The 71,883-nt window shown below is 41.2% G+C and overlaps 1 protein-coding gene across 3 annotated transcripts; it reads left to right on the forward strand.

Annotated features, from left to right (window-relative positions):
- Positions 1-6,517: 6,517 nt before the first annotated feature.
- On the forward strand, positions 6,518-52,034 carry GPAM (glycerol-3-phosphate acyltransferase, mitochondrial). Of its 3 annotated transcripts, none has more exons than XM_056350996.1 (21): positions 6,518-6,541; positions 21,015-21,145; positions 23,155-23,277; positions 26,261-26,334; positions 29,235-29,348; positions 30,553-30,702; positions 31,625-31,721; positions 32,848-32,984; positions 34,332-34,431; positions 35,142-35,354; positions 35,743-35,856; positions 37,842-37,927; positions 38,899-39,014; positions 39,712-39,782; positions 40,927-41,191; positions 41,710-41,852; positions 43,438-43,515; positions 46,041-46,181; positions 47,134-47,323; positions 47,435-47,493; positions 48,687-52,034. In XM_056350996.1, exons 2-21 carry the CDS (start codon positions 21,044-21,046, stop codon positions 48,801-48,803), a joined length of 2,490 nt encoding a protein of 829 aa, XP_056206971.1. In that variant the 5' UTR covers positions 6,518-6,541; positions 21,015-21,043; the 3' UTR covers positions 48,804-52,034. The 3 variants fall into 3 exon arrangements, with proteins under 3 accessions (XP_056206971.1, XP_056206970.1, XP_056206969.1); XM_056350995.1 differs by lacking the exon at positions 6,518-6,541 and adding an exon at positions 19,480-19,698; XM_056350994.1 differs by lacking the exon at positions 6,518-6,541 and having other exon boundaries at positions 46,044-46,181.
- The last annotated feature ends 19,849 nt before the right edge of the window (positions 52,035-71,883 follow it).

Below are 71,883 nucleotides of genomic sequence, written 5' to 3' on the forward strand. Positions count from 1 at the left end.
AAGTGAGAGATACCCTTAGGAGATATAAGGCAACATCTTGTGGTCAAAAAAACCCTCCCACTAGGAAATAGCTGCTTCTGATGTGAAAACTTTTTTCTTTATACCACGTGAGGGAAAATTTAAAAACAATTTTAGTCTCTTAAGGTTGGTGATTTACATGAGTAACCCTTGAGCCTTATTGCAGCGTTCAGGATAGGACAGTTTGACTGATTTATACTGTTCTGGTCTCTCTGACCCTGCCTTTGGCTATGCTTCTGAAAGCAGCTGGCACGGCTGCTCGTTTGCACTTCTCCCCCATCTTTGTATGTCAGATAGCTTTTGCCGTCTTCCTGACCTTGCTGGGTAAACATTGCACTAACACAGCTTTTCTATAGCATGCATTTGTTTTTGAAAAACATCAAAAAGGCAAAAGAAACACAAGCAGGTAAGCGAATGAGAAAAAAAGGAAATAAGATGGGAGGCCAAATTAGGACAGAGCTGGGGGGTGGGGGGCTGGCGGTGGGGGGGGTGGCGGGGGAGCGGGATATGCTCTTAGCACAGGCCAGAAAATTACCCCGGAGGGCCATGGGCTCTTCCTCAGTGTGTGTGTGATGCTGTGATGTTATCCTGGATCAGAGGTGCATGTCTGCCAGCGTGCGTGTGTGTTCAGCTGTGGGTGTACGTACACCATTAGCTAAGCACCCACCTGCGGATATGTGAATCAGCACTGCAGTGAGGAGTTCCTCGCTTGGGCTTCAGCTCTAGGAGAGTCTGCTTTTCAGAGCCACTTGCACGATGGACCTGACTTCATCAGTTTTGTTCCCCACAAGACTCTGTGCTACTCAAGTCTAATAGGTATTTAATAATGTTCATGGACTAAGTAAAATATTTTATCTACTATAAGATTCCCTTTCATTTTCACCACCTTACCACCTGGTAGATCTGCATCAGAAAAGACCAGTGCATTTCTTTCCAGTTTTAAATGCTTGTCATTCCTGTGGTGCCTCACTTCTGAGTCACAACTTTAATATAGTAACAAGCAATTGAAAAACCCCAGCATCTATTTGGCCCACACTATCAACTGAGTGTGATTCCATGGCTGTAATTAACTGTGCAGTGTTTGGAAGTGTGTTGTGTCCACTACCTGCCTCCCCTGTGCTGAATTTCTGCTTCTGTGTTGTTCTTACAAACCTACACAGGAGCAAGGCTCAGAACTGAGGTATTTCTTGATTGAATGTCAAGGAGGCCAGGAATTCTCCTGTGATGTGGTGGCATGTCTTCTGCTGTTCTTGTTGGAGACAACCCACAGTAGTAGATTAAGTTTTATGATCTTAACATTGAAAGCATCATTTTTTTCCAAAACAAATTGCCTGCCACCTTCTTTTGTAAAAAACTGATTCTCTCCCACCTGTACAATAGGTAGCTGTTAACTCACTTGCAGATTATGCTCTGCTTTTACATGATAGCAGGTTTTTTTTTTCATAGATGTGATGGCCTAAAGATACTGCTCTACTTATGTCATGTTCGTCATCCACTTGTAACTGCTTTTGGTTAGTAATCTTTGGCTTAGGACCCTGGTTAGTGGACAGTACACCTTGCAGCCAACACCTATATGAACTGGTTATCTGTACAGGATATAGGTGACTGTATGGGCATAATTTCATTAATTCAATATTGTTCCCTTTAAACTGGCATATGAAGGGGAATTACCAGTGAGTCATGTGTTATTTGCAGATTATTACTATCCAGAACCTGGTGCCAAGTAAGCCGATCTATTCTCTGTTATTACTGTGTTATTCGATGCATTGTGCAACAGATCAGTTCCTAACATAAATAGACAGAGTAGTCCATGGATAGGAATAAATCCTGTTACGTTCAAGTACTTACATGCTATATGCTAGGCCTGGCACAGTGAATCAGAAGTCTCGTGTAGTTTCTTTGGATTTTTCCTTTTCTGTTACTGGTACTTTGATGCAATTCTTTTCACTTGGCTGCTTCATTTTTGATGGTAACTTCAAAGAAATGACTTGAACAGAACATTTTCGACTTTTTCCTGAAACTCACCATGCTCACAGCGCGTCTCTTGTGTTTTTTGACAGTTGCATAAACTATTGGGACGACGTAATTTCCTCTTGGCTTTCCCAGCAAGATTCAGCAATTAAGGTACGTTTGGTTTTGTATTGGTAATGTTTCGTTAGGTGAAGAAGACAGAATCACTCTGTGTTACTATGTAGAACATATTTCTATTTCTTGCAGCTCCTTGTGTTCAGACTGGAGGCATCCTGGGAACTTTGGTATAGTACAAAGTCCCTTCCCAGGCCAGCGTGTCCAGTTCAGTAAGGATTTTTGCAGTGCCTTGGACCTCTCCTAAGGCTCTGTCTGTGATTTGCACAGTGGTTTCTGCAAAACAACTTTCTTATCCAATTTGACACTACTCGTAATCAAATCCCACTATTGGTTTCACCAGCCCTCCTTAGGCAGTGCTGGTAGAATCAGTCATTTAGAAGCAAATTCAGCTTTTTTACAGAAAAGTAGCCAGCAACTCATGCAGTCTTGCACTGATTGAGATTTTTGGCTTTGCATTAAGGACAGTGACATCGTTCCATGCAACCTTTTTTTCTACAGTCTCTGGAGGGTTTTCTCATTTCTACTGTCACTCTCTGGGTTGTATTTAAGCAGTGCTGGGGGAACAAAGAACAGTCCTTGGGCACGGACCAGCCGTGTGATCACAGACGCAGAGTATCACCCTGTGCCTTTGGCTGCCCTTCAGCCTTGTATTTTTAGCTTGCAGTCTCCGTAGTGGAAGAATTGTCTCTTCTTACTATATTTGTAGCACAGTGGGTGGATTAGCAGTTCTGCCCACTCCTGCTCTGGTCTGTAGTAAAAAGGAAATATTAAAAAAGTATTCCTTAATTGTGATTAAGGAATAATTGTATTTCCTAACACATACATGGCAAGGCATCCTCGTTCAAGGGAATTTGTTTGAACTGGCATCCGAGCTTGGATGTCTTTGTCACACAACAGGTGCTTCAAATCACTAAACTGCAGTCTGAGCTGGTATTTATTCCTCTTCAATGTCAGATGCTTTTCCTTGGTGTAGCAGAGCATACCACGCAACCTGCAAATTGTGCTGGCGAGCATATTTAATCATACATCAGCAGATTATCTATAATTAGCTCCATCACAGCTAGATCCGTGGAGATCTTCAGTGGGAGGATAATGTCTACTCCAGGGACTGAAGCAACCCTGCAGGGAAGATGGGAGCCCAGCTGCAAAGTACTGCTGGAGTAGATTTGAGTTGGTTAAAGCCTTTGATGATCAGTCTGACATTGCTTATAGTTTCATATTTGAAAGTCCAGGCTTTGACTTCCTTGAGGTGTTCCAGTGGGTAACTACAGATATCTCAGTGCTTCATGGCAGTCCTGTGCATCTAGATAAACTCTTCATTTATTTGCTTTATACCGTTCTGTCAAGGCTTCTCAGCTGGGATGGGGTTTACCCTGCCCATCACTAGGAGTCAGTGGTTTGTCTGTATTTGGACTGGTCACCTTAAACTGATTTTGTATTCAGTGCAGCGAAACAGGGTCCTGTGGAGCCTGTTACAAGCAATGCATCTGAGTATTTGAGGCATCTACTTTGTGATCAGATGAACTGTGCCCTAGAAATGAACGTTTCTTTCTAGAGATACAGATACAGATATCTAAGTGTAGCTGCATGAAACTCACCCAGTACGTTTGTCCTTCGGTCGAGTTCAGCTTTTCCTCAGCCTCTCAGTATTAGCAGGACTAAGAAGGACTTAGGACAGTTTTTCTAGGTTATAGGAGGCACAGAGAAAGCAGACAGAAAAGCAGGGTGTGGCAAATAATGTCTATAACTTGTTCAGACCTGTTAGGCCACTCCATTGTGTGTTATTAATGCTTTTCCCCCCAAAAACCTCCAAATTATCATCCCTTCTGAGTGTACTAGAGCAACACCTGCTACCTCGTAGACCCTGTAGGTCTAGCACATAGCCAGGGAGACAATCACAGCTTTCCTTGGGCTAAAGCTGGGGTTACAATGTTGTGGTCACAATATATGCAATGTTGTCCTGGATGGTTAACTCCTCTAGATTAAGAACCCACAATGGTTTGCTGCGTTGCTGTTTCAGGCTCTCCCACCTGATTAGCGCCAAATCTGTTTTCGCTCATCTGAATATATATACTAGTCGTATTATATCTTACCATATCAGCAACTGGATTTTCCTAGGTATTGGTATCTAATAATCATATTTCTTGTAGGGATATATTTAAGAAGATTAAAACCTGATTCTTCTGATTGAGAGTGAGCTGTGTCTGTGCCTTCTCCACCCCCCACAACTGACAAAGCTGCACCAGGATCACTTTTGTGACTTGAAAATCTGAAAGCTAGCTGCGTCCAGAAGTTTAGCAAAATTAATTCTGACCATGTGGTAGGAGTTTAAGTCACAAACCAGAAAGACCAGGTTAATGAATATTTTCTAGCATGCATATAGAAAGAACTAGAATATGAAAAATACTGCTATAAGATATTCAAGGAATTAGCAAAAGCAGTCACTGAATTTCTAGTTATCTGTGGTAGCTGTAGAAAATTAAGACACAACACATTTCAGCTTTCTCAGCATTATTCATCAGTAGATTTCCATCTCCACTAAACAGTGAATCTACTTTTTCCTTCCTCTTGCTCATGCAGATTTCTTTCTTATTGCCTTTTATGGTCCTTGCATCTTGAATCTTAATCTTTCCAACATGCATATCCAGTGGTTGAAATAAAAATGTTGGAAACCTGTTATAAAAATTTAGACATGCTGGTGTAAAGACGTGAGAACTCCTCATAGCCTTCATTGTGCCCTGTTTTCTCTCTGTGGAAAGTACTGGTTTGAAGTATGGCAGCAGCTACCAGCTCATCCCAGTTGCTGTGGAGAGGTGTCTGCTGCAGTGTATTGCTGTTGAATGCTTGTAGATTTTTGTTACTCCCAGTGCTGTATAGCTGGAATGTATGTATCCATGTAAGCCTGCCATTAAGAGAACTGAAACCATACATACATAATGAGTTGGAAATTAATTTCCAGCCTTGCACCATGGCTCCTGTGAGTAATATGTATGTCACAGGCCCCTTCAGCATCACTGAGATTCCCCTTCTGAGAGGGGACTGTTCAGCTGAACAAATGTTTGAGGGTCAGGACTTGAATTTTTATTATCTATTAATGCGCTTCTGCTGCGAACTGCCCTGCATGGCCAAACTGACTGGAAATACTGTCATGCATATGTGCAACGCTATCTGTGTAAAGAGAACAAAGTTAGTCTGCTTTCACATATTTGTCCAAAGATTTCCAAGAGAGAAAAATGAAATGCTTGTCTATTCAGAAATATCACTGCAGAGACCAGGCAGTGTTGCAGCATTTCTGAGCTAGCATCTTCACTTTTCAGCAAGGGATTGGGTCAAAATTGCTTGTATTTTTGGATGAAATGGGAGCTGAACAACAACAAAAAAATCCTATAAAGACTAACTTTATATAATACTTGCCATCCATTTTTCCATGCAAAAATACCCTACCAGCTCTAGTGCAAGACTTTATTGAAACCTGGTAAGAACATTTTGGAATTGGTTGGCTCTTACATCTGACTAAACCATATGAAGGTTAATGTATTAAATAAACTTTCAAACACAATTGGTTACAGCTGAAATAGCCAAGCTGTTTCACCATGAAGATATGAAAGGTGGAGCCCATAATTTCCCAGAATTTCAGGGTCATCTGAATAGGTGCACTGTGTGAAACTGGCTAGTGTTGTTGCCACCAATTCCAGTCCAACTCCTCTGATTTTTATGAAGCTCAAATTGTCACCACTAAAAATTGACATTATTAGTACATGCTGAAAACATCCTTCATTTCATTGCTGCAATGGTGCTGCTGCAGAAAGTGTGTTTGGCGTCTAGAATTCCATGACATTTTTTTCTTGTATGCTTTTCCTTTGGTACCTTTATTGGTCACAGCTTTTTGGTCATAAAGATTTACGTAAAGATCTATAACATATCCTTGTGACTTTAAAACCAAGAATAAAAAATAGAAGTTGGTTTATAAAACAAAATGGTTAAAAACCGTATTATATAATGAAATCTGAAGCAAATTACTGCTGACTAAGCTTACTGAGCATGAGCACATTGGCATCAGTGATATCGTAGAACAGTTTTGGTTGGAAGGGGCCTTTAAATGTCATCTGGTCCAACTCCCAAATGATGGGAGATACATTAATGCATTATGTTAGAAGGATGGTACTAGATGAAGAATAGATTAAACTGGAATATTAGGTGTTTCAAGGGAAAGATGTCAACCATTGCCAAGTGTTGTCCAAACCCATTATTAACTTTGAGCAATCCAGCCTTGCTATTTCTTTTGCCTATCAAGGCCCATGAAGACGTGGGGGGGTGTTAACCAAATGTCAGTGGATCAGATATATTTCTCTCTCTTGCAGGACTTAGCAGTCAGCAGTCTTAAGAGCTTCTCCAAATAACAATTAGCTAACTTTCCCAACTTCCTACCAGGCTGGTAAGTATTTTGCCATTTTTTACAGATAAGGTTAATTATAAACATGTTAATACTTTCTGACTGTATGGTATCATATAGGAATCATAAAGGATTGTATAAAGAGCATTATTCCTCTACCTGTGGCAAAGCAAGTGTATAGAGTTTATGGACTAAGGGGCATAAAATGGGTTACTCAGCCAACCAGCAATGGGTACCGCTGCAGGAGAAGCTATCAAGTGGCATCCAACCATCAGCCCGAACTTACATCACTCACGGTAGACGTTAACATGCCTGCGTCCCATGGAGAAATCTCACTGCTGGCTTCAGTAGATAAACAAGATCATGTTCATATATTATATTTTGGGCATAACTTCTTGATGCATGTAAACAGGTTTGTTTTGCTTCCAAATGAACTTCAGGTATAATGCTGCTTTAAAGTATGTTCTGATAGTCTAACTTTGAAAACCTAAAGGCATAAGTGAGCTATTGACATTTTCATCTAATAGAAATGAACTCAGTATCATGACCATATGGGCAATGGGGCAAATATAGTCTTACTAGGCACTCTATGATTGAAATGATCAACTGAAATTTACAAGTCTTGACTTGAAATATATTTATCTTGACAGCCATAGCTGAAGAGCATTTGGTGTGCACCAAAAGAAGCTGCTATAAGTCAAACACCAGTTCGCTTCAGTCATTGGTTCATGTTCAATAAAACCTCCAAGATGGGGCTTCTTGACTATTTTAGCCTAAATGCTTGAGAAACACTTGGATACTTTGGGAATGGGGTTAGGTGTTGATTTCTATAGAAATCGTCGATAAACACCTTCTATTGATCGAGAGCTTGTGAAGCTCGTGCTATGATCTGTTCTGCTTCACATTTCTGACCTGGGATAACCCACGTAATTTCTCCACCTCATTTGAGTGTGGTAAGAATAGCTGTATGTTTCTGTATGTTCTGGCATCATAGTAATGGGAGCCATGTAAATGCTGTAGCAAGACAGATAAAATAGCAGGGGACAGAGATCTTCCCTGGTGCGTCTCCTGGGCCTCTCCCCTCTAAATATGAATCATGCTTCATCCGGGCAGATATTAGTTATGATTATTTATGTTCTTGTTCGTGACCACGCATTTGGCAGGATTGGCTAGACTTGGTAAGACACTGGTTATTTTGTCATTTGTTTTCTGCATAAAAGGAAAAGAAAATACAGTTAGAGGTGTCCATCCAGTGCTCAGGGTACTAGCAGGCAGAGGGAAGGGTGGGAAATCAATGGTTCTCAGGTGTCTTACAATGGACAAAGTGAACCAAATTATTTGGGGAATAGCAGCTTAATTTCTTTCAGACTCACTGCCTGCTTTACAGTTATCTTTTTTATGTGTTCCTTCATTATTATTTTTTAATTGAGGAAGAGAAATCCATGATTAAAAATAAGTCTGTGGAATGATGTTTTGTATTTATCTGTTAGTTAAAGCAATACAATTAGGATGTTGTAGATGACAGACAATTCTGGAATAACAATTACAAAGAAGCATTTAAAAAACTAAGGTAAAAGTAATTCAGAAGATAGTAAACAAATGCTTCATCACATTTCCCAGATTCTTCTGCAATCATAGATCCTTACTTTGCATGCAGAGGCTTTAACCATGCATATAGACATAAAGTGGCAGTTTGCCAAAAGAAGGCAAGGAAAGAAAGTAGCCTGTATGACAGCTTCCAAACTGTAGGTGGTAGAAACCACTTTGGAAACCTGTTTCATTAAGAAAAAAATTACGTTCCTGACCAACATAATTATAGTGTTTTCAAGCGTGGCTGAACTGGATGTAACTTACAGCAAAACATCACATTGAGGAAAATAACCTTGTTCAAGAAAAATGTGCTTTGATGATGAATCTCATTGACACAGCTGTGCTCTAAAGGGCTTTGACAAATGGAATTCAGTTTTAGTTAGGGAATAAATACAAATATATTCTGGTGAATTGAATTGTCAGCATACAAGCAAATTGGTATATTTTTTTTTAACTGGGAATTTAAATGAGGGAAAAAGGCATGTTATGAGTATTTAAGTTATTTTCCTTTTTTTCACCCCCAGAAAAAACCCTAAGCCATAACCTGGATAATCATGTAAAGACTGTACTTTTTAAAGCAGTGATTTGACCTCATTCTCCATAAAGTCTGTTTTCCTCCCGGGGCTCTCCCTCCCCCATGTTTATGTTCTCATTTAATAACAGGAAACAATGCTATTCCTCACAAGCAGTAGGATATGACTCTTTGAGCACCACTCAACTTCTGTTTTGATGGCCCTGCCACTTTGTGCAGCTCCTGCCCCTCCCTTGGTTATTCCTCCCACCCTTCCGCTGCCTCTGTGGTTGGACCAGCGTGATGGTTTTGATGATAACTTATTTCTCAGGTGGATTGTTTCCCCCATCTATCTCACTGCACACCTCCCAGCTGAGGATTGTATTTTGTCACTAGTGAGTTTTAACCAAAAAAACCCAAAGGAATTGTGTATTTTCTTTTCTGTAGAGAGAGAAGGGGAAAAAGATGGAAAAGGTGAATCGGGAGGGGAGTAAGGTTTTCAGGTGATTCTTAAACCTGGTCTCTGGGCTTTGTTGGGCAGGCTTTTCGGTGACTGACTGAATGTATTTAAGTATTTCCAAGTGATTGTGCTGGTAAAGATGGAAGCCTAAAAAGAGGAAACTCAACAGGGGAAATAAAATGCCTCCTTAGTAGACTACCTAGTGAGAAGTAAAGTTGGATGGGTGAATTCTTACCAGGCTGTGAAAAAGAGTAAAACCCAACCTTTTCCCTTCTTTCAGCATTCCTATCCCCCTGAATCCAGCCCCGTTCTGTGTGCCCTAGTCATCCAGTGCTACCATTTTATTGCTGTTTGAATATATTTCATTCAAACACGTTACCTTTTAAACCATTTATGAACACCTCGGTCAAGGAAGCAGGCAATGCCACAGGTTAGAAACAAAACTCTAAGTCTCTTCTTACAGGCCTGATAGTGTTTAAAATATTTGAGTGTTTTCTAAATATGTGATCTAGTTGAACTGTGATAAGCTACACACCTCTCAAGAAGTACTTCTGACCACACTGTTATGTCTTCCCATGCAAGTGAGTATTTTATGATGACTGAGGAAAAAATACCTGTTTTGTTATACCAGTAGCAAGTTGGAGTCATCCCAATTTCTATTGATGTAAAAGTGACCAGAATCTTTCCCATAAAATAGTTTGTATAGCACTTCAACTTCTGCAACATAAAGTATCTAAAAGTGGTCTTGGAATGCTCCTTTTGTAAAAATGAACAAAATTTATCGAGAAATGACATAAACTTTAAAAAAATATTGTGAAGGTAGTACAAAGATAATTTGATGTAATTTCTTAAATTTAGAATATATGCATCTACAGGCATGGATTACTGAATTTAGACATACCCTGTGACCTAAGTTAACACCTGACAGAAATGTATTGCCGGCATTATTATTAAGTTATAATTAAGGCCCATTAATAAACTTTGTGCACAGAGAAATGGAGTATTTCCTTCACCTGTACTAAACCTGAGAAAGCTGCAAGGCCCTGGCATCACGGAGAGATATCCAGACATCAACTGCCAAGTGTGTGAGCAGAGCGAAAAAGGGGATGGCAGGAGGAGAGGGGCCCAAGTAACCACAGTGCACAAAAGTATCTGTTTGCTAATGACCTGTTTGTTTTAGACCAAAAGTTTATTATTGCAGCCAGTAAAGATATGAGTTGAATTGCACACACATTTTGTGGCAATGCTGGTCAAAGTTTGTATTAACAGGTTCTGAAGGATAAAACTTTGACAATAAAAAGCTACTTTGTAGCGGAGCCTGTATTAAGGCTACCAGCAACTGATATACAGAGCATCCCCTGAAGTGCATTGAACGTGAAAAAAACATTTTCTGCAGGTAGAATTTGCTTTCTGGCACTGCTTTGATGATTGCTCAAGGTCCTGTCTGTGCCATGGATTTTCATCTGTCAGTGGTGTTTGCATTAAGTTGTGTAACTGCTTCTTAATGCCTGTTACGTAAGGATGCATAGATTGCAGCTCCATGAGGTATCCTGCACAAATCACAACTGATAATGTCAGCATGGTGGCAAAGGTTAGTCTCGGTTGAATTAATTTTAAATTAATTAAAATTCTGCCTGCATAAGTCAAATACTTGATTAATACAGAAGTGTACAATATAAGTTCAAACAGGGCTGAGAAAGCAGGTAGCTGTTGTTATATTGCAGTACGTAAGTTTTCTGATATTCATACCATTTACCAATGTGATGCAGCTTTCCTGGTCAGGGTGGGAGTTTTGCCATGCCATGATTTTACCCCAAGGATCTCAGGCCATATTAGCTAAAACTCAATAAGATGTTGATAGACAAGACATCAGAAGTCAACATTCACAAGGTCGGGTGGTGGGGTTTTTTTAATGATTTTTATACTATATTTACTGTGTCAGCCCTTTTGCTTGTATTTAATCTAGTTTTAATTAGGCTAAGTCAGGATCTGTACTGAGGAAAGAGAATCTAAAGATGTCTTGGACATTGCACTAAATACAGTTTTGCCTGTAATGGAAAAAATTTAAAAGAATGGAGATGGGGAAAGGAATCTTAGTTTAGCAAAAATAAGTGTTTAAATCTGAATCAGAAGGATTATAGACAGAGTTGCAATTTGAAATGTGATCAGCTATAATAACATTTACTTCTTTTCCTTCTCTAATGTTAATTTAACACCTTTCTAAATGACTAATTTGAATTCCTGTAGCAAACCCCGCAAGTTAGGTTTAAGGCATTTTTTCACTGGAGTCCTCCATCAGCACATATTTTCTGGTGTGGTCCTCTGAAAATGCACACCTTGCTTTGTATGGAGCCTTTTTGAATTCTGACTATGAACTGGCCGCACAAATATGAGATGTGACACATCTATGGTCAGAAAACATCTTACAGGGATTTACCAGAGGAAGACATAGAGCAGGGAAGCAGAGAGAGTGGAACATCCTACTGACCACAGAGTTCCAAGACAGCACTAGGACTCTTTGATGGTGCACTGTTCTGCTTCCAGATTTTGCAAGTACAGAGATATGAATGACTTTTTCTCCAGATCTGCCTAGCTCAGGTTTTATGAGATTTAACAAGGCCTAGATCAGAAAATAAATAATGTTTCAAAATATATTGGCTCTCACTTTGTGGGCTGATCAGGAACAGATAGCATATCTATCTAGTGCTTGAAATATTAGTTAAAATATAGTAACTAAGACATTTTTAGCAACAAGCGTTCCTAGTGTAAACAGACTATGAAATTTTGTTCCATGTTTCATCATACTGGTGTTACTGATGGTACCTCCTGGCCCATATGTACTAATGATCTACCAGAGGAGCTGAAACTGGGCAAAGAATGGCCAAAAATGTCAGGATAATCCCATGATGTAGGTTGGACTTGAGGCTGATGTTTGCCCCATGATTCTCTTGCAAGGCTGTTCTAGAAGTTACTTCTTAACTGCATAGGAGCCTGCTCCAGTTTCCAGTCTGGCTGGTGCTTCCCAAGTGTTTCTTTTTATTCATTAACTTCATTAGCACATTCTAAACTTGTGTCATATAAGAAATATTAAATACTAACTATCCACAAAAGCATAGCTGGGAAATGTCACAGGTGAAAAAGCACAGAAAGTTCTTTTATGAAAAAAGCTGGTGGAGAAACACCACTTGGCTGAAGTGGCAGAGCTCAGCTGGATCTTGGGGACACTGCAGTAGCACAGATAGAAAATGAGATGAAAACTTCTTGCAAGGAAGACCCTGAAGCAGATACATGCCCAGTATATTCTGACCGCTAAAGCAGATTTCTGAATGCGCATTCAAAACGCGATGGCCTGCTCATTACTTTTTATATTTCATAAAATCAGGCTGCTGTAGTCAATCCATAACACTGAAAATTAAAAAGTTCCATCACGAATGCAGAAGTGGTATTTATAATTTACTATTTTTTCCAGCCCCTCAGAAAAAATAATTCAACCTGAATTCTATCAACTACTCTGACACCTTTAGTAAATCATGCTGATGGACAGGTGCTCAAATATGCCCAGTTGTTTATGCTGGATGGATTTTTTTTTTTTTTGGTAACTTTGTGTCCCTGAAAGACAGGCGTTTCAAAGGCAAAAGCTGATACAACTTTCTCCTGTACCTCAGGTTAAGTTGATTAGGTCTTAACGAAAGGCATTGATCATTTCTCTTCCACAAAAGACCTGGCTCAAAATGCCTCTCTCCTGCAGCCTGGGGCACTGTGCTGCAAGGAATGTGTAGTCTAATCTCTTACTGCACCTAAAGATAGAACAAACAAGAACCCTCCAGAAACCACCGTTGCTTTACCCCTCCTAAGGAGAGAACGAAAGGGGAAAGTGCAATAAGAATAAAGAGGCATATCTGATCCTGCATTATCCTAAATCTGAAAGAGCTGTGGAGTGACTCAGCCCTAAGCCCACAAACAGCTTCATGAAACCAGCCTGGCATGCTATGAACCATGCAATTTTCCTGAAGCAATGGTTGGTCGTGTGTGAAATACCAAGTTAGTAATGTGCACTGTTTTTCATAAAGGGGAAAGGCCAGAGCTGCAGAAACAGCATCTCTTAGCCAGAGATCATATCCTTCTCAAGGCCTCTGCCTTTCTAGGTGAATATCCTGGAATAAGCAATTTAACAGTTCAGGGTGTACACATAAGGATTTCTGCTTTCATGAAGGTACAAGGTGCTTGGGAAAGTATTAGGTTATGCTTCTAACAGTGGGGGAAAAAAAAAAAAAACCACAACCCACACACAAACCACCAAACCCTAAGTAGGATTTCATCACGTTGTGAGCTGGATATCTGTTATTTAGTAACTGAAAAGGTAAGCTTTTGCTGGGTCAGTTGGTATTGTTTCGGTCAAACTATCACCGGTAGTTTGTGAAATCCAGCACTGCAGTACAATTGTTGGCTGGGTCTTAGGACTTAAACAAGGGTATTTTTCTGCATTTCCTGGATCCAGGATACACATAAGTGGGAGTGGGAAAAAATGCTTTTGTTTGGGAAACACACTGTGGGAAAATTGCCTAACATGATTTGAATGTCAGAATTGGAATGTAACAACTGGTGTAGCCAGATCAGAGCAAAGCGACAGCCAAAGGCAGAAAATTGCTTTTTTTCAGGTTTCTCAGTGAATTTTACAATCCCGAAGTAAAATTTGTAGTTTACTTTTTGTTGATTGTGTTCATAGATAAAATTTCAGTTACATAAAGTTAATCATGTGTATCTATGATAAACTAAAGCCTTAAGACCTCGTATTTTTTAGTGAGACTGACTTTAAAAAAAAAAAAGAAAAATATCTGGACGTCTGTGGGAAGTTTTCCTTCCTGTTTGCTTTTTGCAAAACCCGAACCGGTGAATCCATTTTGTGTCCCTGAGTAAACTGAGGGGTGGGGGGGTGTTGCCCTTGGGAGAGATGGCTCGTGCCCTGTTCATCTGCAGAAGAGATAATTGAATAAGAGATTAGAAAATACAGGGGTTGTAAAGCTGCCTTTGGAATATATGGCAGCCTGCATCAGGTCAGAACAGATGCCCTGGCTCTCTCCTAACCCCTCCAAGGTGTTTGTAAAATATATCCCCAAAATTTGAGAAAATTTTTCAACCAACAGGTCTTATGTTTTCCATGCCAAAGGCATTAAGACTCTTTTGGTGGCCCACACAGCAGGGTCTTGATTAACAGGGTCTTGATTAAGGTCCCAAATACTCAAAAATAAGGGGAGAGGTGGGCTATCATGTGATTTAACACCTGGGTCATATAATCTGTTGCAAAGACTCTTGTGCACTGGCAGTTGAAAGAGCTGTCTGTGATCCCAGCTTCCAATACCTACAGTGCTTTAAATTGTAAGATATGACAAGTCCTTCTAAAGCCAACAACTGCACAACAGAGCAGTGAAAACTGCCTCCTTTTGAGATACTGATTTAAAGGCTTGCCTAGCACCTCGTAATAATTAGGGGTTGTGTTATTCTAGAACAATTTGCAATCCCTCAAGGATGAGTCACAGCAAATTTGATAAGATCACGATTTTGTGATTTTTTTTTAATGAGATGCTGCTTTTTTCAAAATGGCCCATACAGCCCTAGGATCTGATTTCTTTATTTCTGTTCCTTGGTTCTTTGTTTGAAGGGACAGAAAGCAGCTCTGCATTCCTGGAGAGAGAACTCTTCTGTCTGTTTTCTGCGGGAAAGTTGGCCACAAGCAGAAGTGCATTGGGCTTGGCATGAAATGCAGTCATTAGTGAAACTTGACATATCTGCAAACAGAAAACTAGATTTATCCTTGCTATAACCAGAGTCCCCCACATACAGTGATTTTTAATGATTTACAAATGGATAATATCTTTGAGGCATCTAACAGTATTTAGGGCCTTTATACAGTAAATCAGTTGTTTCATCTGTGTTATTTTTCAGATAAAATCAACTCTTGGATAAAATGTCAGCTTTGCAGATACCCTCAACAAACAAAAGCAGAAAACTGAAATAAACCCTCTTACAAAATAACACAGCAGGCATGGGGAGGCTTGCATTGTTATAGCAGATGATTGCTTAAGGTCTAAGTATGGGAGAATCTTGTTCCAAATTCTATCATTCAGTATTCCTCAATTAAAAATGCTGGCAAATTCCTTTGGATAGTTAAGGTTTTTTGATTTGTGATAGATAAATGGTGCAAAGTTTGTAAGTGTAAACATTAGTTATACTGGTTTTAACCCAGTAGTGCTTTCTGTTAGAACAAAAGCCTTTTTTATACTAACTTGAGTAACAAGTTCAAGAGAAAAGCTAGGAGCAGTTTGGGCTAAAATACTCTTATCTTTTCAAAATTGCAGTAATAGATATTTGAATGAGAAGAAATTGCAGAAAAACGATGTGCTTTATATTGCATAAGAGAGAGTCACTGTACTTTTAATGGATTTTGCATTTGTTCTCAAGACAAGGGAGGTGAAATAGAAGAGATCATTTGTCTTGAAAGGAGATCTAAAATATACCCAAATCATTTCTACATACAGTCTTATCAGTCCATTTCATGGCCGCTTGCCACTCTCAGAAGCTCTTAATATATTGTACACCAAAGGCAAAACTGCTGACATGGAGTTCTGCAACTGCCAAATTGCATGTTCATAATTGTTCCTAGTCATGTGAGGTCGCGTTTGGTCAGTGCAAACAAAAAACCTTTGTCTGGATCTTTACTCCCTCTTCAAGCAGTTTTTGGTTTCCTAGCTTTTGTAGCACTCCCCGGGTTGAAAGTTTCTTTCTTAAGAGGATGCTGTGTAGTCTTTTGTAAACATGTCTCCATTACTAAAAGTGACATCATGGGAATTGCTGGTAAGGAGCTGGGAGCAAGACCTGGGGTAGAGGCGATGTACAAAGAAGTTCCCCTTATCCCTTCCCCCTTCCCACAGCATTGCTGAGCAAACAGGTACTTTGTTGAACTCTGTTGGAAGCTTTATGAGGAATTTAAACATAGGAAGGACAAATTGGTTTTGTTTTTTTTTTAAATAGAGTCCTGCCACTTTCTCATCTGCAGGCTGCTATGCACGATATGGTCAGCAGCTTATTCACACAAAGCCAGGGTTCTGCTGATTTGCCATCATATGTAAATTGCCTCCCTGGACTCATTGGCACGGTAAACACCTCAGTTTAAAGAAGTTTAAAAAGATGGATTGCAAAACTTAGGCATGCTCCTGCTCCTACTGAGATCAGTGGCAAACCTCCCATTGACTTCAATGGAAGCAGGATAGAGCCTCTTTTCTGGAAGCGAGAGCCAGCAGTATGTGAGCTTTTTGGAGCACATGCAGCTCTGAAAGTCTGTTCCTTTTGGGCATTCCAAAATTTTTCCTATTTGCTTGATTCCATGGCAACACAACATCACCACCAAGCTCTCAATACTGAAATGAGATTTTACTACTAAGCCTGAAGATTTATACAAGTGTATCCTGTGAAAAGATCTTGCTGAGCTACAATTGCCATTGGACTAATTCTGCATCCTTTTCAAATGAGTGACAAAATTAACTCTGGATTTATTTTACAATAAGCCAATAATTTTATAAGGTTAGAAAACCAGGAAAACTGCTCTACAAATACCAGAAATAACTTTCTATTATTATTATTATTACACAGAATTGCTATATTTGAGTAAAACACTGTATCTATTCACTATTCTTTTCAAAACAGCCTAGAGAATAGCGTAAGCAGTTTTCTCGTAAATGATAATAAAATCGGACTCTAGAGACTGCATAAAATTATGATAAAGCCATTGAGGCTTTTCTTCTAATTTTTCTATTACTTATATCACAGAAATAACTGTTTTGCAACCTGAAAAATATACCAGTGCAAAAGCATGCAAGGAAAAAGCATGCTAAAAGATCCGTATTAGATTCTGAATGTACTATATAGTTCATCTTTTACAGAGGGAAGGAAACAGGCAAGCTTGCTTTACACTCAGTGGCTGAGAGTTTGCCCCGAGTTACATTATAGTGTGCCGAAACTGAGTGCGCTGCTTGATCATCTCCTGTTTTTATGCATGGAAGGGGAAAAAAAATCAAAGTGATTCCATATCTGGAGAAGATAAAGTTGTGTGTAAGCAATATTTATGGTCCTTTATAACACAGAGTGCCTACTAAGAAGTACCCAAGTAACAATCAAAGTGCAGTTTAATTATGAGAAATTAAATTCTGAGACAACACTAATAAGAATTATACGTGTCTTACATTTCATGCATTTTCTTAGACTCTAGAGGTAACCATTCATTCTACCTCTGTTATATTCAGTTTTCATGTAATCCAGTTATTGAATCTCCTCCAATGTGATTTTGGGGATAATTCTGCCACCTAGGACAAACTCCGTGGAGTTCTGAGTGTGGGATGTGGTCCCGCTGACTAGCTGTGCCCCAGGATCAGAGGCAGACATCTCCTTCTCTGGCCTCCACAACTCCACCAAGTCAATGAGATGCTCATTATACAAGCGGAGCTGAGATGAGGATGTAACAACTGAGATCACACAAATCTGACAGTAGCACTGTGACTCTGAAAACCTTCTGTATTTTTTTTCCATATAGACTGCCTCTTGGGCTAGGCTCTGATGAGCAAAGCAGTTACAAATCCACTTAGCTGCAGTAGACCCAGATGAAAACAGAATCCATCCCCTCGTTTCCAGCTGACCTTCAGCAAGCAAGAAAAAACTGATATCAAGTCTAAAGCTTTGTTACAAAGCTAGACAGTTATGGGCTTGTATTTCAAAAGTGACCAAAGATTCTGGCTATGTTGCTTTTCAAGACCGAAACTTGAAAGTGGGTGTTTGGCACTATTTCAAGCAACTGACACACAGAGCTGCTAATCAAATTTGAAATTCTTGGCCCAGATTATGAGAAAACGGGGAGAAACTTTAGAATATGAATGCGCTCTAAGAAATAGAATTAGAGATTGTCCTTTATAAAAATGTGATGCTTTGCTATACACAAATGTTGCATTGTATATTATGCAGAAATACAAACTTTTAATGTCGTGCATTTCACTGGGCTGCATCTTGTAGTAATTTTTTTATTTGAAAAGTCGACGTCTTATATTCCAGTCTACTTTGCCACAAAAGAAGAGTATCTTTTCTTGCAAAGGGGGGAAATTCAAACTCTCATCTGACCGGTAAATTGCAGAATGCTCTCTGTAAAGTATCAGCTGTAATGCCCCAGTGATACTGCCTGGGACGTGCTCAGTTGTGGGAAGTAGGGAACTCACAGACGCTTGTAGCAGTTTGGGTTCTGTCTATCACATCTTACGTGTGAAAGGCATTTGTAATTCTTAGTTAATTCTCATTTGTAGTAAATCCAAAATTACATCTAGAAGCGAGATCTCTAGAAGGACAATACCTCCTTGGGTCACTTAAATTTATAAGCAGAGTATTTGCATTAGTGTGAAACGATGTCTTGTATTTTGTCACTTCATTCCTGTGCTGTGCTGTTTTGAGTAACGCTGACCACTCGGACATGCAATGAAGCGCAGGCGCCAGCCTTTCTTTCCACAGGCCTGCAACTCGCCTTAAGCCACAGAAAAACGATCTTTAAATAGCCCAGGCCAAGAGATACCCTCAGCCCGTGTTTGGTGAGGTGCAGCAATCTCAATCAACATTTGCTTTTGCGCTCAGCGCAGGGCAGCTGGCACTGCGGCAAGGCCGGGGGCAGATCGATACCTGTCCCCAGCCCTGCGCAGCTGCTCTGAGGGCACCGCGGCGCGGCCCCGCCGCAGCCCCCGCGGGCGCGGTTCGGCGTGACTCTCGCCGCCGTTTTCTGCCGGGCAGCTCTGACCCGAGCGCGGCGGAACTGCGGCCCGCGGGGGGGGCAGCCGGCCGGTGCCCCAGCCTCTGCGGTGGCCGCGCCGGGCGCCGCGGCCCAGAGCGGGGGGGGGGGGGCGGGCCGGGCAGCGGGTGCGCGGGGTGCGGAGGCGCCGCCGGGGAGCGGGTGGCGGGCCCGGGGGCGGGCGTTGGGCCCGGGGCCGGGCGGAGGCGGGCGACAGGCGGCGGGGCCGGGCGGCGGGCCCGCACCATGGCGACGGGCGCTCAGGAAGTCGCGTCAGGCGCGGCGCCGCTGCGCGGCCCGGCGGGCAGGGGGCAGCGGCGGCGCCGGCGGTGCGGGCCGGGGCCGGGGCCGGGGCCGGGGCGGGGGCCGGGCCGGCGGGGCGGGGCGGGGCGGGGCGCGCGGCTGCCGCGTGGCCGGAGGGGCGGGCCCCGGCAGTGGCCGGCGGTGCGCGCGGAGCCGGCGGTGGCGCGGGGCAGCGGTCGGCCCGGGGTGCGTGTGGCGGTGCCCGCGGGCGGAGCGGGGCGGCGCTGCCGGTCGCTGCGGCTGCCGCGGAGCCGGGGGCGGGGAGGGGGCTCGGCCGGCCTCGCGGGGGCTCCGGGGCCGGTGGCTGCCCGTCCCTGGCGGCGGTCGGGGGCGGCCCCTTGGCAGCGGGCGCCGGCGGTGCCCGGGGGCGCTGCGCGGCCAGCACGGCGCTCGCCGGCCGGGGGCTGTCCGCCGCAGGTCCGTGAGCGTGCGAGGGGCGCCGCGGCCCCGGAGATGCCGTGCTGCAGCGCGGTAGCTGCCTGAGCGCCGCGGCGGCACCGGCGGGGCGGGCGTTGTCGGAGGTACGTACGAGGCGGCTGTTACTCCCAGAGGCTTTTAATTATGGGGGGGTTATTAATTTGTTTTTTAATTCATCCCGTACGTCTGCCGGTGCAGCCAAGGTCACCTTGAGCGCCAGGAGAACGCGCGTTGCTCTCACCGTTTAGGTGTTCGTCAGCCTTTTTGTTGTGTGTATGGGGTGGGTTAGGTATTAATTTGCCTGGGCACTAATTAATTAAAAAAAAAAAAAGAAGAAGAAGAAGAAGAAAAAGGCGAATGGAGTGCTAAAGCCAGAGGAGGCGAGGCCAGCCCGCGCACCGGGCTGTGCGGTCGGTGTACGGGTGGCAGCGCGGCCCCGGCCCTGGGAGCTGCGGCGGGCACGGCGGGGGGGGGCTGCGCCCGCCCGGGGGGCTGCAGGTCTGGCCTTGGGGGGGGGAGGGCGTCAGCGGCGCCGTGCGGGGCGGCCCGTAGCCCGGCCGCGTGCAAGTTCGTTCGCCGTGAGAGCTGGGAGAGGCGGTGGTGACCGTTCCATGGGTGAAGATGCTGGATCGCTGCTCCCGTGGCTCTGTCACAGAGCACGCTCAATCCGTAGCCCCCCCACCCCCCATACACCCTACAATGCTAAGTTGTTCTGATGCGTTTGGCCTACTTGCTTTTTTCTTTGGCCAGGGGAGAATGATTTACTGCACTTATTATATGAACTGTAAAACTTCCATTTGAAAATAATAGCTCAAGTTTAGACTTCTCTCCTGCTTTTTAAGCCCGTAGTGTCATTGATGTCAACAGCGGGTTCGGATTTAGGGGTACGCTTTTGTATAGCGCACGTCTTGCTCTGGGGGGTTTGCAAACCCATCTGACTGCAGCTAGACCAGACACGGGAAATATACAGTGAGGCAGGGCTGGCACAGAACATTAATGACATTTTTTATAGATAACAGGTGTCCTTGAGAAGCAGATGATGAAAGACTGAGGTCATGGAGCGCAAGGGAATAGTAAACTTTTGAAAGTGGCTGAATGGTTTAAACTGCAGTGAAGAGGCGTAAAGGGACTATACTGACCTGTAATGGGAAGAAGAGCAGGGAGAGGTGGACATGCAGGTAGCCAACTGGTGTGCCCTGCTTATGGAAGTTGAATGCGCTGGTTTTATTATCATATTAAAATCATGCTGATTTCTGACTGCAATGAAACAGCTTCAGAACCTAACTTGTACTGAAGAGTGTACAAATACCAGTTTGCTAATTTGTTGCTAGATACCCATCACTGAAGTCATGTGTCTGTAGGTGTGTTCCTGTGTGTGTGTATATATATGTATGTACATCTGTATGTTATTATTTTGCAGCTTCTGATCTTCAGTTCAACTCTTGTGTCATGGATGAAACTGCTTTGTCCCTTGGAACAATAGATGTTTCCTATTTGTCCACCTCAGCAGAGTGCAGCATCAGTAGATGTAAGCATTCCAGTGAAGAATGGGTAAGTAAAAGTTGTGAATTTTACTAGCCATATTTATCTTACTTTTTCTTCAAGATAAAGGTGGACTTTCTGTTTTTATTATTATTGTGATGCTTTATCTCAGTTCTTTATGTCTCTCATGCATAATACAGTTTGGTTTTAATTCAACTTGAAAAGTAAGGAGGAGCCAAGAGTTCAGTGCTGTGCCAAAGACTGATGCTGCTAGAAAAGAAAAACCCTGTCAAACCCAGTTGATAGTCTTACTGTCTTCTGGTGTGATGTTACTAATTATTTTAGATACCAGTAAATGTGCAGAATCCCATTCTGGACTAGGCTGGGGTCAAACAGAAAGTCAAACAGTAAGCTTATAGCAGTTCTGAAGGATGTAGTTTGAAATGCATGAGTGAAAAGGAGCGTGAAGCTAGAGGTATGTAGGTCATGTGGCCATTGTAGCTGGAGCTTTTCATGCAATACAGGAGGCAGAGAAAACTTGGTGGATATAAATAAGGAGTCTATTAAAAGTCTGTGTCCTCTGTTGAGTGACTCTTGGGATTTGGAGGAGTCAAAGGGGGCAGTGAGCAGAGGGGGCTGGCTGGAGCAAAAAGCCACATGGGGACGGGGCTGGTACTGGTTGGTTTAGAAGCATAGATCAGGAAGAATTAGACACAGCTCTGGAGAGGAGGAGTTTGAACTCGATACAGAGGAAGAGTTGGAGACATGGTCAGAGTTGAGGGTAAGGACAGATGTCCTGGCAGCTGGGTTTTCTATCTAGCTAGATGTAAGTTGCATTGGACAGCAAGCTGCGGTAACCAACCGATCTGTGAGAGGGTGGGATAAAGGCAGGCAAGATGAAAGAGATAGGAAAGAGTTTTTGTAAGAAAGTGGTATCCAGTTCAGTCAGGGCTTGGAGGCAAGCAGAAGGAAGATGGTATTGTTACAAAGCTGGTTCATTTTGGAGTTAGCATTACAGAAGGTGACAGAGAAGGGATTGGGCCAGACTTAGCATCTGGATGCTTGTTTATTTCAGGTGAAAGGCTTAATCTTGGAATAATTGTCATTTCACACTCTTGCCAAATGTGGTACCTGCACATTTTAGGTTTTAGGCGTCTTCAGTGTTGCTTTTGCCTTTCTGGTTGTTTCTCACTGCACTGGCTTTCTAGCTGAGTATGTGGCAATCTGTATTCGTGTTTTCCAACCCTTCTACCCTGCTTCTCTTCCACTTAAATGTGCTATTTTAAACAACATTTTAGTTTGGGCTTTTTTTTTTTTTGTCTCTATAGCTTCCCTCATTAAAAACTTGGAATATAAACTCAGAAAATGGCAATCCAATGCTCATTCTCAGGCAAGCAATAATTCAGTAGACTTTAATGGGCACAATCAATGTCTTTACAAAAATTGTAGTTAAGTATATTTTCATTATGCCCTAACGCAGAGAATGTGTTTTGTGAATGCAGTTGCTTTGGATATTTTGGTTCTGTAATCTTCAGAAACACAGTGTAACATTGGAGAACGCACAGCTGTTCCTTTTTCATATCACTTTGTGTAAAACTGCCGAGAAAGAGGCTACAGAGTTAATAGTTTGTGTACATTCAGTTGTCTTGCAATTTTACAGGGTAATATCCAGTTAAAGCTTAAAACCCATTGCTCATATTACAAGCACCCTTACATTGAGAGTGTAATTTACTGTTAATTTCTTTCACTTTTCTCAGCTGACAGCTTTCTTGCTGTTTCTTATTAGATTTATTATTTATTTTAAAATTTTGCGTGTCAGTAAAAGCTACAGTGCTTAAGATACGTAAGTATAACACTGTGGTTTTGCTTTTATTTTTAAAAATCACATCATCTGGAAATAATTATTTTAGAAAAAATCTTGGCAAAATTTGTGTTAGTTTTTTGTAATTGTGCTTTGCTTTTTTGTTTGTTTGGTTTTTGTGTTGGTGGTTTTTCCCCTCTGGTAACTCCTCTTACATTGTACTGGGTATGTGAAAACTTTATTTCTGGATATTTACATAGTGCTTTTTATTCTGCAGGGAGAGTGTAATTCTAGGCCCACTCTCTTCCGATCTGCCACTTTAAAATGGAAGGAGACCCTGTTGAGCAGAAAAAGGCCATTTGTGGGACGATGTTGCTACGTATGCACTCCCCAGAGCAGGGTAAGAAGATTATGGACTGGATTATGTTAGACAGTAACGCATAGTTGCAGCATAATGAAATATCAGTAGTTTTCCTGCCTTCAGAATTAAGGCCATAATGTTCTTACTTCATAAAGGAATATAGTTTTTCACCTTTGTTTTTGGTTGTATTTGTCATGGAATTAGTGGATGACACAGACTTACTGTGATGCTTTGTCTCTCACTTTTCAGTGTGAACTTAAACGACATTCCAGCTCTTCAGAATTAGCATTAGGAAGTTGTTTGGAAAAAATTATCTGCTCTGCTAAATTAATAATAGGAATTTGGTGCATATGAAAGTGTTAAGGCTTACTTTTAGGACGCTTAGTTCTCCATCCACAGAATAAATACAGTTTTGAGGGTAAGCAATACATGTCCTCTCAAACTTGAAGAGATCAATCCTGTGATGGAGAAGACAGGTTGGTTTTCTACACTTGGCTGATTCCTGGCTTCTCTGCCCAGCCTGGAAACAAGGAGTGCCAGTTACGATGGTGAGGATATTTGTCTGCTGGGAACAGTGTCAAGATGGTGGCTCTAGAGAGGTTGCACAAGCTGATTTAAAATGTGAACTTTATTGAACTGCATTGGGCAGGCTTTCCAGAAGCTGAAGATGCAAAATGCTGATAAATGCCATAATATAGTTCGCAATCAGCTTATCGTGTAATTTGACTATGTGTACAGCCTGGACTTTAAATTGTGCTCAGTTACACCGGCACTGAGCTCCACGGTTGGCTGGACTAGAGCGAAAATTTGCCTATTCCTTTGACCAGGGAAAATGTATTATTTCACTCTATTCCTATAACAGAATAGAAAATTGCCGCAATGACATACAAATGTAGGATAGAAATCCAAATGTTTGTGAAGGCTACGTATGATGTGGGCAGCAAGACAAGCAATTACATAAACTGAGCCAACATTTAACAGACACTTAAGTGTTTTGACTTGTAAAAAGGTGTGTGGGAATCCTCAGCTTAGGGCTTTATACATTTAGTAATCAGTCTGTTAGCTCTCAAGCTGGGAATTGTGCTTTAAAAATAAAAATCTTGCTCTGTATTTTGTTCATTTAATAAGAAACAAGTGAACTATCCTAAGATCCCACTTAAGAGAGGGGTGTGACCGGATTAAGCCCTTTATTGCCTTCTGCCACAGGGATTGAACACCATCTTTGCAGCAGACAATAACAAACCAGTTCCTGTCATTAGATTCCAGATATTTCACTTTTTTTGAGCTGCTTGTTTCGTTAATTCCCTTAAGGAAAAGGGATGGATGAGTGAGACGTTTCCTTAAATGCATTGGCCAAACTAACAGTTTCCTGATGCTGGGAGTGGGAAGTCTTACTTCTCCCTCTTACTTTCCTTCCTGCTTTCCTGGGGGCTGATCAAATTCACTAACCAAGCAGAAAACTACCTGCTTTATTTATTCATTTAGTCTGGCTGTCTTAGTTTTCAGCCTTGCCTGAATGAGGTTGGCTTGTTGAGGGGTGGGATGAGTGCTAGAGGTGGTACAAGCTAAGAGGTGAAGGGTAGTTTTCAGTGGGAAAGCGCAGGATGTCGTGGTGGGAGCTGGGCTTCTTCCTCATGGCAGCAGGGAATGCTGTTATCGTCTCGCTTGGTCTCACAGAACCAGATCCTCTGCCTGACACAGGGTCAGGGAAGAGTTAAGTAAGAAAAAGCTAAAGTATGACATGCAGCTGTAGGATGAATTTCACAGAGCGAGGTTATAACCACTGGAGTGGACTTGGGCATTCAGTGGTACTTAACTTTGTTGCTGATTTTGGGGGAGACGAAGCACAAGTAATTTCACTTCTCTTTGCCAGAACATTTCATCAGCTTTAAGGCATACAAAAAATTACTAGTGAACAGTCAAAGAAACTAGTATTACCTTGAAGTTTCCTCTTAAGAGCCTAGAGCAACAATTTGTTGATTGTATGTACAACACAGTTATGCTTTAACATGGGGCAAAAGACTGTGCTCCCATTGTAGCACGTGACTTCTACCTGATTTGCAAATTACATAGGACATTCGTATATTTAAATTTCTGGCAAATAATGTTTCCTAAATAAAATACAAACAAATGAGAGTCTTACCTGACTCCCATTGCAAAATTGGTAGTTGAGGCTGTTCTGCAGCTGTGCTGTTGCTAGTAACCATCTTTCTCCTTCACTGTCCTGTTTTTGTCTTCCTTGACATGCACAGTCCCAGTGGTTTTAGCTGCAATTCACTGTTGGCATGTTATCAGTTTTATAATTAAATATTACTTGGGCAGAAAGAAACCAGCCTCTCGGTCAAGGTACTCCACTGGTATATGGAAGATTAAAGTTTAGGTCTTCCTGCGAAGGAATATTTGCTTATCCAAGTGGAACTGCACCCAAACTCATCCCAGAACAGTTAATAGCCTGGCACACAGAGTCTGTACCAGGGACGTAGAAGGCTGGATTGAGTTTGTTGTTCAGGCAGTGGAGGAATGTGGAGGTTTGCCACCTAACCATGGATGGATATCCTGACCCTTGGGCTGCCGTTAGGTGACGCGTGATCTGCTGGCAGACCGCGTGTCACAGGCAGAGTGTCAAAAGGCTCGTGATTACACGAATGCCAAATGTAGCTTAATAAAGTTCTGTCTCAGAGATGAGTTCTGTATTTTGACAAGTCCTGGTTTATATTACATCAGAATATGATAAAGTATCCTGAATTGAAGAATACAACTGTTTTTGTATGCGGTAAAGCCTACAGAGTAGTTTGAAAGTATTGGAGTTGGGAATAGCGACTTTCTGAATTTTATTTTCATTTCAGGACAGTTTATGTGCTTTATAAGCAGTTCAGCACTTTCAGCACTTTTCTGCTTTGGGTTTTGTTTGTAATAGAGGTGAAAAACATTGCATTATTTTAAATGTTACGATGAATGTACAGGCACAGCTATTCTTACGTAATGAAATAGTCCACCAATCTTTTTTTACTTTGTTTTACAGGATAACTTCTTCAATGCTAGTATTCCATCTTTGGGTCTACGTAATGTCATATATATCAATGAGACACATACAAGGTAATGTAGCAAGTCTTTCTTTTGCTTTTAAAATTTCATGTGTTCTGATCATATGGCAGGGAAATCTCCATGATAGTCCGGACTGAGTGAATGTATGTCGCTGTCCTAAAATGCAGGAATTGGTGCTGAACTCAGGAAAGTAATGTACTTGTTAAATCTGGCTGCATGTATCTGGGAGCTGGGCAAAGTCCTTTGGGTTTATAGACAAGGAGTGTAAGGGTCAAACCTGTGTCACAAAAAGCAGAGCATGTTTATATCCTTTCTCCTTTAGTGCAAATGGCAGCATCCACAGCATAATGCTGAGAGGAGCCGTTTTATTCCCATGCTTAAGAATGACTTCAGGCTGCATTTTAATTTACAGAGCAGATCTGGCTCACAATTTAGGCGTTGACTATTATCATTAATGACAATTAGACCTGAACATGTCTTGCGAGACTGTCTCTGCCTCAGTGGCAGAGTGCAGCTCCTGTAGAATGGTGTATGTGACCTAAAACCCATGATAGATCTTTGCTCTACTGGAAATAAAACTTATGTTCTGGGATGAAGATAAAGTATACAAAAATCTTTATTCTGTTCTTTGAAAAGTTAATAAGGCTTGCTGAAGTTTTTACAGTAATCATTAGCATAAGCAGGTCCTGCAGCGTTTGTCATAGAGTCAGAGCAAACAAAGAGAGGCCAGCAGCCTGAAAGAAATGAGCCGAAGTGTCTCGGTGGAAGAAAGGCAGCATTGTGCTGTGCTCGAGAGGGAGGAAGCTAATGTTAGAGGCTGTTCTTTCTTCAATTTGAATTAATTATGTTTTTTTTTAAGAGTTGAGCTTGTAGTTTAGAGTACAGAGAAATAACAGAAATAGCATTTAACTTTTTTTTTTAGTTTCAAAACTCTGTTTGAATGGTTTTGAACGGTCAGACTTCCTTAAATTAAAAATACAAGGGCATCAAAACGCAGGTTAATGAATTATTCTGCAATAAAATGCCTTTAGCTCAGAATGTCATTATAGTCTGGAAACTGACAAATATTAATGAAGTTATGAGGTCCCGTGGGGTTATATAGTCACAGTTTCTTGGCCTTAGAAAGCAAGAGGCATTCTCTTTAACTGCAAGCGTATCGTGCCAGTACTGAGATGTTACCACAGCCTTTTTCCGAGGTGTGAACATGTCAGTTTTACATTATATCTTCGCTGGGTCTATTTTGCGTGGGTTTTGTCTTCTACCATTGCTACATGATTAGAAAACATTTTTTTCTAATTATGCTACATCATATCTAAGCTGTAAAATGAATGTATAAGCCTTTATACTTTGACATATCCCTGCAATAACTGTATGCTGCTGTGATGATGTGTTCATAGTTGCCAAAATTGTTGTCAGAAAGAAGCATATCCTCAACTTTGCTTTTTAGAAAAATCAATAAGGCTCTCAAACTCTCATGAGAAAGGGAAAATGGAAAAGCAATTAAGGCAGAGTCACCAGTCTACTTTACTGACAGCATGAATAGTCAGATGCATTGTCCTTCGAGATGCACTGAATATATGTATAACTGTTACATGTCAGGCAGGCTGTGCTGGTGGCTGGTGCGTGTGCACTCAATTATCACGCGAGTGGCCTTTTGCAGTGCAGAAGTTCCTTCTCATCTTTCCTAGCTGGTTTTAACACGTATAAATTCACTGAAATGTGGTAGGGAGGTTTAACAGCCAAGATCAGTTACTCAGGTGACAACAAGGAGTGGGACCTTGGCGACACTCCAGCACGGAAAGCGACATGAGCATTGCCACCAGTTCAGTTTGGGACACTTGGTAGAGCATCAGCAGTGCATTGCAGCAGCAGACTTCAGGACAGGGTTTTTGCATAATACTGAGTGTTCTGGTCTTAGGAATGGCCAGAAATTAATTTCTTCTTCTAGCTGTTAATTCTGCCCCATCACATCAGCTCTGCTGTTCAGGGGTCCCAGCTTTTTTTGCTTTGTGGAGTGACCCTCATGTGTGGTGGCTTGCCTAGTCTAGTCTAGTCCTGGCCTGGTGAGTGTGGGTGGCCAGGAGACAAAATAGCAGTGAATATTCATTGTTGGGAACTGGATTTTAGCCTTTCCTGTGTCACGCGCATCTTCTGTACTGTTAGGAAAACTGTGAAAAATAACATTTTCTCAGGTGATAGCTGCTTATATGATCCAGATAGTAGAGGACAGGGTTTATTTAAAAGAGACTGGCCACATAAGTTAAGTTGCCTTACTTAAACGCTTGAATGCATAGAGAGATTTACGGATTATTCAGTGGTTCTGCTCCTGTTAAAACCTTGGAAGTACAAGGTACATAGGAGCACATAGGGCTGGGTGTTTAAAAATACTGGAAGAAAAGGTTATGAAAATAGTGTTTTTAGTGTTGGTGGCTAATGCAAACATATTTTCAGGAGTGTCTGTGAGAGTTTACTCTGTGTGTACAATGTGAGTAACTTTCCCATGAAGAGTCTGTTTCTTGAGGAAGCGGGCAAACCTCTTAGCTGGGCATCTATGTTCCTCAGTGGAAAGTCACTGGATCTGAAATCAGTACTGCTTCTCTCTCCTTTTGTCCTGGCTGGGCCGGGGAGTCTGTTCCAGTGGACAGACAAAATGTATGTGCTGGTTTGTCACTGCTTTCCTGTGATACTATGGATATTTTAAGGCCACTGTCACCCTGAATTGAAGTAATGCAGACCCCAGTTGTCTCAGATATTTTACATTACACATCAGTTGTTTCACCCATAACTTAACATATTGGCAATTTACTAGACAATACAAAAACCTTAGGCAGCCTTTCATAAAATTTGATTTACTTTTGCTTCTTAATTGTATTTTCAGGTGGTCAATATTCTTTTTTCTGGCAGTGAAGTGTTTTCAGGGTCACACTCAAACACCCTTCATATTTTTGCAGGTACAGAGGGTGGCTTGCAAGACGCTTTTGTTATGTCCTTTTTGTGCAAGAGAGGGATGTTCATAAGGGTATGTTTGCCAAGAATCTGACAGAAAATGTGCTGAATAACAGCAGGTAAGATAATGCAAAATAAACTTTTTTTTTTTAATGACTGATACATTATAATATGGTTTAAGAATTTGGAAATGGCAGGTTTTGAAAATCAGATTATTTAAAACGTTAGAAGATACAGTATCTGCAGCACAGCCTTTCAGGACTGTAGTTTGCAATTTCTGTTTGAATAGTAAAAGAGGGGGGATTAGGAATTATGAATCTCCAAATGAGTGATAATAGTGGGTGGACAGCAGAGAGTACACAGGAAAATAAATTGCGACATGGTAACTTTTCAAATGTTTGTTTAACTAGTTAATGTAAATACATGGGACTGAAGTCACACTGCAGCCATTGGAAATTGACAGTGTTTCAGAAATAAGAGGAAAACAGCATTTCAGAGTACCCTGAGTGTACACCCAGAGCGTGAGGCAAAACTAGGTAAAGGCTATGGCATAAAATACCCACCCTTTATTTTGTGCAGCTTGTTTTGTGTTTCATATACTGCATTGTAAGTGGGACGTTGAGCCCCTGATCAGCTATTAAGGTGTCAGTTTTCCCATGGACACAAAGAAATTCAACCGCATGCCCACTCCTTGAGTCTGCTTTTGTCAGAGGGCACGCACTGCCTACATTAACATTCCTAACTCTCCTGAATTTTTAATGTTCAAGTCCCATCTGTAGATGATAGTATTGCTTTGGAAAAGTAAAGCAAACTGTGTTGTGTCATAGTTATGGTGTGTTAGACCACTTAATCTTTCTTAGCCTTTATAAAATCTAGTTACACTTTGTAAAGCTGAGAATTCAAGGAGGAGTATACTGTAGAAGTGCAGAATAGTAACTGCATAAATCTGTTTGAGGTAAGTGAAATTGCCATGGCAGGAAAAAAAATACTGAAAACCAGGAGATTTCAGCTCTTCTTTCTGCATTTTTAACCTCACTTACTGTTTCTGAAAATTGGCAATCACTTAATATCATACCTGTGAACTGTGTACAAACTCTTTTATATGGTCAACGTTCATCCGTCATGCACCTTTTTAATCAGAGCTTAGAAAACTGCTGAATTAAATTCTGTGCATTTGGAGTATGCAGTACTTCAGCGTGCATGTTCTTTTATGCCTGCAAGTTACTCCTATAGTAACATGCAGCTCATTCCCAGCAGTAGTTGTCTGTGACTTAAACTCTTTTGTTGCAGGACTGTCTCATAAGTTTTACTTTTTAATGTTAGAGTCCAGAAGGCCATTGTAGATGAAGCTTCTGAACCAAGTGCTCCAGGTAGTTTTGCTCAAACGGATCCCAAAGCCATCAACAAAGTGAAGAAAAAAGCTAGGAAGATTCTGCAGGAAATGGTAGCAAATGTGTCACCGGCTTTAATCAGGTAAGAAAAATGGCTCATCAGTATTGTCAATGGGTAGAAGGACAGCCAAGCTCTCTGTATTACACCAGCAGAGCTTGTAACACATTATTCATGAATAATTATTCTAAAAAATAATACATTCTTCATAAAAATCCCTTTTCTAATGTTAACTAATGAAGTGGTACTTACTTTTCATTTTCAGATGGAGCAGAAACCCTCCACCTTTTCAAGGCATAAGTCTTATGATAAGATTAAATACAGACAGATTGTTTTAGTTTTATTTTTATTTTCTCCTGAAACTACGTTTGGTGCTAAAGCTTAGACCAGTATTAGTATGTTTTGTTGTTTCAGACTGATACGAGCGACAGCAGCTAGCTGCAGCATCTTAGACTGTGAAAGACCCTTTTTCCTGTATCCCACTGAATATCATAATCTGTAGTTATAAATATCTCAGACAGAGTCTTGTCTTTAAAAAAAAATCTTCTACTGTGGTGTCTACCTTTACTACTAAGGATGAATTTGCCTCTGTCATGTTCCTAGTCCCTTTCACCAAATTCTGTGATGCAAACCCTCCATTTTTTAACTGTATTAAATTCCCCCACAAGACCAGACATGCTTGTCACCTAACTAGCTTAGCTAATTAGAACTGATCACAGGAGCTCCATTAACTTGCCCTGTATGTAAAGTGGTCTGTGCCCTTTGAACAGCCTTCACTGAGGTTTATGCTAACAAGTTTTGTGTCATAACTGCAGGAGGCTAAAATGTGGTTACTAACTGTGGCTTAGCTGATAGGCAAAAAATGTTATGCAATTTGATTGATAGTAATTTTGTTTGAATATGAAGTAATCAGATTTTATGGCTTTGCTTTTAGTCATATACAAGCATTATAAAATGGAGGCAGAAATGAATGAAGTTTTTTGAGTTGTGTTTGTTCTTCTTTCAGGTTGACTGGCTGGGTGTTACTGAAGTTGTTTAACAGCTTTTTCTGGAATATTCAGATCCACAGAGGCCAAATAGAAATGGTCAAAGCAGCAACAGAGGTAAGGGAGGGTGGGAAAGAATCTAGTAGGATAGATTGCTGATGTAGTTTCTGTTAACGTTTACAGCACTGCCTCTTCTTAGGAGAGTTCTGCTAAGTCTGTATGGAATCAGATTGTAGATAGATAGAACTCTCTCATATCTGTGAAATAGTGTTTGTAATTACATGCAATGCTCTTTGAGTTGTGTAACCTAAAAAACTACGTGAACTCTGGTTTTACCTTAGTTAAAATTTGATCCTGAAACAATCAGGCTGAATGATTACCTCAGATAACCTGCATCCAGCATTATTTCTTTTTTTGTGCTGAGGCAGCCAGTTATAAATTAGTAGATCTGTTTAGGATTTTTCATTCTTACCTTAAGTTGGAATAAAAAGCTTTAAGAAATAAACTTTTCCTGGTTTTTACTAGCAGTCTGTTCCCAGTCCTTCAGTATTTATTGAAATTGATCAAAGAGCAGGTGTGGGTGCCCCATCCCTGGCAGTGTTCAAGGCCAGGCTGGATGGGGCTTGGAGCAACCTGGTCTAGTAGCAGGTGTCCCTGCCCATGGCAGGGGTCTGGAACTAGATGACCTTTAAGGTCCCTTCCAACCCAACCCATTCCATGATTCTATTTTCTTTACACTCAAAGGAATTGATTCTTTTTGCAGGGTTCGCCTTAGAAAGATGGATTAGATAAACGAAACAGAAAAGGTTCTTACTGTTTTCTGTTACCTTTTGATTACAGTGTTTGGGAACCCCACTGTTCATAGAGCCTTGCTGATATCTAAGAAACAGCAGTACATTGGTGATACTGATGATTTGGCCATATCCCTTTAATTGTTTGATTGTTGTCTCAGTACTGTGAGTCTGAAGAAACTGGGAGTATTAATCATTGTTAATGTAATGAATACAACTGAAAGCTACAGTCAATGAAAATTAAGAAGTACAGTTGACTGTAATGTTCTCCCAGTCACAGCTGAATGAAAACCAGAAGCAAACAAACAAGCAGAAACTAGCATTGGTTCTGATAATATGGTAGTTCTGATAATATGATGCTAGCAATCTCAATGATGGATTTTAAGAAGGAGTAATATTATGCCTTTTTTACCATCTGTCTTCTCTCTTTTTTCCGCTTCTCCCCACCATAGATGAATTTGCCTCTCATCTTCTTGCCTGTTCACAAATCCCACATTGACTACCTGCTCCTTACATTCATTCTTTTCTGCCATAACATCAAAGCACCCTACATTGCTGCAGGGAACAATCTCAACATCCCCATCTTCAGGTAATAACCTGTTCTTATCTGGAAAAGACTGAGGTGGGGGATCTTCAGGTGACCTATTGTGCTATGTATCTTTTGTCCAAGTATAGTCTGAGTATTATTGGGCCATCATGTAGAACTTCTTTGGTTCCTACTACATGCTCAGAGAGACAGCATAATAAAATCCTTCTGAGAAACTGTGTCATAACCTCAGTAGGTTAAGGAGGGATATTCCTTTCTTCTTGGAGTCTCAGAGTGGGTAGGTGACTAAGGAAAGATGAGTATGTTAAAAAGTGTTGTGAATGGACCACTCTTCTTCATGAAGTTTAATGAGCTGGCTACTGGGTGGTAACAGTGCTGAGTGAATAATACTTTGTGGGAAAGTACTCCAGTTTGGTCTGTGTTTAAATTACATTTCTGGTGGCTGAAGAACCTAAGGTCTGTTAGGTAGTGTTTCTGTGAGGCAGATTTTGGAGATAACTCAAAAAATAAAATGATAACTTTTTCTGAAAAGCCGCTGGATATTGCAGGAAACGAAAGAAGGGGGATACCCTAACTTAGAGATTGTTCTGCACTGGTAGGTGTGAATGATCCCAGTAAGGCATTCAAACTCTATAAAGTATTAATTCCAATGCTATTTGTTAGGCCTAGCAGTATAAAAGAAAGAGAGACTAGCATAAGTAATCTAACATCCCTTTAGACGCTGGGAACCCCGAGCTGTGCAGCATCCAGCAGGCCTCCCTCTGCACGCTGCATTCTGTGCGCACCCTTTTCTGCAGAAAAGGTTACCCCATTTCAGTCACTTGAGCTAGTATAGGATTTTCTTAGAGGAAAAACCTCTGTTCATCGTCAGGCAGAAAGGATGTTCTCATGAGAACTTTTTGCTGCATGGTTAGATAAAGGCAAGCCTGCGCAGGTGGTGTAATTGCTGGTACCCAGTGGGAGCTGCTGGCAGGCTCCTCTGTCAGAACTGGCCGGCTGAGCTGATCCCGTGGCCACGGGACTGTGCAGCACGGTGTGGGCACGAAGGCTGTGCTGTATGTGCAGCACGGCACAGGCTTGGGCCAGCCTGGGTGAGCTGTTACGTGCGTCACTAGCATCTCCGTGTACCACAGCCTCCCAGCCAGGTCACTGCAGAGGTAAGTTGTCTGTCAAGGGGGTGAAAGGCAGCAAGACAGTGTAGAGAAGCCTGCTTAAGTTAAACGGAGTAATACTCGTGTGGTCCCATCATGTGCAGATAGCGTAATATGGTTTCGTTTTTGAGAATTTCAGTCATTTCAGTTCCTGTTGTGTGCTAGGAGTTTTGTGCTGGACATGTAGTAGTTTCCTGCAAACTGAAATCAATGAGTATAATTCTTCTTTATTGTGTAGCACACTGATCCGCAAGCTAGGTGGATTTTTCATTCGTCGAAAGTTAGATCAGAGTCCTGATGGTCGTAAGGACTTCCTCTACAGAGCTTTGCTCTACGTGGTACGTATTTCTTGTCTTTATACAGGTAGTGTTTCAGTTGGGTGGCAAGAGGCAAAGTGAGTTCCATCAGTCTGGGGATGTTTTTTACTGCTTTGAATTTGTCTTACGTTTCATGCTGCAAAAAAAGTATACATTTTTGTATGAAGTTTTTAGCATATAGAAAAAAGATTGAATGCCCAGCACCTTTGAGGACAAGCAGATTTTCACCTTGTGTAATCCTTATTAAAGAAAGTGGAATTAATACTCTCTGAATTAATGTTAAACTTCAGCCTTGTTTCTCCAATTTATTTTGTACTGGGACATATCTACACTGATTTTGTTAACTTAATGCAAGTCCCTGTTTATGATGGGTTGGTGTAATCCCTTGGGCCTTGCAGTATAATAGCTGTATTTGAGTCTTGGAAGATGGGGTGTGCTGAGGAATCAGGAGAGGCATATGCAAATCAGCTGGATCAACTGCTGCTAGAGATGCTGTTCTTGAACAAATGGCATTATACTGCTTGTATATTCATGCAAATTCAGTGGCGCTTTGGTCTGGGTTTGTGTCAGGCATTAATTATTACTTTTTTGTTTTCACTTGTATTCATGCCAACTCATGATCTTCCAATGTTTTAAAAAAGAAATGGTCGCTGACAGTATATTTCAAATGTGAATTTGCCGGTATAATTAGATACTTATTTTTACCTCTTTTCCAATCCTTTTGTATTCAGCACATAGAAGAATTGTTGAGACAGCAGCAGTTTTTAGAAATATTCTTGGAAGGCACACGGTCTCGAAGTGGAAAGGCATCTGGAGCTAGAGCAGGTCTTTTATCTGTGGTGGTGGATGCTCTCTTCTCAAATGCTACTCCTGACGTCCTAATTATACCCGTGGGAATCTCTTATGATCGTATAATTGAAGGTCACTATAACAGTGAACAGCTGGTAAGAGCAAATGAACAACTTGTTTTGCCTAGGAAATTTTCTGTTTATATGCAGGACAACGTGTTACGTAGTTAAATAATGTCCTAGTAGTCTTCTGTCACATGTACTTGGTGTTAGTGTTGAAGAGTGTGTGAATCACAAAACCTCTGTGATGGGGACTGCTGAGGTACAGATGACAGACTTCTAAATGCAAATTCATGACACAACAAATAGTATGTTCAAGTGGATATCTGTGGAAAAAGTAGTTCTGTAGATATACTTGAATTTACGAGGTATGCCTAAAGATTTGGGCTTGCTTTGTCTGCTGTCACATGCATTTTAATTCTAAACATAACCTTTTAATTGCAAATGAGAAAAAAACCCAGAACAACTACCTATTTTTTTCCAGGGCAAGCCGAAGAAGAATGAAAGTCTTTGGAGTATAGCTAGAGGAGTCTTCAGAATGCTGCGGAAGAATTACGGCTGTGTCAGAGTAGACTTTGCACAACCGTTTTCCTTAAAAGTAAGTTTGATATTTTGAGGATTCTTTTGAATGTTTGACATTTTTGATGTTTCAATAGTGGGACACGTTTATTTTTTTTTTTCTCCTTGTGGGTTGTCATCGTTAGCGTTATCTCCTGAAGCCCATTTCAGTGGGACAAAAGCATCCCTGTTTTGCTGCATGTGTGAGTCTTTGAACATGTTTGTGTTAAGCTGAAATAGTCTCTGAGTTGATATAAAGGGTTATGTTAGTTTTGAAATGGTGTAAATATTCTTACTGGGGATCTTTGTTTTGTTTTAACAAACAGTGTTTAAAATTGTTTGACATTTGAAGAGATGACACATTTGAAGGAGACATTTGAAGTTGAAGGAAACATAATACTGTTCTCCAGTTTTAAGTGATTTAATGGCTTACGCTGTTGTTGAGGAGGGGCATTTATGTCACTGGATTTTAAAAACTGCTAAGCAAATTAGTAGCTATAAAAGTATCATGGGTAATGTATCATAAAAATCTGCATATTCTTTGAAAGTCATGGTTTGTTATTAGTTTACACAACTATTACCTACAGTAGTTCACCAAATACTGTTGTGTCGTGCAGTAGTATGTACCTTCACTTTTATTTTCCCTGTTCTCTGCAGAATCTGCTAGTACTAATACCCAATTTACCTGCATTTCACTAATCTGTGTTCTGCTACATTATACCTTATTTTTAGTGTGACTTTAATAAGATTAATTACTGTAACAACAACCTACTAGAACATTATTCAAATTAATTAGGTGTTCTTCTTTCTGCCCTAATTCTCTCAGAAAAGCAGTGGGTTGGAGAGCTTTGGAGGGTTCAATTACCACAGCATGAAATTGTTGTGACTGTCTGCACTGCATTATAATTAGCGTAGTAGGGAAAAGATGTTAATTCACTTCCAAAGGAGAAGGCTTGGGCTATTCTTGGTAGGGAGTTAGCAATTGTTCTTGGATCAGTGTAAGGAAAAGAAGGTTATCTGCCCACTTAATCTAGTGAAATGCTAATCACTCTACCTTCCTAGCAGCCTCTGTCAGGTCTCATTTGTATGTGTATTCATTTTTGTACTCCAGAAAGATAATAAATGGCACACATTGTTTAAGTGTGCCTAACTAAGATTTGCAGAAGTGTAACTATTTTTAAATCGAGGTAGTTATGTTGCTGCAGGTTTTTCTGAAGGAGACTGAGCTTTGGGGGTTAATTTTGAGTGTCTGCAGTCCTGTGAGCACAGGCTTAGGAGCAGAAGAGAGTGAGCTGGCTGTGAGAGTCTTCTAAGCAGCTTTCCTGGGAGGAAACTGTTTTCCTGACCAGCAGGTTAAGTGGCTCTTTAGTTTCCCACATCAGTCTTCATAGCAACTGAAAGAACACAGCGTCCTGAAAACAGAGTAATGTGAATGCTAAACTGTAAAGAGAGGCTTTTGAGAAATTTGGGATTCAAGAATTCCCAGCATGTAGGACCTTGCCTGCTTCCTGGGTGCTTTAGTTTGTGGCACTATGAGGGGTCTGTCTTGCAACTGGAGTCTCTATGCTAGGGTTTACCTTTGGAGAAGCTCCTTATCCTGGTGTTTGAGGAAAGAAGCAGCAAGTAATAATTACAGTGTTGCTTCTGAATGGGTATTAGACTTTGCTCTCACTCATGTTAATGAAGGCAGTTCTCATTAATTTAATCGTGGAGAAGCTAGTCACAAAAGAGTTGTTCCCAGCAGGGTGCTGACAGGGGTTATGCATTGTTTTTATTGCAATGTTTTTCATGAAGTACAGATTCCTTGCAGTAGAAAGTCTGCCTTTTCACCAAATAAAATCAGAAGTGAATAAACTGTTGAAAACTTTTAATTTCTTTGACCTTATTACTGCTCTTTTAGCGTGAGCTATTTTTAATCACAGTTGAATTTTTGAATAATTGCCTTTTTCATAAAATAATAATACCAGTTGAATGCAAGAATAGGGTGGGAAAAGTACAAAAAAATAACAAGTCTTCTCTTAACAGGAATACGTAAACAGCCAAAGCCAAAAACCTGTGCCTGCTCCTCTTTCTTTGGAACAAGCTTTGTTACCGGCTATACTTCCATCAAGGTAGAGATTTGTTTGGGTGCTGGGGAGAGGGAGGACAAGTTAGGGGTTTTTGTTTGCTTGTCTTTTTAGTGTTCTGTGCCACATTCTGAGCAGTGCTTGAACTCCTCAAGGGTGATCTAATTGTGTATAGAAAAACTACAAACGTAGACAATTGTAACTGCAATTTATAATAAGAGTTGCATTATTTCGGGGAAGCTCTGTTTAAGCTCGAGGAGGCTTTTTTCCTTTTTTCCTTTTTTTATTTTTTTATTTTAATGACCTCTGTTTGTCTAAATTTTATGGAATAACTTAGGGAAAAAATGACACAATGAAAAATGAAGGATTTGGTTTTAAACCTCAGAAAAATTTCAAGTAGGTTTTGGTATAATTCCAAAGTAAATAGGACCTGGGCGTGAGTACCCCTTACTCAAGCAGGTGACTGTCACTCAGAACTGCAAAACTGTGCTCAAGGGCTAGATCTGCATTTATTACACAGATACACATTTTAGTCGAGGTCTTTTCTGGACATGTACAACCCTGTGTGGCTCTAGTAGAGACAACCATTTGTCTTTAGAAAGTTGTAGATCCGTACAAAGATCCATTTCTAGTTTGTACAGGGGACTGGGCTGGAAACTACCTTTTAGGCAATTTGCTTAATCTACTGTTTTCATATTCACTGAAGGGAAGAGAGAAGTGACATGCAAGTGATGTAAAGGCAAAGTCATGAATAGCCGTAGGACAAGGTTGTGATTTTTCTTTTGATAGTCTTAGCTGGGATTGTTGTTTAGTGTGAAGAAATAATCAGAAGTTGGTAGATACTAAAATTTTTGTGGAGCTTGTTATGCATAACATTTTTGTGCCTTTACCAGACTGCGTAGTGATGTTTTGCACTGTAGTTCAGTTAGTGTATTAAAAAAAAATGTTATTCCAAATTATTTTACATTTTGATCAAAATCTAAATGTCATAATGTGAATTTTTATTCTGTATTCAGACCTAATGGTACTGTGGATGAAGGTACAGAGGCCTCTCTGCCCAGCTCCAGGGATATCACCAGTGAACCCTTCAGAAGAGAGTTGATATCCAACTTGGCTGAGCATATTTTGTTCAGTAAGTGTCACACTATGACTATCAGCTGCCTGTTACGTTTTGCTGATTGCCAAACAGTAAGTTAGTTCATGCAATGTCGTACTTTCCCAATTCCCTCCAATCGGGTGGTCATTTCATGACTTGAGATGCTCTTTGGACAATTTTCCATCCTTTGTCTCCCTCCCTCCCACCTCCTTCTGATTAAATACAAGCTTTTTATTCTGATTGCTTTGTTAACTTTTGTATTCCTTGGACTAGTATGCTGAACTTGCTGTACTCTGAAGTGTTTGACTGTCATGCTGGTATGCTGGTTTCTTATCACTTCATATGAGAGGTTATTGCAGAAGAACTTAATGCAGAAGTTAATGGCATTATTTAAGACCGTACTCACATTAACTCATCTGTATGCATGAACCACTGTTGCCAGGTTTTATAGATTGTATGGTGTATGCTTCAGTCAGTAGATCTGTGATTTGTGATATGAGATGCAGTACTTAGCTTAGTAAACATTTAAGCTTTACTCGGCCTTCTTAGTTCAAGTTAATTGATGAATATTGTTACTATATAGACATGATACACTTTGTATTTCATTCAGAAGGTACAGGTCTATGCCAATATCACTTCTTTTTTTTTTTTTTTAAATAATGAGTACTCTTTCATTTGTAATGATGTTCTGCACTTCTCAGGTCCCTAACCAGTTTATCTTGTTTCCCTCTAGCTGCTAACAAGTCCTGTGCTGTGATGTCTACACACATCGTTGCCTGTTTGCTGCTGTACAGACACAGGCAGGTAAGGTTTCCACGCTGCTTAAATAGCCAAACTTTAAGTTTAGTTAAACATAAAATTTTAGCCTTTACTTTAGCCTTGTTAATTAAACAGTATGCATTATACTATTATATGATACTAATAGAAGAAGAAAGACGTGTTTAAATTAAAGTGGATTTCAGGTAGTCTGAGTGCTAGTATTTTAATTAGTAGTGGATACTTGAAGATAAGCTGTTGTTGAATGGGAGATAATAAATACTCATGTGGAAACAGATTTTTGTAATTCAAAATGTAGTTAAGCTTTTCTAAAGAATACATGGTTTCGGTTCATTGTGTTAAGGTTGTTTTTTAGATCTCAAACACATTCGTCATTGAATATGCTAGAAACTCTTCTGTTAATTTTCAAATTAGTTTCGCTGGTCCTCAATACTAGAATATTATATCACAATGACATAATGGTACTAATGTTTAACTGAAGGCTTGTGCGTAGGCCTTGGAAGACTGTTTTTTTCCTTGTACAAGTGTGTTTTGCGGTTTTTCTGCAATTCTTTCTCCCTGTAAGCTGAAGCTTTTATTGCACATATATTGAGAACAAATTGAAAAATATTGGTCAGATGTGTAATCTTGCTTGTTGAGAATAGGATCATCATTCCCATCAGTCCGGTCTTTATAATTTCCTAAAATAGTGGGATCAAAAAAGCATTTTGCATTGTGATCTGAAGCCATCTTGACAAAAAAACAGGGAAAAGAAGTGCTTGAGGCAAAGCTTTTCCTCCTGTCCCCAAACAATTGAATAGTTCTGTTAACTACAATATTCCCAGATAATTGATCATTCATTTTATAGCATAAGTAATAGAAATGCGGTATCTCTGACACATTCTTGAAGAACAGCTCAGGTCTCTGCAGGTCGTGAAATAAACCAAGAAGCAAACAAAAAACTTTCATTCCCAAATACCTGCATGGCTTTAAAATATAATTGCATGTAATAAAGAACCTGTGGACTATTGCAGCAAATTCTCCATGGGAATAAATTTTTCTAGTATGACTGTGGTGCTTTGGATTGTTGACAATTATTGTATTTTTTATGTGTTTGCTAGGTATGTGGTTTACAGGTAAACTCCTGTGCAGAAAAATTTTTTTCACTGTGTGATTCTGTTTCTGTACCTAGGGAATTGATCTTTCCAGGTTGGTAGAAGATTTCTTCTCCATGAAGGAGGAAGTCTTAGCCCGTGACTTTGACTTGGGGTTTTCAGGGAACTCGGATGATGTTGTCATGCATGCCATCCACTTGTTGGGGAACTGTGTAAATATCACAAACACTAGCCGAAACAATGAGTTCTTCATCACTCCCAGCACGACAATACCTGCTGTCTTTGAGCTCAACTTCTACAGCAACGGAGTACTTCATGTATTCATTAAAGAGGCCATTATTGGTATGTTTTGAAATTTGCCAAGGAAAGACTTTCTTGTAATCCATGAAGTCAAAATATCTGCACAAAGAAACTCATCGGTTTTTCATGTAATTTACTTTTGTATATTTCTTCCCTCCCTGCTTCAGCCCAAGTTTACCCTAACAAAACCAATTTTAAAGTAACCTTGTGTTTTGTTTCTGGAATTTTCCCATCGTCCTTTATCTTTCATAGAAGTTGGTTTTTTGTTTGTGTTTGGTTTTTTGTTGTTGGTTTTTTTTTTATTGGTCACTGCTATAGCCAAGCCACTATCAGAGTTTTGAGCCACCATGGCAAAACATGTGCTTTATTAAGATTTTGTTTCAATTGTCATTAACTAGACACAAGTAAAATAGCGGTGAATTCTGTCTTTATTCTTCAATTGTATGTGTAATGTTGGATGGCTTTTAAGCCTAGAAATAGGCAAAACAAAAGTTTTATGTTTCCTTTGCTATAAAACTCTTCGGAAAAATAAACTTTGCTTCTGTTTGTTTCTGTTCTAGCCTGTAGTCTTCATGCGGTTCAGAGTAGGAGGTACAGAAATTGTTCCAATGGTGCTTCTCCAAGTTTGATTAGTCAAGAACACTTGGTCCGAAAAGCTGCAAGCTTGTGTTACTTGCTTTCTAATGAATTTACTGTATCTTTGGTAAGTAATTGCTTTGATTGTCCATGTTGCAAATTTTGTTCCACTTGTAACTGTGTATATTACTTTAAAACTAATCGATGCTTCAAGTGTCACAGTTCTAATTACACAGTTTGCTGTAAGTACAGTCTGGTGGTAGTGGGTATCAAGAGGCTGAATATAATTTGAAGGAGGAAGATAACATTGATCCCACTTGCTTCAGGGAGGTGTCTGAACATCTGAATGGCTGTGGCTCCATCAGAACAGTTCATCCAAAAGATGTCAGGCCTAAGATAACAGGTGAATTAACTTGCCCCAGCTCCTGTTGTTTCCTTGTTTCCTCGGCAAGGTGTGACACAACCAGTTGGTCTGCTTTTTGGGCTCCATGCTGACTGGAGTGCTGAAGTGAGTGATGCTGGGATGAGCCTGCAGCACTCCTGCTGCGCTGGCATGAGGCCTTTCCCGAGAAAGAAGAGGGGCTCGCTCGATCTCTGTCAGCTTCCCACAACTTGAGGCTGGGCTGATTAACGCCTTCTAACAGATTTTGTGTCGCTTATGTCATTAGAACATCGCAACTCTATCTCCGTTCTGCCCAAACTATTTAAGTATTTTTTTACATATATACAAGTCTTTGAGAGTACCCAACTCATACAAGTTTGCGCAGATGATTGGAATTATGCTGGGAACTAAGGCTCCAGATTCTAAAGATATTCTTGATTTGCATAGGAGTGCAATAGTCACAGTGTGTCACACCTAGTACTTAGTGGCAGTTTTAAACACGGCCTGACTTTGGTTTTTGTGTTGTTACAAAACACTGAAGAGACCTGATGTTATCTCAGATTTCAGACACTGTATGCTTACACTCTGCATACTTGCAATTTTAAGTGCTAGGTATTTTTCTTTCTTATGCATAGAAGTTACTTGGAATTCTGGAGATTCTTGAATTCTTACATTTGTACATGTGTCTCTGACTTGTGCCTTTTAAAATGAAGCATAAGCTACTTTTAGTGTTTTTGTCTAGGCAGTAATGTAGCTCATAGCGTGGGGTTCTTTAGTAATCTTATCCTTCTGCTTTCGAAGTTAATAATTGATTATTTTTTAAACTTAAAAATATTTCCTACATGATTACAAACAATGTAAAAGAGGTTTATGTTTTTTTTAATTCAGTTTCAAAACATATAAAGGAATTTCTTGAAAGTGTGCTTTCCTTTAAATTCCAAATAAATCACTGGTATGGGTCTCAATGATTTTAGTTTTATAATTATTTTATTCCAGAACTGTTAAAATAAAATTTGGTTAGAGGTGATTAAAGGAGGGGAGAGTATTTAATGTGTTTTTCTACCAGTGTGGTGATAATGCATTTCTTAAAAAAAAAAATAATTGGGCAAATTTTAAATATCCAATTTCACTTTAATTTTTTTAATGTCTGCCTGTTTGCTAGGATAAACATAAGAGTGGCGCATTGGGATTATGCTGGTAAAAGTTTAATAACTTAAAAGGAATAATGCTGCTGTATCTAAACCATTCATACTTAATGGAGAACTGGTATTGCTATAATGGGTATAATGGATGTGATTTTTTTTCAGTTCATTTCTTTTATGTTGTGCAGCCTTGCCAGGTGATATATCAAGTTTGCCATGAATCTGTGGAAAGGCTGATACAGTATGGCATTCTTCTGGTGGCTGAGGTAAAGGCATAGAGATACTAAATGAGCTTTGTTTCTTGTACTTGACTTTAGCTGTAAGTGGTTTATGCTTCTGATTTGTGAATCTTGTTCTAAATATATGCTGTTACTGAAGGCTTGGAACAACAAGTCCAGGACTGATACTACTTCATTCCCACATTTGTAAGCGTCAGACATTTGAATATAGTTATCCTGTGATGCTAGGAATGACTCTGTGTGTAATTTCATTGTTCCATTAAACCTACTGAGGAAGACACATTTTTTATACTGTCTTGTAAAATGGGGGTTTATTTTATTATTGGAGCCCTTTCAAATTGTAGCATAGCTACATGGATGTTTACTTTCTACCATACATGAGTCAGTAGTCCAGATCTTCTGTCATTCTTTTATTCTTTGCATCGATCTTGAAATTATTGTAAACCTCCTGCGCTAGCACAACTTGCAGTTTCAGGGATGTCCTAGAGTTGCTGTGTGGTGCAATCTGCCAGAGGCATACAGTGTAAAGAAAACCTGGGGAACAGAGGGCAGTTTACTCCGTTTACCTTTCCTTTCCAAACTTTTTTAATGCACAATAAACAAACCTTGGTGCACAGGAGGAAGCAACACAATTTAAAGAGGCCATGAAACAGGAGTTACATATTTGGCTGCTCTCTTCTTGCAGCTCTGCAGTTTCGAAGGAGGCTAGAGCTGCTTCTGGTGTATTTGTTAACGGCCGCTGCTTCACTCTAATCTTACAGCATGCCTTCTGATACGTGTTTCCATTTTTATTATATGTAAGCATAGGTACTATTTACTTGATATACCTGGATATTGAACATTCTCCTTTGGAGTTGCTACTGCTTGCTTTTTATCTGAACTACTGACATGCCATGTATTAGATTGTAATCATTATTAGATAAATCCAAAAATGAATGCTAATGAGAGGATTAGGAAAAATCCTGTATGTTCCATGCCTGGTGATGGATAGGGAAAATTGGTCTACTCAAGCATGAGACCTGTCCTGAGGGTTCTTCTGTAAGTTTTGGTTGCTGAGCCTGGTACTTTGCCGTTTATAGCTGGGATATAGATAGCTGTTATGCAGTGTGCAAATATTTGCCCGTCTTGTCTGATACACATCAGCAGCGCAACATTTGAATGCTTAAAAAAGAGATATATCTTGTCAGTAAATTTCTTAAACTTAGAAAGCCTCTGTACTTGCTTGCTACTTTTAAAATGTTAATAATTTGCATAATGAGTGGAAACACTGTAAGCAATGGTTGTTTCATGACTTCAGACAGTTTGGAGATGTTTGTGGGGTTCTTACAACCTGTTCTCAAAGAAAGGTCACTAGCTTCTGCCCCTTCCAATTATTTTAGTTTACTGCTGACACTAACACTCTGATAAATTTCCCATTAAATTGAGCTAGATTGACCCATGTTTTTTAAAAATTCTTTTCCTATGATTCTAGTGTCTACTTCAAAAATTAATAAATATTCATAATACATAGCGAACACTTTGTGTTTTTAAAAACTTATTTTTTGACCTTTGCTTCTTTCAAAATAAAACATTTGGTCAGAGTGTAAGATTTGGAAGGATGTCATTCTTCATTTGCTGCAGAGGCCTTTTTCTTTGTCTTGAATATTAAGAAATTAACACATCTACAATGTGTCTGTTACCCATTTAGTTTTAATCTTGCCTGATTCCCATTTCTGAATGGAATAACCTTATGGGGGTCTTTCATCTGCGACTTAGCACTGGTGACCTCTGAAAAACCTTTCTGTTCTGCTGCTTTGAGCAAAACAGATAATGGTGAATGATTGGCACTAGGCTTCCCTTATTCTTTCAAATAAATGTGTGTTTACTATCTCTTAAACTAATTTCTGAAGATTTATTGTTGAAATTGAATGTTACATCAAATATTGATCAGTCAGGTGGAGTATTCCTGTTGCCCCTCAGATACTGTACATCTGAACTTCTGACACACTTGCACTAGCGTAATCAAGGTTTAATTTTTGGCCTTTGTGATTAAAATGGGCTCATTGTATACCAACCAATATCTCACGTGGGGTCAAATGCAAGAACAGCATCATTAGAGGCAGTAACTTACCACTTCCAAATAGTAGTTTGTAGCATTAATTGAGATTTTAACTACTCTAATGTAATAACACAGAGTTTACTACTCTGTCTTGTAGGCAGCAGTAGTACGGAGGTTAGGAGCATCCACATCCAGATAGCGTCTCAACTTTTTGTCCTCACACAACTGAAAATACTTTCTTGGCAATTGCTGCTGCCTGATATCTTGTAGGAAGGTCCAGCCACACGTGAAAGATTTTCACTATTATGTGACAGGAAACTAAAGAAAAACAGTCTTTTTAACCAAATGTCTCTTCTCTCTGCTTGTCCCAACCTTCTTTATAGTTGGGTCTCACCTGCTTTTGTTAAGTATTAGTTAATGAATGGACTAAGTCAGATATGATTATAAAATAAATCTATTGTTTGCCTGGATCTGGATTTTTTACCTATTTACCACCTTATCTTTCAAATTTAAGCAGGATGATCAGGAGGATGTTAGCCCCAGTCTTACAGAACAGCAATGGGATAAAAAACTCCCTGAGCCGTTATCCTGGAGAAGTGATGAGGAGGATGAAGACAGTGATTTTGGAGAAGAACAGAGAGATTGCTATCTGAAGGTAATATTGTCCTAAGGCTAATAATGCTGAAGCCTGTTGCAAGAGATACAAACTACTTTGCTAGTTTGGGAAGGTTAATGATAATCTATTTCTTTTTGCTGGTTTGCAGTATTTGTCTGTTGTATTTTGATACAGTCAGTAAAACACCTTTCCTTCCCATGAGGAAAACAGTTGAAAAAATGTCAAATAATCTTATAGAGAGATGGAAGGGCAATGGTTAGTATAATGAAAACTGATAAAGGCTCAAGTACCTTAGTGTCTAAATCAGGGGTCCTCAAACTTTTTAACCAGGGGGCCGGCACGTGGATGCAGTGGCAGGCAGTCATCTGCGGCTGCTTGGTTCCCCCTGCAACCCCCGGCCGGGGCAGGAGGTTCTGTAAATACCAGGGGCCGGATTGAGGACCCTGGGGGGCCGTATCTGTCCCGTGGGCCGTAGTTTGCGGACCCCTGCTCTAAATGTTTTATTCTTTACTGATGGCACACACTCTAAAAGGGGTGCATCCAGCTGGTAATTATTTTCAGCCTAAATTTCACTTCATAGATTGTTCATGTTGATTTTAGACGTATTACCGTTTTTTCACAGAGCTGACACAAGCACTCTTTAGGATACCTTTTTGACACTTGCGAACTTATACCCATCTCTGTGGATGTATGGCAACCTTGCTGCTGGCTGCAGAACTTCATGATGTCTTTAATTTTAACTTAGGAATATAGTTATTAATACCCTGCAGGAGAAAAAAGTAACATTGATCTGTGATGTGCAGTGCCTATTTTGTCCCTTGTAGAAAACTGCTTTTTTTGCTATGCTTCCATAATGTGCTGTGTTGTGCCCCCGTATTCCTTTTTGTACTAAGAATTATTTCAGCTGCCATTTTGCTGTGTACTGTGTTGCAGGTAATTAATATTGTTTCCACTGGTCTCTGTCACCTAAGCTTCTGTTGCCCTTTCTTAGGTGAGCCAGTCTCAAGAGCACCAGCAGTACATCACTTTCCTGCAGAGGTTATTGGGACCTTTACTGGAGGCATATAGCTCTGCTGTCATCTTCGTGCACAATTTTAGTGGTCCTGTTTCAGAGTCTGAATACCTTCAAAAGTTACACAGGCACTTAATAAACAGGACAGAGAAGAATGTTGCTGTATATGGTATGTTACACTGGTTTTGGAACTGGATTTGATTCATTCTGTGTTCCTCCTAATACAAGCTAGTCCAAATTCAGTTGCAGTTTGTTTATCTCCGGGGTTTCTTTCTTACAGCTGAGAGTGCTACCTACAGTCACGTGAAAAACGCAGTGAAAGTTTTTAAGGAAATTGGGGTAAGTGTTCTGTGATCAAGGCTGGAGACTGTTAAGTTCCAGTTTAATAATGAGCACAATTTTGACAATTCACAAAACCTGTTCAATGTCAGTTTAAAATCTGTGAATATATCTGTGCAGAAGTGTTGTGGGTTTTGAGCATTCCGCTTTCCTTAAGGCTCAGGGCTGCAGGAGAAGAGCACGCTTTGCAGAGCAGGGCACTTCTTGCCCCTGAGAAAACCTGTCTAGGTGACTAGACATTTTTATTCACAGTGAATGAAGTTCCCCTGCTCTACTCCATGTCCTTATTGGACACCAGTGCTGGAAGAGTTGGAAGGCTGAGAGCAAGCTCTGTGCTTAGTAATAGCTACATTTAATTTTGAAGGACTACTTAAATCTTCAAAAAATTATTAGTTACTGAATTTTAGCTTAGCAGTGATTGGTGGTCCCAGAGAACCATCCTAACAGACCTCTGGTGTCCACCATGAGGATATAGGTGTTCTTAAAACAAAGGATTAGTTTTGCACTTTACCACTAGCATTTTGAATTTTCAATCACCTGTCTAGATTTTGCAGATGAAGGGGTTTTGTTTCATCAGAATGACAACACTTCCTGAATGCCAGATGGGATTTAGCGTTATAATTTTGAAAGCATCAGCATTTAGGCAAAGTATTGCTCGATAAGGGTTTTGAAGTCTCTGTCTTTAAATTCTGGTGTATTAAATAATCTAACAACAGTTAGCTTGTTGTACAGGTATCTTCCTGTAGAGTGTGAGAGCTGCAAAGAAAGCACATAACAAATCCGTTGCTGTAATACTAGTTTATTCTGCTGTTGGAAAAACAGAACTAGGTAGCATCTGCTGAGCATCTATTTAGAGCATAGCATCTAAATTCTTCCTTTCAAAGTGCTTACACTTTGAATTCAGGTGCCTGTTGAGTGTGTGCTTTATCCCTTGCTGTTAAGAGTTGGCTGTTTATCATATGCTGTGCTTATTCCTCGGTTTCTATTCTTCTGTATCACTTGAAGGGCTTCAACATTGAGTGAATTCTAATAATACCTGAAAGCAATGCCATCTAAGCCTTCAAGAAAGGAGAAAAGAGGGGAAAAAAAGTCTTGAAAATGAGGGCAAATTTAGTATAGACCATTAAAATTTTATCACAAAAGAAGAGACCTTGAACATGGTGGTATTCACATATATTCATGCTGTGCTTTAGGTTTTCAGTCAGACGAAACAAAGGAGAGACACCATTTTGGAACTAAGCACTACGTTCCTACCTCAGCGCAACAGGCAAAAACTACTGGAATTCATCATGAGCTTCATGGTATTATAGACCACATAGAGCACCTTTGTCCAGGGACGTGAGGACAGGTTTTGAGGCTGTGTCAAAGCCTGGGGACATTTTCTAATCCTTCAAAGTGTAAGGTGCCACTGTCTGGGTAAGGCCTTCTTTGACTTGAACTACTGGAAGACAAGTGCCTTCTTATGTATGCATTTATGGGTTTCTTACAGTCTCAATCCTGTTGTAATACAGTGATACTCAGATGACACTTTGGATACAAGTTATTAAATGTGTTGCAAAAAAAATAGTAAGATAAATGATTAGAATTAGATTTAAAATGAAGAGTGAAGTTTTATCAGTGTTACATTTTAAATACACTTTTAAAGACTGTAACATGCACAAATACACATATTGGTGATCTGTAGCTAACCCTGAGATCTTGAGTTTAGTGGCAACACAGCTTATGGCATAAACAAGTAACTTTCATTCCAATTCAGTTTTATTGTTTTAAATAAATGGTTTAAAACTTTTGCTTAGGCAGGATATATATTTCATGGATAAAGCCATAGTTTTTCATAAATGTTAACATAAATGCCAAAATTCTAATGAGAATTAACAGTTACAGACATCTGAGAATAATGATCATGTAGCAGATGATTGTGAAAAGAGTCAGCAGGCACACCTTGCACTATTGGAGCTGTGTAGTGCAGTGGTAAGCTGCACTAATCACTGCTGTCATGAATGTGAGAGTAGCGTTCCTGTTTTTATTATGGCATCTGTCATTCAGCCAGATGACAGGCAGGAGACGTTTGTCTGAATGTGAATATCTTGTAAAATCTTAGATTACTATTTAATTGAAAAAAGTTATTAAGTTTAGGTTTTGGGTTTTTAATTAATGGGATGTCAGATTTTATTTTTTTTTTTAGCGGAGTAAAGACTTGATTTGGTGAAATAATTTTTAATTATGGCCCTAAAAATTTCAGCAATAACATCTGCAATTCTTCAGAAACAAATGTTTATATTGTGTTCTGTTGCTGAGCAGATCTAAATTGGCATGAAGTAGAGTAACCTCTAGAAACAGAAATATCATAAACAATATACTTTTGCTTTGATCTAACTGACAAAAAACCCACTCAGACAAAAGTGAATGATTATTAAATTCTGTCCGATGAAACAGGGCTCCGGTCTTGCGATTTAGTCCTTTTGCATGGAGGACTTGCACTGTAGATTTCATCTTCTCTTCATGTGAGTGGAGATTAGATTGCAACCTGTAGTCCTGTGGTTTTAGTACAGCTGATCTAGCTGAAGCAATAACTTGTTGGTATGTGAAGCTGGTTTGCTTGTGAAATGTGGTCTTCCTCATTTAGATGGCCTTCTGTATGAGGGAAGTCAAACATTTCAATCACTGCAGTGTTTCGCTTGATTCTCGTGTCCTGGCCATGTGAGCAGAAAATCCCCCAAACTTCTTCATGTAATCTCTGTTGCTTAATAAATATGGGAAAGCATACTTGAATCCCAGCACTTGCACTGTTATGCCAGCACAAAACCGATGCACACAATTTTAAGTTTGTGGCCAAGGAGCTTGCATTTGTACTGCACATTCGTCAACAAGAAGATTTCTGTAAAGTTTTTTTATTAAATGCTATTAATATTTGAAACCTGCAGTTTATTAGCATTATACTGTTAGCACTGTGAGATGCATGTGTTTTGTCACTAAACCAGGTGCTCTACAACACTTAAAGAATTTCTGAACCAAAGCTACATTAATATGGATAGAAACTGACCGTAGAGTCGCTGTTGTTCTTATGTCCTTCTGCTGTCTCAGCAGGATAGTGACTACATCACACCTAATTTGTTTTGTGAAGTCTACTAGCTATTTTGAAAACATTTTCATCTCGTACTAGCTGATGTGCACTGTTGGTTAACCTGATGAATGCTCTCGATACAACGGTTGTTGCTGATGGCTTCCACTTAATGTCAAAAAAAGACCAGGTGCTTCTGAATAACGAGCTCGCGTAGCTTACTGCATTTCAGTAAATCTGAAGTGTACTAACAGCAAAGATTGTATATAAAGACTTTTAAAAATGAAGCAATATGAAGCAAACAAAACTTGGGTCATTTTATTACCATTGTTCTGCCAACTGACATATTAGTTATCATAAAACCCAGGAGTACTGTGGTCACTGGGGTGTTTGGGCTAGGTGTTGCAATTAAGATAATTTATGGCTTATGTTAAAAAAAAAAAAAACAAACTCTGGTTAATATAAATCAGTGAGCGGGTAGGGTAATAATGCATGTGAATACACATTAATGAATAATTTGGTATGCAGAGGGAGGGGGCACCTCTAAAACCGGTTTAGTTTTGTATGAAAAAAAAAAACCTGCATGTGAGAAGCGAGTACTATGAATCATATGCCACTGGAAGCCTTTGCATTCTGCAGCAAGTGTGTATGTATACATATATATGCAAGTGTGTATTTTATGACACACAACAACTATGCTTTTCCCTGAAAATAAAGCACAGAATATAAAATTATCAGGCTGTAACAGTCAAAACCTAAACCCAACAGTTTTGCACTGTGTTTACACCTTCAGTGTCTTCTGATTTTATTAACTTCTCATGTTTTCTTTGCTGATAGAATGCCAGGTTGTGTTCATTTCAAGTTAACCAGTAAAGAAGAAAGGACTGGCCCTGAATTACCACAAATGTATCTTAAGACTCTCTTCTTACAAAGACTTACACAAGTCTCATCATTCTTGTGCGCGTATTACTCAGGTGTGCAAGTCTTTTTGGGCCAGGATCTTTCATGATACTAGAAACTTAATCTTTCCGTATGCATCCTGTAGATCTCACGTTTTTAGAGTGATGAAAACGTAGAATTCCACTTTCTGTGCCACCACAGCTACCCCGGCCCCCAGGGATCGTAAATGCGTTAATACATTTACTTTCTACTTGCACTGCCATGGGAGGCATACCTGCCTTCTCTTTGGCAGCATAGGGCTTTATTCACCTATCTCTGCCTGGGAAGCATATATCACGCTTGCATTCAGCCTGCTCCACAGAGAGGTATCAGAACTGCCGTGTAGAAGAAGGTTGAGCTGGGAGGTGATGTAAGATACTGTTGCTCTTGTGTTTCTGTGCTAATGAGCCTGATACTGCTTCCTTGAGAATGTTACCACATTTTACCTGTTACATGTAATGCCGTGTCTGTTGTAGAAGCACAGAGATGTACTGGAGTCATTTTAATAAATTAAACTGTTTGCTAATACGACATTTAACAAGCTCTTCTACTGTTTGGGTTTTTTGGGGGTTGGTTTATTTTTGTTGTTGTTTGGGGTTTTTTAAAGTAACTTGCCAAGGTAATTGATTCAATAACTTTGTTCCATCCCAGGTAGTTTCTGAAATTAAACCATGAAAAGCTTTTATTGTAGATGTTTCTCTACCAGTGTATGTAGTGGAGCAGAACCATTTAAGAAGCAGATTGAGGTGACATCCTGACTCCTGAGTCACCGCCTGTTTTGTTGCGATGCAGAGGTGCCGTCTTGCTTCTCTGTTTTCCCCATCCCTTCAAGGCTCCTGTACATGGCTTCCTCTTTTAAAATTCCTCTCGCCTTACAGGGGAAGGGGAGGGTGTCGTTAAGGAGTCTGGGGCAGCTCTGGTGTTGCGGACTCCCTTCTCTGACCTGGGGCGCAATAAGCACTTGTCAGCAATTCTGACAGCATCTGGCAAATGTGAATTGATTGGAGTGGGACTTTAATATAATAAAACCTGCATAGATGATCATTACTTAGATTGAGAAGGAGGGATGCTTTTTCACTCTTCAGAAAAAAAAAAAAAAGTTGTAATCAACTGATTCTTTAAGAGGCCTCTAGCAATGTTCACATGCAAGCAAAGCTCAATTAATTGACAACACTAGGCTGAGGCAGGAAACTAAAATTCAATTATTGTCAATAGCTTGAATAAAACCTAGTTCTTATTGGTGATGACCTTACATGTTTTTCTTCCTGTAAAATGTTTTCCTATTTCTCAGTCTTTTAAAATCCCAAATGTCAGATAAAGCACTTATCTCTGGCTTTTGCTTAATTCGTTTTTTTGGTTGGTTTTTTTTTTTTTTTTGTAATAAAAGCTTGTCAGGCTTATTTAGAAGGATCGCTTGATTTGAGCTCTCTGTTTTGTTCTTTCTTACGGTACACCAAGTTTTCATCAGCTCTCTGTTTTCAAGGTACGATCCACATTGATCTGAATTGCTGCTTGAAACATTTTCTTTTCAGTCTTTCATACATGTTCATCACACTATGCATTTGCTGGGTGAGAAGTATCATCCTTAATAATTCTGTAAGTTGGCCCACCTGTTAATGTAATTGTCCAAAAAGCATCATAGTTGATGCTGTAATTAGAATAAGGAACTTTCTGGCTTTTGGGAGGAAACATGTATGAAATGTTCATTGCTGTGTGTTGTGCCACAGTTCAGACCTGAGAGACCATAAACCCCAAAGAGACTTTTAGATGTCACCTGTCATAAAGCATTGGCAGTTGCAGAAACAACAGCTGATTAATTATTTATTGTGTGACTATTAGTTATACAAATACGTGTCCATGTAACTATGCAATGCAAAATTTCATTAAAAGATGTATGGCATAATTTACAAGTAAGTTGCATTAAAAGGCTGTTCTCCAGCATATGTAATAGTATTCAATATTGGTTCTTAAACTGATAGTGTTTACGATCTCTTGGTCTCAAACATTTTATAGAGCAACACTCTCTGACAGCTGGGGAAACCTAGACACACGGGTCAGAAAGTGTCTAAGGCCAAGTATGGGTTCAGTGACACCTATGAGCCTATTCTTTTGCTCCTAATTTACATGTCATTTCTGATGTTGTCTTGTGTTTTCATTAGCAAGTGGTGGCAGTTTGAGGAAAGCTCCATGTGTACAGGTACTCAGTAGTTTGGTTTTTTTCTTCTTCTTAAAGCACAATGCACAGTCGAAATGGAAGAATTATGGAGCAGAAGAATTACTATTAGTAGTGGACACGATCCCACTAGCATCTGTTCTCATCTGTTCGGCATTTTCATTAGTGACCTGGGGAATGGAAGAGAGAGTTTGCTCTTTACATAGCAAGATCCAGGAGAGCCAGGTGTACCAGAGGTTATCATGATCCCAATGGTAGTGGTACATTTTGGAAATATCTGAAGGCAAGAAGAAGAATGCAATTCAGCCAGGGAAGTACAAGGTATTACAACTGAGAGAACTAAATGTGCAGACACAGGAGAGTCTGTGTAGCAATTCTTTGGAGAAAACTGATTTACTGGCAGATCACAAGCAGACCATGAGCCAAGTGGCATGCTGTCATGAAAAGGGCAGGCATCATGCAAAGGTACCTTACATCTGCACGTGAATGACAACCACAGGGCAAAACTTCCTAGTCCTTTCAAATTGATAAGGTCTCAGCTGGGATACCATGTTCTGTTTGAGGCGCTCTGTTTGAAACATGATACAGGCAAGATGGAAGAAGAAAAAAAAATGGTGGTTTGTTTTTTTTTTTTTACCCCTTGTGGAGAAGCAGAGAAGAATCTGGATTGCTCCCTGGATTGGGGAGTACCCATGTTGGGTAAAAGTAGCAAATTTAGTCTACAGTTACAGTGAAAAGAACCAGGTTAGATACTGTAAAGTTGTTTTACTGTAAGCAATGAGAACCACTGAGATTGCCAGGGGGGCTGATGTTTTCCTTGTTCTGGGTACTGGGTCCTTGTCCCAGTTGGCTGTGTCATGCTGCGTGGTGGCGAGCAGAACAGATGGGAGGTGAAGCTCTGCCTTTCAGGTCTGGGCAGCTTTCCTTGGCAAAATACAAATGGATTTGTGAAGAAGCAGCTTGGTCAGCCTGTTTTGACTGGTGGCCTGGCTTGCTCTTGATCCCCGAGTCCCGAGATCAGGAGCAGCTCTAATATAGGCTTTGCTTGTCGTTCCTATAATCATTCAGGAATAAAATATACGAGGGCTTTATTAAGGTTGTTCTGTAAAAATGTTTGCTTGGTGTCTTTGCTGGTCAAATAGCACAGGGAGTGCCAGCAGTGATCAGGAAAGAGAAGAAGCCAGGTGGCATGACCATGCCTCTGTACTGCATCTTGCCTTGTGTGAGCATTTTCAGGCAGAGATGTCTTCTACCTTTGCCAATTGTAAAATCTCTGGTGACTGGAAAATGTGTGAGGAATCCTCCCCGTGGTATTTTCACCTTTCAGACTGTTCCTGGCAGATCACAGCAACAAATCACAAATTAACCCTGTAATCTGTTCACAGATTACAGTTTAACTCTGGCCCTGCTTTGGAAATGCTGAAAGCCAAGTGATGCTTCCTGAGGTTCGGGTTTAGCACTGCTTTGACCGTTGGGTTATCTCAGGAGGTCAGGCTCCAGTGATTGTATCTACCCGAAGGAAACAACAAAGTTTATAAATGTCGCAGAATTGACAGTAGCACTATTTTAACATAATGCATTTTCTTTGGAAGACTTTCCAGGATGCCCCAAAATTACTTAAGCAACCTCTGTAAGTGAGCTCTGTACTGTGAGATGGCTGCTGTGTAGCTGGTACCCAAGATGGCTTGTTAACAGTGAGCTGGAGCGTGTCCAGAAAACCAGTGTCTCACCTTTGATTTGTTGTCCTCCTTCAGATGAGGCTAAGCAAGGGCTGATGGATTGGCTTTGTTGCTCGGTTAATCATTTTGCATATCTGTGGAAAGTTACAGGTTCACCTTACGGCTATGTTAATATATGTGTTCTCTAAATTTAGCAGAAGCCTAATTTTAGCAGTGGTGCTAGGCATCTTTTTGATCAGCCTTCCTCTTGTCTCTGCAGGATGGAGAAGGCCAATTAAGCTACTACCTGTCACAAAGCTGCAAAAGCCCTTTTTTCAGTGTTGCTATTTCCCCTTCATTAAACTTAATTATCATAATTCAGCACCTTTGCCTACAAATATCTCCCTTTGTCTTGCTGGCTGGCTGGTCATTTATAGCCTCCAGTTTACCCAGTTTCTCTTTCCTGTGTGCTGCAGGTTTAGACACTCGTCATCCTATTGACCGTTCCTGTTCCCCGGTGCTTCTTGTAGTTCTTCTTAACAGCAACTCTTTGGCTGGGTGACTCAGCTTTCTCATTCAAACAGAGGCCACAGAGTATAAAAATAAGCTCCTTTAAAATCCAGACATGGTAACTGAAATTAATTAGTTTTTAAAATATTTTTTCCTATCAAAAAATCCCGTTTCCTTAAAAATCAATGCGTTAAAAAGCAGGTTTATTTGTCTCTGTGCTTCCTTATTTTGGCAAGGTGTTTGTGAAAGATTAAATCTGAAGAAAGAGTTTGCGTTCAGGTAGTTCAGTTTGGAGTTGTGAAAGTGAAGGTACAACAAACTTTTCCTTGAAAGTTTTCCATAATAACTTTCAACAGAACAATTGGATTTGAAATGTTCGTGATGTTTCAATCAGCTGTCATTGAAGTGTAATTCATTTCATCTTCTGTTTGGAGACTAGCTTGATTAATCCAGTACTATTTGTTTTCCTGAATAAATGCTATTTATTATTTTTTAAAATTATCAGCCTGACTCAATGAGATGAGCTTTAAAGGTATGCCGCAGAATAATATGTTTTATGCAATGAAATTATGTTTTGTGGAAGCCATACCACAGGGCACATTCCTTGAAAAATGTTTTTTAAATTCCCAGAAGAAATCATTGCATGTAATAAGGTGAGTGGTCCCTGTCTGTAGGAGATGAGGTTTAGACGTGTCTTGTGTTTACATTTTTGTGAATTAATTCTGCTGATAGGTTTTAGAACTGCTCCATTCTTCTCAAAACTGTAGATTCTGTCCCTTGTATCCCAAAATGGTTCTTTTTGTCCAAAAGTCTGGGAAAAATTTTTAGTTTAGTTTAGAATTCTATCCCTTTACCAGCTGTAATCATTAACCCAAGTTGTAGTTTAAGGAAGTCTGAAGCAAAAAAATGTAGAAATATTAGAAGCTGGTATTTCTGGATATACTCCAGAGCTTCAAGAGAGCAAACCAGGGCAGGAGGTTGTGTGTGTGTGCTTTTGTCTTTTAATTGGTTTATATGAAGTTATCTGCCAATGCAGAAGACAGTAAAAATGAAAAATGTTGGAACCAGTGACACATGTAGTTAATTTTCTGAAGTAAGTAAATTAAGTACAAATTGGTTATTAATAATTCAGAGCAAGACGCTATATAAGAAATTGGGGCAGCTTGTCTGTCTTTTTCAACCATTAAAAGATTAGTCTGAGCAAGGCAGTCGAAGGCTTCCCTATGTGCTATTAAAGCCTCCCTTCTTCATTTATTAAAGACAGATCTAAATGATGCAGCAGGCTTGAGATGTTGCTGTTGCAACAGCCTGGTGTGTTGTGCCTTGCTGTAGACTAGGCATAAGATGGAAGGTGAGTCCGGTGCAGAAAATTTTGGGTATGCAGGATCTCCTGGAGACAGCCTCGTCATTTCCTTGTGGATTGTTGTTGTGGGTCGTGTGAAGAGGTGAGGAGCTGAGAGGGTAGGGAGATACGGGAGGGCTGTGCCCTGGGAGGAGGGTTGGAGGGACAGCACTGTGATATGTGGAGTTAAAGACCTCAGCTCCTGGCTCTGAAGTGGTCTCCAAATGTGGAAGATTTCCTCTACGCTCTATGTATGTTAAAACATCCTTTGGTGCCCAGGAGGCAACGGCGTGATGCCCTGTGGTACCCAGGTCCTGGGAGCAGGCTCTGGACCAATGCCTCCATGGCTCTGCAGGTATTAATGTGCATGGTGCTATGCCCTGCTGTGCTGGCAGTCCCGGGGTGCATCTCAGTGCTGGCACGTCTGCTCCATCCCTGCCCCCGAGCGGGACAAAGGCACCAGCCCAGCAGGGACTGGTACACGTGCACAGGGAGCTGCCAGACTGGGCAGGCACTGGCCACCCAGCAGCATCACGGCAGCTGGGAATACATGAGAGGAGGCACAGTGAGACTCCTGGTCCAATGAGCTCAGGGTGATTTTCTTCTTTAATACAAGAAATGCAGTTCTCCCTGTTATGGCTGTGTGACTATAGCGATTCTACCGCCTGCATGGGCTCCCGTACAATGATTTCTTTCTCCCTTTCTCCCGACTCATTCTCATACCGGGGGGGGGGGGGCGGGGGGGTTAACCTCGAGCCTGACTGCTCCCTACTGTGTAAACCACCTAAGGTTTTTTTGTTTAAATTGCCTAAGAAAACACTCTTTCCTCACCATTTGCCTTGCTTTTGCGTTCAGGCTGTACTTTGTGAGGTAAGAATTGCAGATCTCAGACCTGTCAGGGCTACAAAAAAAAAATGAAATAAAACCAGACTTCCCAAAGGAGAGGTATAGTTGCCACTTGGGTCCATGGGTAGAAAAATTCCCAATGGCTGGAAAACAGGGGGTTAAGGACTTTGGCCACAGCATTTATAACTTTTTTCTTTAGAGGGATGTTGTCATTTTGCTAACAGACATCCCGATGATCCCAGCTCCATCCTCAGTGTGTCCAGCAGATGGTGGTGGAGTTTCATCTACAGCTGCGATTCCTGCCGAGGGCCTGGACACCACCATTCCCATACCTCAGCCCCCAGGCTCTCCCTTAGAAACAAATCATCATTTCCTTGGCAGCCAGATGCAATATTTGCTTAACATGGAAAGCACTTCGTTTGGAGCTGATTTTATCTGTTGCTGTGATTGATTTTTTAGTTGCAGCTGTCAGGCTGTATTTGGCACCTGACATAAACGCCACCACCTTGAAAGACCATCTTTAATGTCTGTGGGCATGGAGCGGTGTTTATGCTGCTTCAAGAGAAAATTTACATTAGGGCAGAAGCTCTTCACCTAGTCTTCTTCCTGCAACCCTGGTCCAGACAGGGATTTTAAGGCAACGAAGCCATCACTCCAAGTCCAGAGCTGAGTGCCTTAAATTTGGAAGTGTCCCAGTTGCAAGACCAGACTTCTGGGTTGCAGACCCATATCAGATCCCTGCACCCTTCCGACCCATGCAAACTGATGTCCCTCTACAGCATTGGAAGGCAGAGAACTGGATCTTCTGCAAGGTAGGTAGAGAGGAGAGGCTGTGTCGTTGGGGTGTTTCGGAGAGCCTGGCAGGACTGCTGGCTCAGCCTATCCCCCTTTAGGTGTAAACCTTCCTCTGATGCTGGAGGAAAAGTCCAAGATTTTGACTGAATGTGGGTACAAGGTGCCCTCATAGCATCACTACATCTAAATATTCTGTAAAGCATCACAAGCATTAATTTAATTTTAAAATATTCTGCAAGGCTTCTCCTTGTGAAGATAACCTTCTTGAACTCAAGTGTCCTAGGAACAAGAGAGGACAGCCTAATTCATCAGCACACAGTGTTTTTAACTCAAAAACCTCCCGATGCACCTGCCAGTGCAAAGTAGGTTTGAACCTGCCCTAAATAAAAACTGAGGAGCCCCTGAGTTTAAGAAATCCTTCAGGGAAGGGGAGATGGCACAGTTCACTGCTGCACAGCACGTAGGTGTGGGCTTTGGATGGGGAGATGGCTGGTACCCTGCTGAGTGCCTCCCTCCCGGTGTCCAGATAGCTTTCTGGATCCCAGGTGATGTGTGTGGTTCATGCGCATTTCTCGACAACATTCTTGATGATGACAAATCCTGCCCTTTCTTCTTTCCTGCCCCTGCTCGGTTCCTCCCCGATGCCTGTACCCCCTGTTCCTAGGCAGCTGGTTTGAGGCTTTGCTGGGAGCACAGCTGAATGAAAATCTGCAGCTTCCCCCCTGCCTCCATCCCCATTTTCTTCTGGATTATTTTTCAGGTGGATCAAAGTTCAGCTCCTTGCAAAGCATCGCTGGCCACTGTCAGCATGGTGGAGGAAGCCAGGTTACTGATGGGAATAAATGATGCAGAAAGGCTGAAAGGAGGACAGGAATGCCTTTTTTAGTATTTTTAAGGGCCTTTTACCCTTAAGGCTTTAAGTTTCTGTGGCCACTCAAGCAATTTCCAGGTAGACCAAAAAGCAAGGTGTGGGGAGCAAAGCAACACCAACACGGATGATGTACAGGGCAGAGACCATGCATGGGCCTGAATCTGAGAAAAGAGCATTTTCCTTAGAGATGGTTTAAAAGTGAGAAGGAGAACGGTTCTGGCTGCCAACCCAGAAATCATAAGACCAGAGGCACACTCTGAGCTGGAAGAGGCTGCATTTAACTCCTCGTGCCTGTCCTCTGCAGCCTGGCCTGCTGCACAGTTTCAGTAGCAATGCTATTTTTATTATTCTGCCACTAAACTGCTGACATCAGAATTTGGTTCCTTTAGTCAAAATGACAAGGAATTAATTCCTCTGTCTTAAACTTCTTGTGAGAGAAGTGGTCACTCTAGCACAAATACAACTCTGAAAGGATTTCTTCCACATCTGAAATATTAGCTAATCAAGCCTGGAGGAGATTCCTGGGTACCAACACAGCCACTGGAGGGCAGTTGTAAAACTCACAACTGCCCTTGTATCAGCTAATCCATCCCCAAATGATTCACTTCAGCCTTATCTTGTTGCAGCAAACATTTCCCTTTTGCTTTCCTACATTCCTTTCCCTCTCATTCCATTATTCTCAGATCCAGCAGCTTTTGGAGCATGCAGGGTGGCAGCTCCCTCTGCTCACCTGCCAGCTGGCAGCAGCGCAGTGATGCTACCGGTACCACCAGCATGGACAAACAACTGTTCTCCTGCCTCCAAGCATCTGCCTGCTTGGTCCGTGCACCATCTCCCTGCTGCTCCTGCTGGAGGCGCGTGCTTTGTAGCCCAACGGGGTGTTGAGCACAACGGGGAGTTTGGATATTCAGGATGAAAAGCCTTTTACAGCTCCCGAGTTGCTTTTGTGGGGGCTGAATGTGTCCCAGCAGTGAAAAGAGGGACACAGACCTCATGCATGCTGTGGTGACGATGGGCTGCGGCACGTTGCAGCCTGGCAGGAGATGCCAAACCGTGGCAGAGCCGCCAGCAGCAGGGAGGGCTGGATGGTTGCACCAGTTACTGACAGCGGGGTGATACTGGTGGTGGGGTGGGCAGCGGTCTCAGCTGACAGGCAGCCTGCTTCTGTAGGCACAGCAGGAAAGGAGTGTTCTGGGGAAGCATACACAAGAGGGCAAGAGGATGGACTGGACAATGTGTGAAAAAAAAACCAGCGGAGATTTCTCTGCCAGCTCCCATTGCTGAAACAGCCCAGCGCTGGACCAGAATATGCCAGAGCTGGCACCAGAGGAGGAAAGGGAGAGCAAGATGGGCCCACAAGTGCCAGTGCTTCAACTGGAGTGTGGTGCCAAGGCACCGTGGCTCAGGAGCTCCATCCTGGCAATCCTTCAACTCGATACAGGGCAGGGACACGATCATTTGAGTGTCTCTGGAAAGCAGTCATAGGCATTCATGTTGAGAAATTAAAGAACTTCCAACCTTCTGTCTTAGGAGCAGCTGCTTGGCTACCCCTCAGCTCCCCAGGCCGGGTGGGAGCAGCATCTGGCTCAAGAAGCAGGAGGGGGCTGCTAGGGAGAGGCGGCCGCGTCCCTGGGGAGCCCTGCCTGTGGGCTGGGGTGGGCGGCAGTGCCGCACGACTGGGCTGCTGTGGGACGAGGTGGCCTCGAGTTGCTCGCTGAATTGCACCATATGCCATCAGATCATTCCACATTAGACAAATCTGCACTCTGGATGATTTCCCTTTTCCACCATGCTTGAATGGAGATGAAAACACATACAAACACTCTCTATAATTTTCCTCTGCGTGGTAGATGCGACCTAAAAAAGTAAACACGCATGTTTCCCTATGGGCTGTGATGTTCCTCTAACTGGTGCTTTTGTTTGCCAGCTATAACACATCCCTTCTAGTCTGGTGCCTTTGCTGTTGTCACTGTGATCCCTCCTGCATCTCTCTGGTACTGCCCTGCGGCAGTTGGGATGATTTCCACTCTGCTCCAGCCTCAGTTAAGCAGTTTTTAATTTCTTTGGTGGCACCGACAGCTGTTGGCAAGAGCGAGGTAGAAACTAGATACCACCAAGAGGCCTCCAGAGCCTTGGTCCTGTCTGCTCTGCTCTGCTTGGGGTTGTGTTTGGCAGTTTTAAGAAATGTGGTTCTTCAGACAGCTGGGATGTCTGTCTGTCATCTTTTCCAGACAATTTCAAGCAGCTTGCACAAGTCAGAGAGACAGCAGATGTAGTAACGAGCTATGATGCCACCACTATGCAGCCCAGCTCCTTCGCTGTTTCAGGATGCAGCAGTCGCATGGCTGACCAGTCCCTCGGTGGTTTCGCTACTGCTTGTACGTACCATCATGTTCCCTAGGGGAAAGGTAAGGGCTGCGGGAAGATGTACATCAAGGTGGTGGTTAGAGGAAATGGGATACAAATTCACAAGAAATACTGTTTCATTGGTTTTGCTCTTCATGGGATGCCATCCTTTACAAGTATAAATAGGTTACCCTCTCTTTTTAAATTCCTTGTGTTACTGGCTTCTGGGCATTGACTGTTTCCTCACAGCCCACAGGGGACAGAATTGCTGTAGGAAAATGAAGGGGAGAAATGAGTCTTTAACTTGACCTGTAACATCAGAGAATTTGAAAAATTATGGTTTTGTGGAGCTTTTATATCATCACCCTTTTCAACTGAGCATCCTGAATGTTTTACAAATATAATTAAGTCTCATGCGGCTTCTCTGAATTACGTAAAGATAGAATTGCCTCATCGATCAGAAGAGAGGATCCAGAAGCTGCTTAACAATTTGAGACGGCGTTAAATGACACCAGCTCCATGAATACAAGCATAACACCCGCTTGAAACTTCTGTGTAAGAGAAAAATTTCAAGAACTGGACTACAGCTTTCCTCTCTTGCAGAAAAAGTAACACTGGATCATGAAGGGCTATATGAGGACCTCTCTTCCCATACCCTCCTTCTGTATCTCCTTTTGCTTTGTGAGAAAATCTTGTCTCCCTGGGTTAACTTTATTTAAGATTAAGTTTTCAAAAAGAAACAACCTAAGGGAAAATGCTCATAAAAGCCTCACCCTCTCTCCCAGTCCTAAGATGTTGTTGTTGGCTGACCGATGCTGATACTGGGAGCTGCTGGAAGGGAGGGCTGGACCAGAAGGATGGAGAGGCCAGGAGAGCACAGCTGTTAAGGGAACTTTGCGGAGCTGGGAGAAGGACAGCTGAAGCCAGGTATGATGTGGAAACCTCGTTAGAGAGCAGAACAGAGTGATTTAAAGGGCTGTCAATGTAGTATCAGTATGCAGGGGATGTTGCTTGTTTGGGAAGGAATTTCAAGATTGTTCCCACTCATTAGGATGACAGAAGCTCACCCAAAGAGATGAGCTAAGAGCAAAATGCCTGCCAATTACATATCAGGTGCTAGATAAATTACATAACCACACCTAGCTGAAGAATTTGGGTTTGGACTCCAGTTCATTAAAAAGTTTAACTCAAAGTAGAGACTGGCATGTAAACAATGCAGAGGGGCATCAGTCATTTACTCAATTTTCTCATCTCCTACTGAAATTATTCTCATTTTCTCTTTCAAACACCTAAGAAAGGCCCTGGATTAAATGTCTATCTTGAGCTTAATTGTCCATTAATAGTCCATCTTCAGCTGGACTGCTCCAGATGGGTCTTCTAAAGCCACTCTGGTTCAATGGTTTCTAATAAGACAACAACAGACCAGGACAAAATTAAAGTACAGTGTAAAAATTTGTTGGTGTTGGAAAATTCACGGATGTTTCCTGTGGTATACCAGATATGCCAAAGCGATTTTCAAATGTTTTAAAATTTCAGTGAGTACAGAAGATGTGCTAGAGATGTTATTTACATCTCAGTACCACTAACTGATCTTTTACATAGAAATTAGTTAGGGAAAAGGACCTGCATGATCTGGTGGGCATCAAACTGGTCGTGCACCGTTGCCCAGACCATAAAGCCCAGCTGCACTGTAAGCTGTGTTAGCTGGAGCCCTTGTGCTTCTTCCCCTCTACTGAACGTGTAAGAGGCCACATCTGGAATAATGTGCTAAATTCCACTACCACTATCCCCCAAACCTCAAAACAAAGGCTTGCTTTTTCCTCTTCTCAAGAGGGAGCAGACACAAGCTGCAACAAGGGAAATTCCTATCAGATACTGGGAAAAGCTCCACAGTGAGGGCAGCGAAAGCCTGCAGCGAGGGCTCAGCGAGGCAGGTGAATCTCTGTCGTTGGAGGTGTCCAACACCGGGCAGCAAAAAGTGCTGAGCAACACGGACCCTCCGGTGAGGCAGGTTGGGGAGGTGTTGGACCACCTGACTGCCAGAGGTCCTTCCCAACCTAAACCCTGTTGGGAACTGGGGCAGACCTGTGGAATCTGTATTTTTTAGTTCTCTAGGCCATACTTACACAAGTTAACAGCCATGAACAGACACCAAGGTTTGAATCGCTGTAAGAATCATCATCATTGTAAGGTCATGTTTGTTCTGCTTTCTTGCAAATGTAAAAGTGGAACTGGTGTTCTTATTTTAATTCCTTTCTTCACCACATATGAATTCACCCCTGCTGAGGTTTAATCTCCTGTGAATTTTCTGGCTTTGTTTCCTGCAGAACTGCTTTTGAAGAGCCTTTGTAAAGAATTGCATGGACTTTGAACGGAAATGGAAAGTAATTCAAAGCATAGATCTGTTAATCCTGAGAGTCTCAGTACAACCTCTTAATGTACATTGGTAAAATATGCAAAGTTATAGCAATCAATTACAGCATGGCTGCAATGAATCTGTTATTCGCTCATGCAAGGCACACTGTGTGAGGACTGATGACGGAGGGAGGAGGTGAAAGTGAATTTATTTTTATTTAAATGGCCCCAGTTCAATGAATTCTCCACGTTCTTGGCATGATAACCTAATCAGTGATTGGCTCTGTGAAATAAGAGGATTGACACTATTTTAATGCATTTCCTTTTACAGCAGTTGTTTTCCTACACACAATATTTCTACAGGAAAACTAACAATAGTTGACAAAGTAAGTGAAAACAAAATTAATAATTAAGTAGATTGCCTTCATCCTCTGTAGGATCCATATATCTTAGGAAGGTGTTCTGTTGCTTTTTTTGTGCGTAAAGCAATACTACATACTTAGCAACAAATAAACACCAATCTCTTGCCTTTCCAGTCAGGAAAAAAAGGGGTTATGGCAATACATTGCAAAGAAACAAATGGTACTCATGGTAATACACAGTGCTGGGAGTGGGTCAGTCAGGTTATAACATTGTCCTTGTCCAAAGGAGTTTTTGAAGAGCGCTATTAGTTTCCAGTGACGTGCAGGAGGAGTTCAGCAGTGATTTCACCATTCCTCTTCGTTTCAATTAATGGTTTTGTTTCCAGATAGAACAGCAAAAAACATGTATGTGTTCACAGTACCCAGTAAATTCTTTCATTTCTTTCCCCTTTTTGTTTTTAACGTTACCAGCTCTCCCCATGGTCAACAGTGTGTCAGCACTGTCATTAAAACCTCTGGTTTTGTTTTTATATATGAACTGTAAAAAAGTTTGCTTCAGGCTTTCAATTTGGTTTCTAGGGTCTTGCTCATGACATCCTGTAAAACATTTTATGAATTCATAAAAATATGTTAGGCTCTGCTCCAGCTCTTGGATTCAGTTCATTGAATCTCCACCACAAAACTTTACTAAATATGTTTTTAATACAATTTTATTGGTGAATTTCTTATAGAGCATATTATAATTTTGTTATCAGAGTTTCTTTATGGCTTTATTTCTGCTTACCAAAAATTAAAAAGAAAGGTTGTTGTTTCTGCTGCTTTCAAAATTGATTCTTGGCTCAGATAATCAACACACTCTTAGGACCCCCAGCAAGGATATTGCATGCTTGTATTCTTGTACAACTCTCACATTTGCCGCCTTGCTTCAACCTCTCCAATCTGCTTGTTTAAAATACTTCCAGAAGGATTTTGAATGACATGAGCTAGCTGGCAGGGATCTTTAAACAGCGTTACTGTACCTACAAAATCTCCCCAGGAAGGGTTTTAAATCTGCAGAGTACCTCTCCAAAGCGGTTGAGGGAATCAGGTTTCCAGAAGGGCAAGAACCCAGGATTTCCTTTTGCTCAGAAACAAAGTGAATTATCTGTGGTATTGTAGAATTAATAAACACAACTTTTAACGTGACTCTAGTTTCTGTTAAGTATAGAAATGCAGGATTTGTCCAGCTAGAAGAAAACCAGATCTATGTCATCCTGCCTCTGACAGCTGCCAGGAGCACGTGCTAAGGCACAAGTTCAGGAAACCCCCCAGTTAAATAACTCACCCAAAGGGGAAGTTTATTCCCAGATCTCCAAGTTCATGGCTGAGAACACAGGCTGAAACACAGGATAGCTTTTATTGTGCGATCTTCTGTATCCCTCAGCACTGTGGGAGTTTCAAAGGCTCATGAGTGTTTGCATGAATTGCTCCTGCCCAGGCAAACTGACATAAATTTCCTCCAACCAGCCTGCAACGTGTTCCCAATTCACATTAACTAGATTATCTCCTTCCATCATAAGGACATATGCAGGAGAGCTCTATTTTCCCTTCCATGTGCCACTTGGTATTTTACCCATTTCACTACTGTATCTACCCCTCCTCTCTTTCACCTGCGATTCCAGTTTTGGAGTTGATCCTTTCCATTAGGTGCTGGGGTGCCTGTCAGTGTATGTGAAAGAGATATTTAGCGTGGAATAGACTTTTTGGTGGTCTATATAGATGTGAAGTTTATGGTTTATCATTTCTGAGAGTGAAGTTTATTGGTTTGGATAGTTAAATCTTCTCACAGGCTGCCTCTGAGTTGGGGGGGCACAGGAACACGCACTGTCCCAGATTGCTGCAGGAATATTTTTAATCAAATGCCAGTGCTATCCTTAACTTCTGCAATAGAGGGGGATTTAAGCAGCTATAGGAAGTGAGACTGTCAGTCAAATGGAGCATAATAGGAATCAGCTCTTGCTCAATGATGAGATTTAGGCAGTGTGGATGTGCCCTGCATATGATGGCTTTGTGTGTGCAGGAGCAAACAGTCCCTCCCCACCCCCCTGCAGCAGGCCGTGCTGCGACCCCATAAATCTGTGTGATGTTACACTTTTGCTTTCATAAAGAAGCACTATTACCTGCTGCCAGGTTTAGGAAGAAATCAGGATTTCTTTCAAAAATCAAAGTTTGAATTCAGAAATATGTTGTACTCTCATCATTTTCCTCCCCTTTAGCCTCCCCTCAGAAACCCGAGGAGTGTTCCATCACTAACTGGCTGCACAAGCCCCCTGGACTCCTTCCCGACAGCAGACCGTGAGCTTCAGTGGCTGGGTCAGACCTCTGCCCTGTGCCCAACCACAGCGCCGTCAGACAGCACGCTGTGAGTACATCCCTCCTACTGATCCTAATGCTGTCCTAAATTCCCAACAGGTTTTGTTCTCCCCACTTGCTCAGGAGTTAGGCACTTGGATTACCTTCCCAGCCTGTCCGCTGAGCTGCCACGTTCAGGGACTGTGATTGCCCATCCAGAGAACTCTGCAAACCATCCAGGGCATTGGATCTAGCTCAAACACTTTTTCCTGTGAAAGAGATTGTGTGAGCAGGAAAACAGACCCTTGTTGTTACTATTTGTTCTATACTAACTCCTTGTTTAAATGTTTAATGAAGAAATGGGAGCTATATTTTTTCTTTCAGTATTGCTCATGTAGTGAACCATCTGAGATCACCAAATGAAAGGACCTCGAGAGGAAAGGCGTGGGAGCAGATTTCTTGTCACCTAGGTAAGAAAGAGGGCAGGCGGTAAGGTTACTGCCACCGGGACTTCACAATACCAATCTGTTAAGGTTAACGAATGCTTCAAACCATGTCTCAAGTTCACTCTTCTGTAGAATATTAAAAAAACCACCTCATAGTATCATGTGGAAGCTCTGTCTTCCAGTGAGGCTCTTGTGATTGCTGGCATCAGTGAGCTGCTCTATCCCTGGGCGCAGAGGTTGGATTACCCTGGAGAGGGACCACAGGGTTGGAAGGGAGGCATGGCGCTGCACTGGGCAGAGCCTTGGATTTCACATTTATCTGTGCAGGGCTGTAATGCAGGAGCCCCCCCCAGGGAGTCTCTTTAGTGTGCCAGGCTTTACAGCACTTCAGAAAGACCTGTGTTATGTAGGAGTCATCTCTCAGCATCTGCAATGGGACTGACAAAAGTACCATGGTCTTAGTAAATTCCTGAAAAATCTCTTATGACTGACCTGGCAGCTCAGCAGCAAATGGTGTTGACCTGGCTAATCCCCATCTTTAGAATAACCTGAAGTAAAATCTAAGTTTTGAATGCTTATACTCCTTGAATTATCCAGATAAACATCTGAAGGTTGTGGCAGTGCCTTGGGTCCACCAGTAATAAAATATGTGTGTGAGCTCATGTTGTCGTTTGCTTCATTTCTAGTAGCACTTTACCTGGTAGGAGCAAGCAGAGAGAGAGAGTGGCCAAAAATGATAAACTACTGTGTCGGAGAGCCAGTAAATCCTAGCCACAGAGTCCTTCTGCTTGTCATAGGCAAGTGATTTAAAACTTTTATCACTCAGCTTCTGCTAGCAAACATTGCACAGATTGTCCTTTTTTGCTCCACCTTGCAGCTGTCGCCTGCAATGGAGAGCCCACAAGTGATACAAAAATCACCGCTACAAACAGGACACAAGACTAACAAGGAACCACAAAGAAAACTCACGTGCTCATTGCTCGTAGTAAGCATTTCTCTCTGGCAATAGCTGCAAACCAGTGCTTTCCCCCATGGCATTTCTTACTAAAAGATTCCCTTGAAAGGAAATCATAAGCATGGAAATGAGGGTAGAATGCTTGATGGTCCCTAAGGTTTTTGAGTATTCAGTTCTTTCTAAAATTAATGGAATTTTGGCCTGTGAGTCCCTTATGTGGCTTTGAACATCCAGCTTGACTAATATTTAAACGGCTGAAGTTCATCACGAGCTCCCAAGGGCGAGCACTGACAGGGGCCTCTCGGGAGCTGAGAACACCAGCAGCCGGCAAGAAGGCAGGCGTGCTCCTTCCTGCGAATACGGGATGCTTCGCTTCCATAGCTGCGAAGCCACAACACTTACAAATCTTCAATGGCACTTGCAAGTCTTCAACTTCAGTCTTTGATTAATTATTTAGGCAATTACCTGTCAGTGGCACTTCTCCCACCCATCAGCTGCCCTGGGTTACACACGCCCCTTTGACTGTCTGCTATGTGACCGTTTGAAGACCAGACCTTCTATTTTTACCTTTGACAGTGCTAAGAAACCTCCTTCATCCCAAGACCACCTTGTCTGCGCTGCAGATAGTGTCTACACGTAGTAAAAAAATGGTTATCATGGTGGTAACTGTGGTCTGCAAGATCTAGTCCCAGCTGGGGGAATTAGTGGGCATTTCTGCCATAGGAGGCAGCGGGGCAATTATGAAGGCCACATTTCATGTAAACTTTGGAATGAGAACTCAGACTGGGAATATTTGGGTACCAATTGGCAGTTTTCTTTTTTGAAAGTAATTTTTGTAGCTTTTTTCAAATCTATTTAAATGCCCACAGTATTGCTTAATATTAAACCCTCCAGCTTGTTCCACATGAAGTGGCAGTACTGCATGTTCATTGTGATGCCTGCTTTGGAGATGTGACTGAACATTGTGTCTTGCCCGTTTCCGCTGCTGAGGGCTGTTGCAACAAAAAAAATGAATGTTCAGAACCATTCATTGTAGCATGATAGAAACAACAGAATAAAAATTGGGAAAACTTGGCAAAAACTTTCATTTCCAAGCTGAAATGTATTTGTTTTAATAGCTGGTCTGAGAGGTGTGCTTTGAACTCATTCTCAAAAAAAACTTGTCTTACAACTGTGAAAGATTATATTCCTGCAGATTTCATATCGATCTTCTGTCATTTGAGGTTTTTAAAAAATAATTGTTTCTTTTTGCTACTTGTAGAAAATCTAAGTTTGCTACTTCCAGAAAATCCAGGAGCAGAAAAATGCAACAGCCCTAGGGTGGATCGTACTACCAATGATGGGTTCTAAATAGGACTTCTGAAAACAGTGCGTTGTTTGATCCATTTAAATCTGTCTCATCATATCGGAGAGGATATTCCTTGGTGCAGCTCTCTTGGGGAGTCTTACAGTGTCAATCCCACAATGTTAGATATGATTTTTCTCCATCAAAACACTGATGAACCATTTGAAAGAAGCAAGTACACTGTGATGAACTGTGCAAAATCAGCCCAATAGCTGATAACTTTGCATTCTGCAGAAGAATAGGAGAACTGGAATTTAATAATAATATTTTCTATTTCTTCTGTATCCTTTATGCTAGATTTGAAAAATGTTCTATAAGATTGTCATGTCCTTGCAATATGTTGTTAAATATTTTGATTCCCATGTGATGGGCAATGGTAAATGAACTCAGAGGCACGAGAGAGGACAGAGGATGCCTGGACAGTCAGAGGCAGCGAATGGTAACCATCTACTGTGGTTTCTAACCCCTGACCCACACAGGTCTACCAGCTCTGAGGAAATCTTTGTATGTGCCTGACAGTGGCCAGAAACCAAAATGTACGTCACCCTGTTTGCAAAGTCTACATCTGGAAAATACAGATTTGACATTTTGCATGTTAATTCGCTGAAGACTGCGTTCTCAAGCATGGATTGTCTCACGCCAATCAAATGGAATTTCTGTCAGCTTTGTAAGTTTTAAAGAAATAAGGTTTTGTTTAAAAAATAACTGATGTTGTACAGGGGAAAAGAAAATTGGTATAGTTTGGATTGACCTTCCAGTTCTGAGAGAAAACTTCAGCGTGTCAGTGATCTAACTGTGCCTTAATTACCTGTATAATGGGACACAGATACTTTGGAATATGCGTTCCACTCCAGCTAGGGGTCAGAAGTAGCCATGTAAATGATGCAAAGAGTATAAAATCTGATAGACTAAAGCATTTCTGTGAGCCCAGTTTTCTGATGCATTGCAATTTAAGATCCAGAAATTAATGTACATTCAAACAGCTCAAAATACCCTGCAAGAGCTAATCAATCCAAAAGTACTTACAAGCAATAATTTAGTCAGCTGGTGAACTAACTGAGCACTAATGATGAGTGAGGAAGATCCCCTACATTTGTGAGCTGTTATCTGGATCATCTAATCTGGTACTGAAGATAATTGCCTATCAATATATATGAAAAAAAAAAAAGTGAAAAAAATTTAATCCCACCAAGTGTTTGTGTAGTTGAAGGGGATCTCAGAAAGCTGCCGAGATTATAAAATTAAAGGTAATTTGTTGTTAGCTTTCATATTGGCATTAACATTTGTAAATGTAATCTTTCAAATGAAGGGATGGGTCACACTGTCAGGGACCTGAGGGCACTAATGGCCCTTCGTGTCCCCTGCCCAGCTTCCCCCACCCTTGCCTGTGGTCCCAGAGACCCACTTTAGCTCAGCCAGGGGCTATCAGCCCCTGCCTGTGGATGTGCCTGACTGTGACCTTGCCTCCTGGACGGACCTGGACCTGCCCTGTAGGTATCCTGTCTCCTGCATCAACCCCTCAGGAATATCTCAAAGCTTTGTCTCCATTCCTGTCTTTCTGAAACAGCCGCTGCTGCCATACCCTAGATGTAGAAGTCCACTAAACTGTACCTTCAGTGCTTTCTTGGATGATTGCCTGCTTCTGTCTGTTTTTTTCTTTGGGGGCTAAACCAGTGTGGTGCAGATGCCTCTACATGCTGTGGGAGGAAAGGCCAAAAGCAGCAGTTGGAGCTCACTATGGATTTGTTATGGACAGACAGTAAGATCACCTGGGATGGGAAACAGTGGCTCAGATGTGGAATGAACCTTAAGCAGGGAGTAGAAAGAGATACTCTGAAAGTTTCCGAGCTCTGGGGAAATAAATCAGTTGCTGAACAGTCCTAACCAGCTTGCAGCAGAGACTCGGGTGATGGAGAAGACCCCTGAAGCTGGGGTCCGTGAAGCACAGCTGTAGCTGCACAGGGTGCGGTGGAGGGGAGCTTCTGGCCACCTCTCGCAGCCCTTGGAGGGGGTCCTGGCACTCTGCAGCAAGCAGCTGCCCAGACCAGGTCATAC

This window comes from Falco biarmicus, chromosome 9, assembly GCF_023638135.1.
Source record: "Falco biarmicus isolate bFalBia1 chromosome 9, bFalBia1.pri, whole genome shotgun sequence".
Lineage (NCBI taxonomy): Eukaryota > Metazoa > Chordata > Aves > Falconiformes > Falconidae > Falco > Falco biarmicus.

Coding starts and splice junctions, on each gene's coding strand:
- GPAM (XM_056350996.1), top strand. CDS start 21,044: ATGGATGAAACTGCTTTGTCCCTTGGAACAATAGATGTTTCCTATTTG. Junction 39,015..39,711: donor GGCTGAGCATATTTTGTTCA/GTAAGTGTCACA, acceptor GTTTCCCTCTAG/CTGCTAACAAGTCCTGTGCT. Junction 47,494..48,686: donor AAGTTTTTAAGGAAATTGGG/GTAAGTGTTCTG, acceptor GCTGTGCTTTAG/GTTTTCAGTCAGACGAAACA.